The 72,089-nt window shown below is 34.9% G+C and overlaps 1 protein-coding gene across 1 annotated transcript; it reads right to left on the reverse strand.

Moving 5' to 3' along the window:
- Positions 1-11,806: 11,806 nt before the first annotated feature.
- Positions 11,807-50,427, reverse strand: LOC149528864 (uncharacterized). Its single transcript, XM_089811709.1, has 19 exons — positions 50,018-50,427; positions 38,859-38,962; positions 34,806-34,892; positions 34,586-34,661; positions 32,861-32,935; positions 32,544-32,597; positions 30,975-31,034; positions 28,771-28,887; positions 28,548-28,642; positions 28,256-28,458; positions 27,841-27,938; positions 25,010-25,113; positions 24,727-24,892; positions 24,283-24,405; positions 19,744-19,826; positions 13,669-13,810; positions 13,508-13,537; positions 13,264-13,334; positions 11,807-13,052 (listed from the first exon to the last, which is right to left on the reverse strand). Exons 1-19 carry the CDS (start codon positions 50,054-50,056, stop codon positions 12,119-12,121), a joined length of 2,661 nt encoding a protein of 886 aa, XP_089667835.1. The 5' UTR covers positions 50,057-50,427; the 3' UTR covers positions 11,807-12,118.
- Between the last annotated feature and the right edge of the window lie 21,662 nt (positions 50,428-72,089).

Here is a 72,089-nt window from a genome sequence, read left to right on the forward strand (position 1 = left end):
ACATCTCTATAAAGTATACTTCGTAATTAAGCATGTTCGAGCTAAAGTAGTACTGTGTTGGGTGACCTCACGAGAAGTCCTAGTGCTTCACCTAGATCCAATGAGTGCTAAGTGTTCTATTTATTCTCATGAGAGATGGATTCATGTGTGAATCACTACTCACGATATATGGGTCAATGAGTTTGACTCAAAAACTACACAGTTAAATCTTGATAGCAATATCACATAATCAGAGTATTTTAGCATAAAGGAATGAATTGCAAAAATATTTACTAAACCATTGGCTAAGGATACTTTTGAGTACCTGAGAGGTATGCTTGGGGTCATTCCCCAACCTTATTCAGAGTAAATGACACAAGGAGTGCATCAATATAGTATATTCATAGCATTATTTCATGTCTACATTGCATGCTTAATGCTTCTCCTAAGGGAGAGTATCTATATTGAACTAAGTCATTCTAGGAATCTTGATCATGAGCTTCAACAATATCTTTTGGTAGTTTGGCTGTTGCAGATTATTTTGGAGATGATTGAACTTAGAAAATTGTCATAATGGCACCTCTGTCATAGATGTCAATGGGGGAGAGTGTTACATGAAAAACCTTAACTATGACTTGGGGAAAAGTGTATTACAAATATATCCAATGGGGGAAAGTAATGTTGTGATGTGGAGCCTAATCAGAATTAGAGGTTTATTCAATGATGTTTCCCTCAAGATTATTTCTACGGGGTTTTGGGGGCAGTACCCCCAAGACAGGGTCAAGGGGTAGTGCCCTAGGTTCACTCCCTATCACAGTATAGGGTAGGGTCGAGGGATGAGGGTTTTCGAGGGTAGCGCCCCCAAAGCCAAAAATGACCTTATATTGTAAAAGGTGTCAACTAGTATTTTTATATTATACTAGCCCTAATTTTGTAAACAACAAAAAGCTGTATAAAAAGGCTTAGGGTTAGGCATGTTCATAGTGTGTGATGTGAAATTGGTTCTTGGAGCGGTATTGAGCTGTAAGGGATTACGGATTGTAATCAGGTTATAATCACTAGATAATAATAATACTGGACTTGTTGGTGGTGGATGTAGCCCAAGGATTGGGTGAACCATGTTAAATTTGATATCCTATGTTCTTTTATGCGTGATCTATTATTTTATGATATTGGTTATATTTCCATGTAACTGTTATTTTTGTCTAAGGTTATCGAACAAGCAATGGTATATGTATGGTGGAGAGAATTATTGATGTTAATGGGGAAATATTCAGATTGAGCTTTTTGACATTTATGGTTTTTCATCTATGTTTTCATCAATGCCAAAGGGGGAGATTGTTAGCATGAATGCTTAAGGAAGATTAGTGGATGTTGGTGATATTCCAATGGGAAGACTATTAGTATGTTTGGAGAGATGATTGAGTGCCTATGTGTTTGAAGATTGTTGCATGCATGACTTGGTTTGTCATTGATGTCAACATATGCACTTTTATGTTATGGCAGACATAGTTGCATAGGAAGTTTTGATCAAAGAGGTCACTAGGAAGAATGTTATGTTTTGTGGACTTAACTTAGAATTCAGGAACGTGTCTTGATGTTATGTCTAACTATGTGGATTTATTGAAGATTGGTTATAGAGAAAGTTTTAAGAAACTAAATTTTATTATTTGCAATGTTTCTATTCAACAAGGTTGAAGTTCATTCAGTGGGCTTGAAGTGATGCTATGTTCAAGGTGGGAGAATTTGGTGATTGTTTGTTGAAGATTGGTGAAGCGTGACATGTGGGTTATTCCCTGGAAGCCAACTTTTGTTAGTATCATTTTTGGAAGTACTATAGCATGTAATGTATTATCTTATTGAGGTCATGCATTACTCATTGTACATTGGGGAAGCTTCAAGGCTAACTCAATTAATTGTTTTAGGACTTGGTATAAAGGAAAGATGTTTTCTTTGATTATCGTCATCATATACAGTCATATGTATGTAATGTAATGTTAACTTTGGATTTGAATTTGTAAAGGTCAAAGCACAGGGTGATAATATCCACGTACTAAGAAAAGTTGTTTTAGTTAATTCATTTCATGGATATGTTATCCTAAGAATCATTATGTCAAAACAGTTTTGAAGCAATTTGAACAATGGGTTTAGTTGACTTCCTATCAGCTCTTGACAAGGTTGAAGTAGCTCATTATTAGGGTTGGAATCTCCAAAGAGTGATTTAAGGTCTCCTAATAGGGACTCACGTGTACTAATTGTATGTAATTGGATCCTAACAGGGTCACATCCTTTTATATTACCAGGGTTTTTCTTCTAATCAAGGGTTTCCCTAGTTCACAAATCTAGGATCATTGTGTATGTTTCTCATTCCATGATTTTTGCATCTATTGGTTATATATTTCAAATTTGACCAAGTTTATTTAATTTGATTAACCACATAATTGATTCACTCCCACCCCCTTGTCACCAATTGTGTTGGTGGGTTTTACTTTCTAACAATTGATATTAGAGCATTAGGTCCTTAAAGAGGAGGTTTAACATCTAAAGGAGATCCATGGTTGCATTCAAGAAAGAAAGTCTGCAATTTGATCAAGTGGACTATATATGACAATTGGAAATATGAAATGAAGACTCATCTTCTATGCATGAGAATTGACTATTCGATGGTTACAATATGTATGTTAGAGAAGCATTACTGTCGGCTCTTCCAAATCAAAGTATATTGAGACATAAAGCTTACAAATTCCACATGGTATTTTCTTTAGATTACAAGGTTTGTCTGAAGATGATTAATATGCAAATAAATCTAAGTCACTTAAGCATTCATGCTAACAATCTTAGGCAAATCTCTTACTTTAATTCCATCCATCTACATTCATCTCTCCTTCATTGAACTAACTATCAAGCATATCCATGTAGTAGATCAAGGAGTTGTGTTCATAAATCCATACATTTGTGAGGGCATACTTAATTTTTATTATATAAATCAAGGTCAAATCCTTGCATCTAAACACAGTCAAGCATCTCATGACTGTGAATGATTTCTACATCCAACTATGAGGGTTTATGCAAGGTGAATCTACCTTTTTAAGAGTTGGACAAATCTTGAAAATTTTGAGTAAAAACATTGGATATACATCATTACAAACAAACTATGTTTGGGTGTATGTCCTATCAAATGACCTATACTTAGGTATACATAGTCTCTTGAGCCTATTGGGTGCATCTTCCTTCCGAATGTGCAAATACTTCAACATTAAGACTACAAAACTACTAAAACCTTTATCTCTTAGTCATCTACTTGGTCTAAGTTTAAATTATTCCAACCATGTCTTCAATGTTACCGATAGTGATATTCTCAAAGATAAAAATTGTGTTGTACATACACAATCCATTATACAAGCAGCAATATGAAAACATAATTTTTGAATATTATTCCTCTTTGATAAACTAAAGACAATTACTTACACTAACAAATATTGATTTTTTATCCAATCAATATGTAGTATTAATTAATTAAAATTGTTGCTACATTAATAAATTGAAATTTAAAAAAATTTTAAAAAACTTTGAATTAAAGAAAATTAGCTCAAGTTGTTATGGATAATAGACTTTAGGCAAAAAGTTGAATTTAAAAATAATGCATATATATTAAGACTCATTTCAATTTTGAAAAAATGCATATATACTAAGACTCACTTCAACTTAATGTGTTATAAAATTATACTTTCTGTAAAATGGAAGTAAGGCAATTTAATTAAACTAGTTCCAATGCACAATTTATTATGAATTGAAGAAAACTAATGGATAGTGAGTCAATATGTGCATAAAGCTATATGAAAAATTAATTAAATTCCATAGAAATCTTGAGATTATGTCCATCTTTAACCTACCTCCTACCTCCTAAAAATAATTGTAGACCCATATTGTCTATATGCAAGCAATTTATTAGTTGCTTCAATTTTCTGAGAACTCCACCATCTACTTCCCAACAATAACCACTACTAATATCATGCCAACAAATAAAAAAATTGAATCTGATCATTTTCTCAAATCATTGGATAAAAGCAATACAATGTAAATCTATGACTTTCATTATTTAATGCATAAAAAACAATTATGATCAAGAAAATATAAATGAAGTTAATAAGTAGTTCTAATGTAATACTGATGTAAACAACCACTACTAATAAGGTATCAACTTGAAAAAAAAAAAGAGTTTATAGTCTTTTTTCTTAATTTGTTATATAATAGTAATTTTTACATTGATGGGCGTAAATATATTAATGCCAAGCCAAGTTTGTTGTGCAAAAATTTGGATGCCACTAAGAAAATATATATCAAATCTACAATTGCTCCATATTATTCCAGACCTTCATAAAATGCAAAACGTATTTCATTTAGTTAAATCTTCAGAGACCCAAACTAAGAAAACCCACCAATAACATGCTACTAATTCTCACTCTTCTGAAGTGATGTCATGTGAAAGGCCAACCCTGTTAAAGGTTACAATACACATTGTTAAATGTGACCTGGTTAGAGGATTTCAATCGCCCTGTTAGGAGTGAGCATTGTTAGAGGACTTCAGATCATTCACTTGGAATCTCACCCAGATAAAGGTTTTACAAATAACTGTTAGGTCAACCTTAATCCAAAGGATTTACCCTAGATTGGTGCAATGATTAGAAAGTAATAGTAAGGCTTGATCTGATAATAACTTACAACTCACTTTACAGATTATAGATCTTTGTTTCAGTCCTCCATTCTGCTCAGCTTTCACACACTTCATCTCTGATAGCTTGTTCACCCTTCAAGCATCCATACCCTTAAGCCTTCTTGCTTTTCTTACCAATAGCAGTCTCTTCTCTTTGGGCACTATATGAAGCAATACCTTAGGCTCCTCGTCTTTCTTAGGTTCTCGCACATAACAACCTTTGCTTCTTACTAGCCATCTCTATAAATAGAAAATCAAGATCTTTTGTCATTCAACCTCTATTGTCCATTTTAGGGTTAGGTAGGATTGGGTAGGATTCAATGAATCTACCCATATTTTCATTTTATTCCCTTCTAGAAATTTCTCCTTCAATCTTCTTTAAATTCGCCTCAAAATGGTTCATCTTGAATTCTGTGTCACCAACTCATCAAGCTTATCTTCCACATGGTTCACACAATCCAAGAAATCAAACTTGTCAGCTCAGATTCATCTAATTCATGATCTTTCTCATAATGTTGTCACTCGACATTTACTTTCTTTTGATGCTTGGCACATATTGCGTTGCTCGGCATCCACTATCAAATCACTCGGCATGAACTAAAGTTTATTGGTGCTCTACATCAACTTAACTTTACTCAGCTAACACTGCATTACTCGGCATACACTGGAACTTGACTTTTCTCGGCTCTAAATGATTTTATGCTCAACTTGCACTAACATTGCTTGGCACCTACTGTGCAGATTGTTAAGCTTAGCAGACTTAATTCATTTTACTTGATCTTCTGAACTTAATCAGTGTATCCATCCTTTGCAACCTTAGGTAGATACTCAATGCACTCTAGCATCACTGTCTTAACTGACCTTTGTACTTTTTCATACCATAACTCAACCTTTCCTCTAGGTTTTATTATTAACTCATTTGATCAAATCCTCTTTATCAATCAAACAAATGATAGTACCCAAAACATTTAAGCAATTGTCTTACCAACAAGTAGCAATTTTGACATTAGTGACAAAACAATGATTGAAACACATTCTCATACTTTTATCAATCTGTTTTCAACATAAGCTAGTAAGAAATTTTCAAAGGAAAATAAGAATGAATTTGAGATGAGTATAATTGGAGAAATGAAATATTTCTTGGGATTGCAAATAACTCAGAATAAGGCATTTTCAAATCACAAACTAAGTATCTCAAGGAGCTATTGACAAGATTTGGATTGGAGAATCATAAACCAAGTGGATCACCTATGGTTTCAGGATGCAAATTATCAAGAAGTGATGAATCTCCTAGTACAATGCAAACAAGGTACAGATCTATGATAGGAGGATTACAATACTTGACACATCCAAGACCTGTTATGATTGATGTGATTGGTATTGTGGCAAGATTTCAAAAGAATCCTAAAGAGACTAATTTGGTAGCAATAAAAGGAATTTTCAAATATTTAAAGGGAATGTCAGATTGTGGGCTATGGTATGATAGATCACATTATTTCACTTTATGTGCATACACTAATGCAGATTGGACAGGTAGTGTCAATGATAGAAAAAGCACTAGTGGTGGAGCATTTTCATTAGGAGGAAGATTGGTTTAATAGCTAAGCAGGAAACAAGATTGCATTTCATAATCCACAGCAAAGGTTGAGTATGTAGCAACAACAAACAATTGTAATCAAATCATTTGGATGAAACAAATGTTGAAGGATATTGGAATTGATTTTATTGAGCTTGTTATTATTCATGGTAACAACACAGGTATAGTCAGTATGTCAAAGAATCCAATACTATATTTTTAGAGAGAAGGTAGCAAAGAAAGAGAGCATATTGGAGTATGTTAGCAAAAAGGAACAAATTGCATACATATTTACTAAATCATTAGTTGATACTTTTGAGTACCATAGAGGTGTGCTTAGGGTCATTCCCCAACCTTATTCAAAGTAAATGATGCAAGGAGTGCATCAATATAGTATATTCACAACATTTTTGTATGTCTACATTGGATGCTTAATGCTTCTCCTAAGGGAGAGTATATATATTGAACTTAGTCATTCTAGGAATCTTGGTCATGAGCTTCAACAGTGTATTTTGGCACTTTGTCTTCTGCGGATTATTTTGGAGATGATTGAACTTAGAAAATTATCATAATGGCGCCTTTGTCATAGATGTCAATGGAGTGTTACACGAAAAACCTTACCTATGATTTAGGGAAAAGTGTATTACAGATATATCCAATGGGGGAAAGTAATGGTATATGTATGGTGGAGAGGATTGTTGATGTTAATGGGGGAGTATTCAAATCAAGATTTTTGACATTTATGGTTTTCCATCTATGTTGCCATCAATGCCAAAAGGGGAGATTGTTAGCATGAATGCTTAAGGAAGATTAGTGGATGTTGGTGATATTCCTATAAGGAAGATTGTTAGTATGTTTGGAGAGATGATGTGCTTATTTGTTGCATGCATGACTTGGTTTGTCATTGATGTCAACATATACACTTTTATGCTACGACAGACAGAGTTGTTGAGGAAGTTTTGATCAACGAAGTCACTGAGAATAATGTTATGTTTTGTGGACTTAACTTAGAATTCAAGAATGTGTCTCGATGTTATGTCTAACTATGTGGATTTAATGAAGATTGGTTACAGAGCAAGTTTCAGGAAACAGAATTTTGTTATTTGTGATGTATCTATTCAATGAGGTTAAAGTTTGTTCAACGGGCTTAGATCAAGGTTGGAGATGTTTGTGATGCTATGTTTGAGGTGGCAGAATTTGGTGATCATTTGTTGAAGATTGGTGAAGCGTGACATGTGGGTTATTCGGTGGAAGCCAACTTTTTTTAATGTCATTTTTGGAAGTAATATTTGTAATATGGCATGTGATGTATTATCTTATTGAGGTCATGTATTACTCATTGTACATTGGGGAAGCCTCAAGGCTAACTCAATTAATTGTTTTAGGACTTGGTATAAAGGAAAGATGTTTTCCTTGATTGTAATCATCATATGTAGTCATATGTATATAATTTAATATTTTTGGATGCGAATTTGTATAGGTCAAAGCATAGGATGATAATGTTCACATACTAAGAAAAGGTGTTGTTTTAGTCAATTCATTTCATGGATATGTTATCCTAAGAATTATTATGTGAAGACAATTTTGAAGCAATTTGGACAATGGGTTTAGTTAACTTCCTATCAGCTCTTAACAAGTTTGAAGTAGCTCATAATAGGGTTGGAATCTCCAAAGAGTGATTTAAGATCTCCTAATAGGGACTCACATGTACTAATTGTATATAATTGGCTCCTAACAGGGTCACATCCTTTCAAAGAACTTCTATATTACTGGAGTTTTCCCTCTGATCAAGGATTTCCCCAGTTAACAAATATGGTATCATTGTGTATGTTTCTCATTCTATGGTTGTTGCATCTATCGGTTATATGTTTCAAATTTGATAAGGTCTATTTAATTTATTTAACCACACAATTGATTCACTCCCACCCACTACCACCAATTGTGTTGGTGGATTTTACTTTCTAACAATTGGTATCAGAGCATCAAGTCCTTGAAGAAGAGTTTAACATCTTAAGGAGATCCATGGTTGCATTCAAGAAACAAGGTCTAAAATTTGATATAGTGGACTATGACAATTGGAAGGAGGAAATGAAGACTCATTTTCTATGCATGAGAATTGACCATTCGATGGTTACAAGGGAAGAAAAGGTAGTTATAGATAAATCAAAGCTTGTATCATGTTCACTAGAGGAGAAATACCCATTCATGTATGCTAGAGAAGCATTATTGTCAGCTCTTCCAAAATCAAAGTACATTGAAACATAAAGCTTACAACTTCCACATGATATTTTCCTTATATTACATGGTTTGTCTAAAGGTGATTAATGTGCAAATAAATTTACAAAATTGGAAAGATATTTTGGTGGACTTTGCTTTACTTTAAGCATTCATGCTAACAATCTTAGTCAAATCTCTCACTTCAGTTCCATCCATCTACATTCATCTATCCTTCATTCTAACTAATTATCAAGCATATCTATATTGAAGATATAGGATTTGTGTTCATAAATCCATACATTTGTAGGGGCATACTTAATTCTTATTCTACAAATCAAGGTCAACAACTCCTTGCTTCTAAACACATTCAAGCATCTCATGACTGTGAACGATTTCTCTATCCAACTACGAGGGTTTATTGCAAGGTGAATCTACCTTTTTAAGAGTCGAACAACCTTGAAATTTTTGAGTAAAAACATTGGATACACATCATTACAAACAAACTATGTATGGGTGTATGTCCTATCAAACGACCTATACTTAAGTATATACAATCTCTTAAGCCTATAGGGTGCATCTTCAAAATGTGCAAATACTCCAACATTAAGACTAAGAAACCACTAAACCTTTATCTCTTAGTCGTCTACTTGGTCTAGGCTTCAATTATTCCAACCATGTCTTCAATGTTACCAGTAGTGATATTCTCAAAGAAAAAAATTGTGCTCTACATACATAATCCATTATACAATTATACAAGCAACAAGTCTATGAAAACATGATTTTTGAGTATTATTCCTCTTTGATAAACTAAAAACAATTACTTACACTGACAATGTCTTACAAATATAAAATTGTTTTTTTTATCCAAACAGTATGTAGCATTAATTAATTAAAATTGTTGCTACATTAATACAGTGAAATTTAAATAATAATAAAACTTTGAAATAAAGAAAATTAGCTCGAATTGTTATGGATAATCCAAAAAGTTGGATTTAAAAATCATACATATATATTAAGACACTTCAATTTTGAAAAAATACATATATATTAAGACTCACTTCAACAATGTGTTATAAAATTATACTTCTTTGAAATGGAAGTAAAACAAATTTACTGAACCAGTTTCAATGCACGGTTTATTATGAATTGAAGCAAACTAAATCGAAAGTGAGTAAATACGTGCATAAAGCTATATGACAAATTAATTAAATTCCGTAGACATCTTGAGGTTATGTCCATCTTTAACCTGCCTCCTGCTTCCTAAAAATAACTGTAGACCCATATTGGCTATATGCAAGCAATTTATTATTTGCTTCAATTTTCAGAGAACTCCACCATCCACTTCCCATCAATAACCACTACTAATAATATCGTGTCAACAAATTAAAAAAATTGAATCTGGTCATTTTCCCAAATCATTGGATAAAAGCAATTCAATGTAGATCTATGAATTTCATTGTTTAATGCATAAAAATCAATTATGATCAAGACAATATTAATGAAATTAATAAGTAGTTCCAATGTAATACTGATGTAAACAACCACTAGTAATAAGATATCAACTCGAAAAGAGTGAGTTTAGTCTTTTGTCTTTATTTGTTATATACTAGTAATTTTTACGTTGCTGTGTGTAAATGTATTAATGCCAAGCCAAGTTTGCTGCCCAAAAATGTTGGATGCCACTAAAAAAATCTATATCAAATCTACAGTTGCTCCAAATTATTCCAGACCTTCATAAAATACAAAACGTCTTTCATTTAATTCAATCTTTAGAGACACAAACTGGACCTACATCAATTATTTGACTCAAATGCGCATGCCCAACACAAAACCCTATAAACAACTAATTTATGATAGAATTTTGTAATCAAGAATACAAGTTTCAACATGCAGTAACATGTCTCTTTCTCAAGCTTACCAAACATGTCTTAGGCATCCGACAACCAATGCAGATTATGATACCTAGCACAATCTCCAGTAATCAAATATGTTGGCAATCTCATAAGCTGAGCTCTGACAGTAATTGGCAGTTAAATCAACCAACTTCAAATAGATTTCACATTGCTTAATCACTCTCGAGCTTCGTAACCAGGCTTGGTCCTCCTGTCTGCAATCTAACATATTCCATGCAACTTATAAGAGTATTTCCAAATAAAAACTAGATGCATTCTTATACTTGAGCCGTTGGAATATTGGGCTCAAACAAAAGCGAACACTTCATGGTGCAAGCTTACCTGAATAAGATTTGTATCTGGATATGTTGAAGCAACAAATATAACTAACATAATCATTCAGAAAAAGTTTAACGCCTATTTTTTATTTTTCAATTACGTATCTGTAACAAAATGTCACCCTTAAAAACTTCATTGAAAATTACGTGAGGATTCAATATCCTACTACAAAACAAAACAATCTTATAGAATACATCCTCGAAATATGGTTTATTCGACGTTTGAATAACAGAAAATATGGTTTTAAGGTTTAAATAACAGATAATACTACAACAGTCTCATTTGGAGGTAAAAGGGGGAGGACTTAAACCCAAGGAATTAATTCCAACTACTTGATGCATTAAAATTATTAAATTACAGACAGTCTTCCCTTGGACTTATAGATATATGAAACCATATCTGCAACCATGAACCTGTAATGATGGTTGTTTAACAAACTTTTGTTTCTGCTGAAGACATACCATGTCCTCAAAAGCATTGAGTCTCTTAAGCACTTAGTCTTGCTTGGCTTTACACATTGGACCCCACCGTCAACCTTCCTTAAAATGTATAAGATCTGTCAACAGTGGGACTGCAGATGAAAGATGCAAATATTGGGAGCAGTCTTTTACATCCAATCTGCACATGATATGTTAAGAATTCAGCCAAGGGTATCCACAAGATACCTTTCGTGTTATACACCAAAATAAACATTCGAGATCCTCGTATTTCTGTGATTGCCCCTGAGCCCCATGAGGCTGCAAAAACAACAGCCTTCATGGAATTGGGATGCTCAAGTATCTGAACCATCCAACCCAAACACTCCATGTGTGTGTGCAGAGAGAGGTCAAAATACTCAACAAAGTTCTCATTATTTAAGTTAATAGAAAGTCCTGACATCTAGTAGATTTCAAACAATTTCAAGGCATTAAAATTGAAACAGCTGAACAGAAACAGTAAAGAGAATAGCAATTAAATTATGCGTACCCCAATAACTGCAACATAAAACAGGCATGGAATGTTATTAGTGAATACTTGCCGAACATGTGGGCTGTAACTTCTATAACTGAGACATTATTTCACTTGGCCATTTAATGTTCTGAAGCAGAGTTTCAAATCCAGAACAAATAAGCATTCATTCTATCAATTACTATTCAAACAAGAACAAAAGAAACATAAGTAACTCATGCAATGATTGAAATGAAGGTCATCTGTAGACCACCCAAGGGGGAGAAACAATAAACGGACCAACTAAACATACAAACTCATGTGGATTGGTACAAGAGCAGTGTTGCACCTCACTTTGTACAGCCAAATCTGGCTGAAGTTTAGAGATAGGCTTACTAAAGAATACATGCTCTTTACACATTTTGCCTTTCATTCTCAAGGAGATGTACAAGAATACAAACAGACACCTTTAAGTTACAAAGAATCATCATGGGCCACTGTGGGGTTATAGTCACTGCGCCAGTAGTTCGTATCATTGTACATAGAATTGCCATTTCCATCATTCACTCTAGGATCAACTTCAGGTTGTGGACGATTTGCGTCTCCTTTAATTGGTCCAGCCTCGCCCACAATACCTTCCTTTAGAGCATGTTCCATAGCCTTTTGAGTTCCTCCCGTTTCTACACCAACAAACTCCACATTATCTTCAAACAAGGAAGTCATTTTATTCTTTGATCCATCATCCGGTACCTCACTTTGTGGTCCTGAAACAGAACCTTCCAGATTTATTTTTTTACCAGATACACCATCCATTTCCAGACCACTGCTGTGGTTAGCTACAGCTGATTTTGAATCATTACCTGTGTTCAATAAATTTTCAAGATCTGTGTCAAAAGGATTGCTTCCACTGAATGGGTTTCTACCAGAAGTGCCTTCAAAATCTGCAGTCTCCCTCCATCCCACCCAATCAGGAGGCTTGACACCAAATATCTCTGCAGTTCTTTCTTCACATTGAATGAAGGGGAAATTATCAGTTATGCCAACCTTCTCTAATCCTAGAGATAAATCATCAATTAAATGTAAGGAATCCTTTCCCTTCATTTCTAAGTCTACAGTTACACCATTCGGTATTGTACCATTTCCAAAGTCTGCAACAAATTGTGTAGCACATGCATTTTGAGAAGTGTCAGTGTCAACCAAATCCTCGTCTTCTCCTACAACAACCTCATCATCACTGCTACTACTACCACCACCACTATTAGCTGATGTTGCTGTGTTATTTACTTGGCTATCATCTATCCTTGGGGATGAAGAAACAAGAGAAGTTGCCACAGACTGTTCTGTAGGCCTATCCTCTTGAAAAGCAAACCAATTTGCATTTGTAAACATTGCTTCTCTCAACCCCCCACTGCACAAAAACCAATAAGCATAAAACAAATTAACAGAACGTGGATGCTAGAATTAGCTAACATCATGCTCAATTGGAAAATATAAAACAATGAAAAACTATTGCAATTTTAACATCCAAATGTAAGAATTTGTCAAAGTAGCAATTCAATTTTTTCTCTGTTATTTCTAATTTACATCAATTTTAACAGATTTTATGCAGTGTCAATTACCTATCCTGTTCCTCTGCTATCTTGATAGAGGAAACCACCATTTCAGCTGACTCGTCATCAAAAAATACATCCTGAAAATGCAAGTGGCATAGAAGAATGATTGTAAACGAAGTTGCATTAGTCTCCACTGTGAATAATTTTCAAAACTTATTATTTGCCACTATAATAAATCATACATAGACAAGGAAAAAATGGGCCAGAAAAAGTCCCCCTAGTGCAAATTTAGCAGTGAAGTGTACAATACCTCATCATCCCTATCAATCACCCCATGGCCCTGCACAATTATAGGAAACAAATAAAAGCATGAAATGGTTTGAACTATTACCATATGGATACAAAAAAGTTATATAACCAAAAATAAAGCAATTGCTTTGTAAACAATCTGAGATATTTTTGAAATATTACCTCTTCACCATCTTCATTGTCAAACATACCATAACGGAATGCTTGACTTAAGTTACTAGCCATTGTAGACACATCATAATCTCTGTCACGGAAGTCATCTTCATCACTGTCCATAGTCCGCTCATGCACTGTTGTTGGACGCCTGCCATTCACAGTAAAACAATAAGAGAAATAGTGGGCAGGAGAAAAGAAATCAATGGGTTCAATTGATAATTTTAACAAAAAACATGAAAGTTAAATGCATTAAACATATTTAGAAAAATAATCAACGGCAACTCAGGACGGGAGGAATCCAACACATGGGAAGAAGTCATTTATACTTTCCAATTTAGAATTTAAGACCTAAGTAGAAGCAAATATGAAGAAACTGCAAATTGATGACATTTGGATTCTGTAACAACAAATCGGCTAATCACAACTTTAGCTTCTCCATCTTCCAAAGTATCCTGAAAGAATGTAAACTTAAATCCCATTGAACAGCCACATATCAATACTGTTACAAGAAGCCTTATTATAAAGAAGAAAATTTAATAATAGAAAGAATGGATTTAGAATGTTACAAGAAGCCTTATTATAAAGAAGAAAGTTTAACGATAGAAAGAATGGACTTAGAAAACACAGGATACCAAGCGCATTTGTTCACAGGACAGGTAGTTGGAGTACGGTTTTTTAGGGTCTCTACTGACACTTTTTAACATTGAAGATATGAATACAGCAAGACAAAAGGAAAGATGGAAACAGAAAATGAGCTGATGATATTGAGACCTTTACTCTTTCCACAACGAGAAAGAGAACAAGAACTGAATGTCTAATAAGATTTAAACATATCAGAGCTGCGAGAAAAAGCTTAAGTGGTTCATAGAAAAGATGGAAAATGCTACTTGATATTGAAACCTTCACTTTTCTGCAGCGAAAGATAGAACAAGACCTGAATGTCTAATAAGATTTAAAGATATCAGAGCTGCAAGAAAAGCTTAAGTGGTTCATAGAAAAGATGGAAAATGCTACTTGCAAGGAGTTTATTTTTGTTAAGAGGACAAAGCAAGAAAAAAGCCAAAGCAATCCATTAGAAGATATGATTGACAGTATTTACTACTATTTAGGAACAGAGACATCCTTGAAAAGAGAAAATCTTGAAAGCTGAGGATTACTAAGTTGACATTGAGAACAATTCTGAGAGAATGTCCTCCTGACAACCGAGACTTCAAGTATTAACAATGAACATGAATAAGAAACTAAGAGTTGCATACATGTCCATAAGACATGCATCCAAGTAGACATGCTTTACATTGTAGAACACCATTGTGGTTTCAACGACTGCATCTGTCCAGAGTTATCTAAATGTTATTCATACCTTTTCTCGGACAAAAGACATAACGAAATGTAAAACGCTTCCTATTTTTATTTCAAAGAATATTTGGATGACCTTACTGCTCATGGTTGGAATTACAAACACTGGAAAAATCACCCAAGAATAATCTCAACAATAAGAAAACAATCAACGACTAAACACATTAGTTAATACTTGAAAAAACAAGGAGCTGCATGTGAATGGCTGCAGTTATAGGTTCTGGTACCCACCATAAGACATGCATGCTTTACACTGTAGAGCACCATTGTGATTTCACCCAAAGCATGTCCACAGTTATCTAAATGTTGTTCATACCTTTTTTTGGACAAAAAACATAAGGAAATGTAAAACACTTCCTATTTTTATTACAAAATAATAAATGACCATTTTTCTCATGGTTGGAATCACAATCACTGGAAAAATTACCCAAGAATAATAACAAAAATAAGAATATAGTCAAGCATACAACTAAACGACATCAGTTAATACTTGGAAGAAACAAAGGGCTGCAAGTAAATGGCTGCAGTCAAGAGGTATTGGTACCCAGTACCCGCCTCTATAAGATAATACTAAATTGAAGTTTAAAGGAGCTCCAAAGGAGAATCCCAGATTCAAGGCCAGCTTCGTTTTACTGTTTACATAAATGAAATGGAATTGTTTAGGACTTAAGAAATTTAGAGTTGAAAGAAAATTTCAAGAAAATTATCATGGAAGGTTATTATTTGATCATGATAAAATGGTAAAAAGATGAGCTGGAAACCAAACAAAAATGAAAAAAGGCTCATACCATAAAGAAAACCTTTGGCTCTGTTAAGAGTTGAACATTACAAAGGAAAATTCGTATCTCAAGGTGAAGTGATAGCAAAGACGTGCAACATCTTAAAGGTAAGCAAGGTCAGTTCTCCATAGCATTGCAAAGGCAGTGGCTGCAGTTCACTAGTATAGTTAACTTGCTCAAAGTCTTTGGCTGGTTTCTTGGATAGGGATGAAGAATCAACCACCGGTGCATTAAGATGAGGTCCAGTTATCTAAGGGGAGCATTTTTGGATCACCATTTACAATGCAATTATATCTGTCACAGCCTGGCATCTCAAGATATCATGCACTGTCCGAAAGAATCTGAAGTGCAGCATGTGAACGACAACAAAGCCAACAAAAACTGGTGCCAGCATCATCAACAAGATAATGCTGAAAAAATTGATTCTACTTTCACACTACTGAAATCAGATAAGCACGATCAAATTAACATTAAACTACAATTCACCAAGGGCAGAAGTAGAGTGAAAGGTTGCCATTTTCAGGTATGGAAGTAATTGGCCATGTAACGATGATGTGCAAGTATTAGTTATGCTATTCTGACATATATTTGTGTAAGATTGATCTACATGAGTAGGACTTGCCCATTTAACAAGAAACTTCATACCAATACAACCAACTACATGGAAGTTAATCATGGAACAAGTGAACTGCTAGCTCCAAGCTAGAGAAGTTAGCCACGTAACAATTGAACCCTAGTTCCAAGGACAGAAGTTGAGTGAAAGGTTCAGGTTTCCGATTTCAGGTATGGAAGTAAATGACCATGTAACGGCACATGCAAGTACTGTCAATGCTATTGTGATATATGATTTGTATAAGATTGATTGACATGAGTAGGATTTGCACATTTAACCAGAAACTCCTTACCAATACAACCAACCACATGGAAATTAACCACAGAACAACTGAACTGCTAGTTCCAAGACTATGGACTTGTTGATGGGTTAGCTTGGAGTAATAAGGTGACTTTTGGTTTATCTCTACGAAAACCAACATGGCCATTGAAAAACACGGATGCATTCATCGCATTGTCAACCAGCATCACTTGAAGTGAAAATAGATACTGTCTCCTGGAGATCTTGATGCTCATTGAAGTAAGCAATATAACCTGTAGGAAAGGACACCAAGATTTTACTCAAACAAAAATGGCCTTTCACAAAACAGTGGAATCCTGGTATTCAAATATGTTCAAGTTTCATGTGTAGGATGAAGGGTCGTATGCACTCAATTTATATGATTGCTTGGTATATTGTAAAAGCATCAAGTGTAAAGCCATTTACTTGAATATTTTTATGATCTATAAAAGACATTTTTGCTGATGTGGCTGGGTTTTTCCCTTCCCGTAGAAGGGTTTCCCCGGGATAAATGTATTAAGTATTTTGTGGACTGTTCATGCTCTTTTATTGCTGTTTATCTCTATTTCTGGGCTAAAACATTAACAAAATATACACATAATTCATCATTGACAGATGATGCAATGTTTTCTATCATTTTGCATGTCAGTAATGACTATTAAGAGTTAGTATACATTATACATATCACAGCTGAAAATAAATTGAGTGAAAAACTCCAAAATTCTGGTAACTCTCTAATTGGTTCATCAACAGCATGTTCAAACCTCAAAAGTGGACAAAGAGAATTTAAAAAATCATTTCATAAATGGGCAATGCATTTAAAGTCAAAGATGTGTATCATGGTTCTAACTCGTCTTAATATACAGGAAGCTCAACCTTTTTTCTGACTTGAGATAGCCATGGCTCTGTAAATGTTGAGCCAACCAAATCAGTTATTTATAAATACACTTCTTGCCCAGAAGGGAATTGATTTTCAGATTTAGAATTCCTCTTCTTGGTTCCACAGTCTGCTAAAAGTGTCTGTGTGTTTCTCCACTCTGGAGAACAGAAAAAAAAAAACTAATCACAAATTGCAAAACTTACCAATGTTCAACTCGTTGTTTTGTTGTAGAGAGTTGTTAACCAATATCAGTAATTATGCCCAAAGTAAACTGGACAATAAATTGTCCTCGGACTTTAGATGATTATTATCAGGTTTATGATATTCAAGGCCTATAGTGGTAATCTGGATGAGGCAAGTAACAACAGTTCACCAAGATCATTATAGTACAAAGTTGGAAAGAACCAAAGACAAAGAAAGAAGCTTTACTTGGTGTAAATTTTTCGATCCCTAGTTATGCCAAAGTGTCACATCAGAAGCTAAGTGATCTCAAGGAGAATCAATATCTAGAAATTAAAAAACTGCATGATTGATTTGGGATTCTCCTATCTTCAGATGCCTCCAAACCTGTGATTGCTTGAGGACAAGCGATCTAGGAAAAGAGGATGTCATGACCCCATCAAGATTCAAGCTTGCAGCATGTGAGCCACTAAGAAGTCAATGACTTGCATTTCCAATATCATCAACGAGATAATAATAACAAAATTGGCACTAGTTCCTAGCAATCTAAGAAAAACATACTCAAATGAAAATTGAACTATAATGTACCAAAAGACAGCAGTTGTGTGAATATTCGTGTTAAGAATACAACAATCAATTGGAAAAAATATTATGACTTAAAATAAATCTTATAGCCAAAGAGGACACAAATCCTCCATGGGGCAAAAACCTTGAATCTCTCCTGTCAAGAGAATGGACGAAAATCCTTAACTTGTCTAGATATCAAGCAACACATTAAAGTAAAATGGCTGCGAATTGGAAGAAGAATAAACATAGCAGAAAGTCAAAATAAGATCATTTTCAGATTAATGTCAAAGTGAAAAACCTGAATATTATTATAAAACTCATGATTTTGATTTCAGTTAAACTGAGAGATGTAAATAATATTATCATTTTAGAATAAGATATATAATAATTTTGCTTTAAGAGAAAAAAAGAAATGGACTAGAAAGGGACATTACAAATGGTATCTGCTTAAAAACAGCACTACACAGAAATTTAATCATAATTTGTTTTCACCATCTTCCAGATGTACAAGTACCAGACCTTCAAATGTCCAAGCCCGACTTGTTCTCTGACTTGTTGGTGCACCATTTAAATACAGAATTGAAGGTGTTGGCTCCGCATCATCCACACACACACTGCCAATATTATATATGATTGAAGTCTAAGGTAGGCACTGCATGCATTTTGTGGAGAGGTTGGTTTTGTGTTGTCTGTATTACATGTTCACCCTTATCAAGGGCATTTGCAAACAAGCAATGATTAGATGATTCCTTCCTTCTATGGATCACCTATTCACTATCCTCATATGTGGCGGGAGATTTCATTAAAGAGTGCACTTTGCTTCTTTTGCTCGTTATCTCAAAGAGATGGATGGGAAATATCAATATGCCTTAGGTCGAAGAGGTGGTTGACACAACATGTCTCCCCTAATGAAAGCGAGCGGTGAGTCCTGTTCAGAGGCATTTATTTGGAGGCTGGGAAATGTCAATATGCCGTAGGTTGAAGAACTGATTGACAGAAGAAATGAATCTCCTAGTGGAAGGTAGCAATAGGGAGTAGTGTAATTAATTCCGTTCAGGAGTATTTATTTTTTATGGTCTCTTTAAGTGATGTTTGGTTGTGTATGATGTTTCGGATTAATGGTGTCTCATGGTAGTATTTTTTCACTGATTTATCATTTTTAGCCTGATGCTCTAGGAAGCACTTGGTATAATTGCATGGCCATGTTGCAGGCATCTAGATCATGCTGAGCTCAAATCTCCTCAATTGAAAAAAAAAATATTTAGCTCTACATGGGTGGGGGGCGCTGTAGAACCTGACAATCATGTCTAAAACAACCTAAGATGTTAGAACGCTTCTCAACCCATTGAAATGCATGAAATGTAGGATAATTTGCACTAAAACTGTGTTCTGGTTCCAAAGTTAACAAAAAGGTGAAAAAAACTTACCCACAGGCCCACTGATAGACATTCTCCACTGAATTGCGGCTTGACAGAACAGTTGACTCCCAATCCATCCATTTCTGGTTTTCCTGATAAAATGCAACAGAACAGATAGGTAACTATCACACCAGGTAGTTCATCTTTATTTAATCAAACTACACCACATATTATAAAATCTCAAGCTATACGTGTATGATGTTTTCAATAGGCAATTCTAGGAATGGAATGCAATTATGATAACAACTTACTAAAAGATATAAAGCACTTAGAAAATCAAATCATATAACTTGCAACACGAATAATATCTTTGTTTTGATTATTTAATGGTCAATATCATAAATCTTGCAAATATTAGAAACTTTCTAATTCAATGATTGTTTCAAGATGGAAACATCATCTTTGTACATCTAACAATTTCATCACTCATTAATACCATTCATTTTTTACCCACTACTCTTATAATAAATACATCACTGTCCAGGTATCATAGAGTCATGAATAATGCAACAGTCATTATAATGAAATGGTTTTCAACCATAATTCTTAAAATTATTCATCACTATCTATAAGACAAATAACTTGAAGATATTATCTTAAATGCACAAATTCCAACATTTGGAATATTACATTGTTGCCTACCAGCTAGCCCTTAACTAACACATGGCTTGTCAAATATCTTGTTGATCACCAATTTTTACTCACAGCATTTATGAAGATTCTACTATTTTATATTGACGAGCAATGCTATTCTCTCTACAGTTTATTTGAGATAAATATACCCTAATAACAGTGTACAATTTATTCTCATGAGAGATGGATTCATGTTGAATCACTACTCATGAAACATGGGTCATCGAGTTTGACTCAAAAATCACACAGTTAAATCCTGATATTCACATCATAATTTGACTAGCTGTGGAAATCATCTCCTACTTATCAGTGTACAATTTGTTCCTTAGTTTATTTTATAAACGTGTTCTTTAAATTTCTGCAAAAAATATACATCTGCTCATTTTATCTGTGCCTTGCTACATATGCACACACAAATATTTAGAGTAAACTCTCTACCATACATTGAGGTTTGAGATAAAAAATTGATTCCATAACAACAAATGTGTCTATGGTAACTGAGGTCATATCTGGCAGCTGCTAATGTGTCTCAATTTTAAGATTATCAAATTGAGATCAAAATAATGAACTTTAAATTTTGATAATGCGGAGCAGTGAAAAGGGACTTTTTAACAGCAGATACAAACTTGCAGAAAATTGCAGGAGTTAGAAAAACATAAAATCTTGTCATGCACAGAGAGGAAATGTGTGTTTCAAACACGACTGTTCATCAAACAATCTGGTGCAGATAATACAGATGCAAAAAAAGAGACAATGTGCTACTGGTACAACAGATTGCGTGAAGGATCCATAATAAGAACCTGATGAATATGGATTGAAACGGAAGAGCTTCACTCAAAAGGAAAATCAGACCTCTCTTCCCAATGACCTGACAGATTTTTGGTCCTCAAACCCCTCACGACTTTCTTGCTATGAAACCAGAGCCAGTTTAGCACAGGCTCACAAGACACTGTAGTTTTTAATTTGGGTAATTTGAAAGACGGGTTTTTCATAAAATCAAAGAGCAGCTCAATATTAGGTGCTCAACATTGTAAAATTAAGGAGATAAATCATTGTCCTAAAGAAACACAAAACTAGCCAATGAGATTCCAGTAATACAGTTACCACACAAACACTTAGACATAGTGACTGATGCATTGTTTGATTATGCTTCATATAAAATTCAATGGCAATTGAGTATATGACCTATGATAAAACATTTTGAAATGATGGATAAGTTAGACTTGAGCTTGATATCCCTAAAAAGAAATTAGAACTGAGGGCTTTTCCATGTGGTGTTCCAATCCACAGAACATATCTCATAAATTTTCACAGCTAGGGGTGACCCAACCACTGTTTTATGTGCTCTTGTAATAGAATTCAATGGTGTTCAGCCTGTCATAAGTATTTCAAACTTTGGGTCTGTAAGAATTGAGCTTGATGCCCCAGACCAGAAATTGGATTCCTAACCACAGGTTTTCAAGGTGGAATTAGATCCAAAGAACATAGAGACAAATTTTCGTAATGTTCCATGACTTTTTTCAATTCTAATTTGTATTTGCAGCCTTTGTCATCTCATTTCTCTCGGAACAAGAATTGGTATAACGACTGTTCACCAGACAATCTGGTGCAGATAATACAGGTGCAAAAAAAGAGACAACGTGCTACTGCTACAACATATTGCATTAAGGATCCATCATAAGAACCTCATGAATATATATTGAAATGGAAGAACTTCACTCAAAAGGAAATTCAGACCTCTCTTCCCAATGACCTGACAGATAATTGGTCCTCAAGCCCCTACTGACTTTCTTGCTATGAACACAGAGCCAGTTTAGCACAGGCTTCACAAGACAGTGTAGTTTTTAATTTGGATCATTTGAAAGACAGGCTTCTCATAAAATCAAAAAGCGGCTCAATATTAGGTGCTCAACATTGTAAAATTAAGGAGAGAAATCCTTGTCCTAAAGAAACACAAAACTAGCCAATGAGATTCCAGTAATACAGTTACCAAACAAACACTTAAGACATTGTGACTGACGCATTGTTTGCTTATGCTTCATATAAAATTCAATCGCAATTGAGTATATGACCTATGATATAACATTTTGAAATGATGGATAAGTTCGACTTTGGCTCGATGTCCCAGAAAGAAATTAGAACCAAGAGCTTTTCCATGAGGTGTTCCAATCCACAGAACATATCTCACAAATTTTCACAGCTAGGGGTGACCCAAGCACTGTTTCATGTGCTCTTGTAATAGAATTCAATGGTGTTTGGCCTGTCATAAAGTATTTAAAAATTTGGGTCTGTAAGAATTGAGCTTGATGCCCCAGACCAGAAACTGGATTCTTAACCAAGGGTTTTCAAGGTGGTGTTCGATCCACAGAACATAGAAACAAATTTTCATAATGTTCCGTGACTTTTTTAAATTCTAATTTTTATTTGCAGCCTTTGTCATCTCATTTCACTCGGAACAAGAATTGGTATAACCACTATGGATTCGCATATACAAACTAACTCCATAGAGGCAACTTTTCACAGGTACATAGTTCTTTGATATTTGATTTACTACCAAGGGTTCATTACTTCACACATACAAACAACCTCCAAAATACTGAGATGACGTCCTAAAGCAAATTGCAGGCTATAGGTGAATATATTTGAATCACAGAATCAACTGGGAAAAAATGACTTTCCTCACTCACCAGATTCAATTGAGCAAAGCCACTGATAATATGATACGTGCAATTGAAATAAATTCTGCCATGAGGCTTGGGAAATCGAAAATCAATGTAGTATTGACTGGATTAACATTACTGTGATAGGAAACTGTAGTATAAAGCATGCATTTGTAATATCTGAGAAGTTGCTAGGAAGAAAGAGCCACAGATTCTTTTCAAAACAGCCCAAGAAAGATTGGAGAACTTAACAAGCCATGGAGAGGTAATTGCATTGATTTGAAGAAATAATGTAAGGATTGAGAGGCAATCCAGAGGAGGAAACACATAGGGAACTGCATAAAACAAAAGCAAGAAGCATTAAAAATATTAATGATTCTTGGAAGCAAGGTACGAATCTGGATCGTTGTTCACTAGAAGAATTAGGGAATTGATTCTGAAAATAAATGCAGAAGGGACCCCAGCAAAGGTAAGCTGGCTGAAAATCAGAATATGCACTCTAATTGGGGTTTGAGATACAGAAAGTAGCGTAGGAGCATGCTCCTCCACAAACCAGAGTTTGGAGTGATTTGACCTAGCTGAGGTTTCTCCAGTATCAGATACCATATCTCATAACCAAAAAAAATATAAAGGAATTTCAATTTTCTAAATCCCAACTCCTGCTGACGCATACAATTCCAAGGGTAAGAAATCAAGCAGCTAAGAAAATACAGCAAGAAGCAAAACATTGATAATGATACCACAAGATCATCAAAGCATTTATTGGCAGTAATTGAAACAACTCTCTACCAAGGGCGAATATAATTATAATTGCTGTTAAGAAGGTGCTGTCATGCTGAGCAAGATAAGGATGTGCAATTTGGAATTAAGGGCCCAAATCTCTTGATGAACCTTCCTCAGGATTTATTGTTCAGATTCTTATATTGCCAATAGGTTGTGCCAGAGAGAAGATTTCTGTGTTACTTGATAAAGAACATAGTGTGACACATTCATATTGCTGCCTTCGATTTAGCTTCACCTGCTCATATTCTTTATAACATGCTAATATGCTTTCATTTTGGGGGTGCCAACAAGTATTATACACGCTATTAACAAGTTTTCATTATATTTGAGTCTATGATTCCTAACCGTGGAAATCTCTAGCAAAAAGAAAAATCACGGGTTTTAATTTCTTAAGTATTGACAATCATGCTAGTATATTTACACTGCACAAATCTAAAGATAAAACAGATAATAAAACATTCAGAAGCAATACCTGGAGGAAGGCCTGTAAATAATGATTATTTGCCGCCAAATGACAAAGCTTGTTTGCAATTCGTGTCAAGTGACCAATATACCCTGTCTTTGGAGGGACTCTTCCTGGTGCAGGAACAGTTGGCTATAACAAAATGAAAATTGCAAAAAATAAAGGACAATGAATTAGCATCACTTATGAGGAGGTTCCTTGATGATAATTTATAAACAGATAATGCAAATGCAAAATGGCCAATAACACATTTCATTTAATGAAACACCCTCAAATCAAAGATATGAATATTGAAAATTACAGAGAAAAAGAATATTGTGATGATGACGCAACTAAGGGGAATCTGTTTCCAAATTACAACCAAAAATTTTATTTCCCGTGATTTTTTTACCCTCTTATTTTTCCTGTAAGACAATTTATTTGATAACAACTGTGATGTAAGAATCAAGATACCTTGTTTTCATCGCAAGAAACAATTGGATTTTCATCTGCAGCCAATATTCTTCCAACTAGATTGCAGTCTTGGAGAAGGTGCTCAATAAGTGTTGCATTGTTGCTCTCTAAACATGAAATTATGATGCTCTCCACTTGATGGTGCAGTGCATTGTTAAAGGTGTAACTGAAAAAATCAATACAATACAAGTTAGAAACTTGAAGGTTTAGCTTTGATCACATATGCCTAGATGAAATTAATAATATTATTATTAGTCAAATAGAATGTATAGCGATCACATACTCAAAAAATAGCTTTATTATTGTTTGAATAGCACCCAACCGTACTAATTCCGCTTGCGCTACTTCACTACCAGTCCTTAGTAGGACAGCAATGAACTCGACTATCTAAAAATATTACAAGCAAACAAACAAACAAGTGACAATCAGTCCTATTTCACATAACAGTCAGATAAACAGTTTAATTCAAAAGCAAGTAATATCTTTTAAGCTTTAGTTGATCCTTATTTATCAGATTTGCTAGAATTCAATCAAGTGGTAAATCAATCTCCCATAACCTCCTAAAACATAACTTAGATAAACCCAAAACATAATGTATAGAAAATAAGAATAAGCCTCCAGATCAACACAAGATTTGGCAAGTAAAAATCATTGAAGTTAGAACTTGTTGGAAATATTGCCATTTTAAAGGGATTCATTCTTGTCACTCAAGTCAAACAAGTATGGACTACATTGTTAATAAGAGTGTGCAGATTTCCACAATCCATGAATTTGTCTTAGTGTAGCTTTGGATTGTTATATTAAGTGCCATCAACATGAAAGGAAAAGATAAAGATTCAAAAGGACTGGAAATAAAGACAGACTTATGTTGTGTCACAAAATCAAGAGACTGCACATTTTTCTACGGTCAAGATCAGAAGTTGAAGGAAACTGAATTATCATTGTTAAAGTGCAGAATCTCTAAAGACAAATTCTGTGTGAGATTAGTTGGAACTTGTAACTAATCATGAGCATGCCATTGAAACGTGGAACTTATTTACCATCTTTGCACCACGTTAAGAACAATGAGCCAAAGTGAAGTGAACTTGAACAAGCACAAGAAGTAGAATAAAGAAAGAATCAACTACAAATATTATGCAGTATACATGGACCTGTTTACAAGAGAAGCAAAGACTCGTCATAGATGCAGCAATTCTGCATACAGAGTAACTTTAGAAGGCAACAATCAAAGAGGATTAGAAGCAGCATAAGGATAGTGATTTAGGCAGAAGACTGATCTATTATTCCCAACTAACATAATGTAAATTATATTATTATTGCAGTCTGTTGCAAGGAAAAGGTTGCAATACAAAGTACTGATATTTGAATGTAAGATTAAAGAAACAGAAGTACAATTCACAAAAAAATTAGTTGGCAAACTGGCATGGATGTTTCAATTTAGTCATCTTGAATAAATGCATGGTGATTACCAATAATGAGACAGTGATTACTAGTGGATAAAAATAATAAAAGAAGAATGATTATTTATTCAGCTTGCAAGTGGAAGGGAAGAAAGTTAAAATGGGCAAAGCATAGACCCTTTTTAAGAAGGCAATTGTAAAACCCGACATGGAAAGTTTCATTAACTTCCTAGCGGGGAGTGATACAATGTTCAGCACTGAACAACTGGATAGGATCTTTGAGCTGAGTGAAGGACTCGTTTTCCTCAATCACCAGCTATTGATCCTCTCTGTAATCTTCTATATTATCTACCTTTATATAGGGCGCTACCCACTTAGGTAGCGATTTGCCTTACAAAAACTAATAATGAAAATGATTAGCAAAGCAAAAGTAATCATGATTCAATTTATTTAGAAAGCAAAAGGGCAGCATTAGCAACAAGGAAATGATCATGAGAAACATGCAACTTCACACAGTAAGAAGAATATTCTATGTATGGAATCACCCAAACTAACAGTTAAGATTGATGTGATTACTCCAAGAGAGCTAAATAAAGATCAAAAATAAGTGTGTGAACAATAGTGGACTGAGTTCAAAGACTACCAAGAACACAAGATATAGAAGACTATTGCAGATTCATGAAGGTTGGTATGGATGGATTTATGAGGAGCACATAGAAGACTATACAGATTTACAAAGAATATACAAAAGACTATTGCAAAATTATAAAGGATTGTATGGACAGATTATGACAGGTTTTTGAACAGATATAGGACATATGTGTGGTATATCATATTCTAGAAGAGCAGACTAATGAGGAGGATTTCATGCAGAAATAAAGAACAATTTGGAGCAGCGCCATGAAGCGTATTTAAGAAAACTTTGTGAGAAATAATATGACAGATTTATAAATCTTTGAGTAAATTGTAATCAGTTTTGTGGCAGATTAATGTCACCATAATAGAGGTTTAACAAGACAGTTTCTGGAAGAAAAAGTTATCCATCATCTGCTGTAGGAGCAACATTAATAAGGTGGAAAGTTGAATAATGGGTTAGTACTTCTAACCCAATGAGGGGTTGGTCCCCCTAAAACAACAAGGGGTTGGTGCATATAGGTTTAACAAGACAGTTTCTGGAAGAAAAAGTTATCCATCATCTGCTGTAGGAGCAACATTAATAAGGTGGAAAGTTGAATAATGGGTTAGTACTTCTAACCCAATGAGGGGTTGGTCCCCCTAAAACAACAAGGGGTTGGTGCCTCTAAAATAACAAGAGACTGTTGCCTCTAGTGGGTAAGTGCTCACAAATAGAATGAGGGATTGGTACCTCTAGAGAGGAAAGGTCTCAAGAAATGAATGAGGTGTTGGTGCCTCTAGTAAGTTGAGCATACCAACTTCGTAAATTTTATATAAAAGCCTTAATCTACCATGGTTTTCTACCATTGGTGTTTCCACTTATATCTTGTGTCCCATTGGTGTTGCATGATACTTAGATTTCGTGTGAGTTAATATGCAACAATGAACATGCTTTGAGATTAAGTTATATGATTATGATATTAAGTTGAAAAAGTAAAGTTTGTTGTTATACTGATTCACTGCCCCACCTCCACAAAATAGTCTCAGTATAGCTGTGTACCAATCACAACTAATGCAAATATGTTGAAAAAGAATAAACCTTTAGACGATGTTTTCCCAAAGGAGGCTGGAGTTGGCCATATGTTGTGGGTAGAACAGTTTCACTGGAAGATACATCCAAAAGCTTCAACAAATCACCTGCAACATTGGAAAAAAATTGAAATTTTGTCAATAAAGAGCTTTTAAGAGGTACAAAGAGCAAGTCCTCATTTATTATTCACAAAGGAATTCCTATATTTATTCATAAATAAGACTATCCACATTTATAAATTGTTCCTAATCTCAAGGGTCATTTTCCACATAATCTGCATGAAGTAATGCTTGCCATATAGCATCAAACTCAAGTCTCCAAATAATCATTTATTCAGGAAAAAAAATTAATTTAGCCTTGCTTTTGGGTTGGATGGATCACACATTGCCCTACAATTGAAGATATGTATCTCAGTGACACTTACCAAGCCTCTGCAGCATGCCATCCACAGTCTCAGGATTTGCAGCAAATACTGACTCTGGGATATGGTGTCCGCGACCAGCACCTCCTCCCATTGTCGCTGATCGCTTTGGATCCAACACAGAGATACAAACAGACAAAGAATACACCAGGGAAGATTTTGATTGTGCATCTTCTAAAGCATGGTGAAAAAGCCTTCCCACAAAGCTGCACATCAATATAAATATGTCAAAGACAGTACCAATAAATATAAATAGTAATTTAAATAGTACAAAAATCCATGATGCAGTTCACACCTTGGGCTGGAAAGCTTTGTAGCAAGAGCAGAAGGTGCTGAGCGAGTTATCGCACAGAGTGTCTCTGCTGCATTTGTGTGTACCTCAGGAGGACTCTGCTTAACAAAAAAGAAACAGTCTAAATTAGCAAGCTTGATCAGGATCCCAAAGACCCAAATGCACTTTCTACCTGGAGACAAAACATGAGAACTCTAGAACAATGAGAGTTGTTCAACATACTTACAGGATAACTCAATTTGTCAACAATCAAGTCAAGCAAGTCTGTATCAGCTAGCCATTGCATGGCATCAATGTAGCTTGTAAACATATGATCATCTACTCCAACTAATCGAATTAACACCTTCATTAAAAAATGCATAGTTAGAAAAATAGTTTAAGAGTTCAAGAGAAACCTGATTTTTGACTAATTTGCACTTTCGTGTGCCAACACAAAACATTAAATGAAATCCTTCAGTTGGCCTTTAAGGGATATTCCTTCAGTTGTTCGCATAAAATCTCAGCAATAGAATCCTCCACAGAAAAGCTGGATTTAATTAAAATTTGACTTTGTAGTAAGGGATTTGAAAGGATTGCAACAGTGGCTAAGAATCTATTGAAGGGAACAAACAATGAAGCCAGAGCCTGAGCCCGAGCTGCTCTTCTAGCCATCAGCAAGGCTAGGCAGTTCAATGAGAAGAAAATCCATTTTAAGAGTGACTCTCTGGTAACATTTAACACAACTACTAAAAGGAAGACACAGATTTGGTATCTCAACCAGCCAATAAAGAAAATCATATCACTTCTAGGGGCCTTTGAAGGTTTCAGAGTGACAATGTCAAAAGAGATGGGAATTAGGAGGAGGATGTCAAGTCAAAGCTGATGCTCAAGTTGACAGAACTAGGGAAAGATGTTACTGGAGACTTCCGGGAGATTAAAGCGGAATGGTTTGGTTGAAACTAGTAGATAGAGTGATTGTTTATATTATGCCTTAATGGAGTGGGATAGTGTTTTGTGTACATGCCTGCATCTTTGAGAATCCCAAGCTAGCAGTCAGATTTCAATTTGAATTAAGCCCTTCCCCCACCTTTCTATTATAGTTGTCAACGACAACACTGGCCAAATTGGATATTTTCTTCACATTGCAGTTTAATAATGATAGGTAAATGATCATTAAATTAACTGGAGGGAGGTGGCAATTAAAATCACAAGTGCAAGGGATCGTACTAAATAAAGGAAATACTTGGGAAATCATTAACATTTAGAAGTATCTAGAATTGGTCAAGCCACATATGTCGGAAGCTGAGTTAGGGATCAAAAAGATCGTGCCATGTTGTAAGTTAGTAATAGATGTCGACCCCTGCTGATTAAAGGTAGATTCAAATGGAAGCTAACTTCACTCTCAGAATCCTTAAGCAGCAGCAACATTTTCTCTGGAGAGCCTGAAAGGAGAAGGATGAGGGGTATATTTCTGATCGACTACCCTAAACTCTGGAAAATTATGGACGTCTTGTTTGGGGAAGAATCCATGTTTACAGAGCAGAGAATATGGACATCTTATGATGCATTCTTGTGTTAAGCCTGAATCGATGGATATGATTCAATGCTCGCAATGAACAAGCCAGGGCTTGGATTCACAATCGCTGAAGAAAATTGGTAGTTGGTTGAGGGTACATGACAGACATACAAACTTTTTCAGTTTGGAGTGCATAATCATGCATTGAAAAAAGAATTGAGGGGGCTCAAGATGGTTGCATGCTACCCAAGAAATTCCCATAGGAGACAGAGGTTTTAAAATTGGAGAAGGGGAGTGCACACTGTCTGGCAAGGAAATCTAAATCGCAGATTAGAGGTGAGCTGTTTATACCAGAAGTCTCCTCAGTGGAAGAAATACAAACAAGAAGGCCCATCCCACCAAAGCTCCAAGTAGGGGTTTTGTCTAAAGTAGACGCACTGTGGTAGTGTCTAAGAGGAAGGCAGATGTTAAATACCACTTTGTTTGGTATAGTAAATGGTCTCTATGTCACCTGTTAGGGCTTTTGTATCTGTTTGCTTATAGATTTTTTTGTATCTGGACAAAATTTTGTATACTGTTGGGCATTTTGAGCTTGACAGATATAGAACAGTTTAGCAGAATGATGCGCAGTAGAGTTGTGTTTCTCCAGGGAGGACATTTAATATTAGAGAAGGATTTTATCAGACTTGACTTTATCAATAAAAATTCATAATTACCAATCAAAAAAAATTTAAGACCCAAAATCAATTGAATTACTAGTAAGTGAAAGAAATAAGAAAAAATAGAATTAGAAATGCTACAGTAAACAGGAAAAAAAATATACAGAAATTATTCGCAAGCAACAATATATACTTATGACCATTGTTAATATTCATCACACTACAGCAAGTACCATAAAATAATGTCCAAAATATCAGCCGCAGTCAGAAGGGTACCTCCATGATTGACGTGATGCCAATTAAGTCCACTAACTTGCGAAATATACCTTGGTGTGCCTGAAAATGTGAATTGTTGTTTGTTATGTGAAAACAGAGTCTAAGATGGAAAAAAATTGCAATGAAAACAATTCAATTCAATATGGAAGCAAAACTACAAATGACAAAGCATGCAAGGAAAATCAAAGCAATGTGGCATAATTTTGAAAAATCTAAAAACATGATCTCTATAGATGCAATTAAACAAAAAGTAGCATGATGGAAACATATAATATCAATCAAAGTGTTAGACTGCATATAGGTGAATACCAGTAAATTAATTTCTTGTTTCAACAGTTCAAAATTGAGGGCTTAATCTACTGGAAAAGATCTAACTTCTTAAATGCCATGCAGGGAAAAGGAACCTCATAGTAAATACTACGCCTCCACTTTTACTTCACATCAATGGTAGACATGGCCATGGATTACTTGATCTTCTTTCATATTAAAAAGTTTGCACAGAAACTCCAATACGTAGAAGTTTGGAATGTGAATTTATCATATACCCATTAACATACGTTGAAAATTGTCAATAGGCCTTCTTTTTAACTTGACTTCTAATATCAGGGTAAACTGACCCACAAATGTTCCGAATTTCAATAATTAAATGGGACTTAATCTGAAAGAAATTTGACCATAACCACATCACGTGCCTTCCTGCTTATTCTAACCAAGATTGTATGTTTAAACTTCACATCTTATGCTTCATTTCTTATCATTTGACAATATGATCCATATTTGTTATGAACCTCTGGTAATTGACAAATGAAAAATCCAAATTTGTAATTGAGAATTAAATACAATGGAAACACAGCTTTTAACTGGGATTTAAAAAAGCCACTGATAAGACATAATCCTTGAGTATCTATCATTGAAGTCCAATTTTATACTAATTGGTATGGCAGCCAATATATTATGCTATTGTAAGCTATTTAAGGTTTCGCTTGGCCATACCTTTCGATAAGTGATAAATCAATTGTCTTACACCTATATATGATCATTCTAACAAGCTTTGCAACAACCTTACCATTGTACACATTGAAGCCATTGAACTGAAAGGAAAGTTATTTACGCATTCATTTTAGCCACAGCTTTTAAATATTGATAAATTGCAGTTCACTATTAATTTTTTTACAATAGACTTAACATTGTACCAATAATCTTTAGTTTAGCCATATTCATTGTCAAATTGATGAATCAAACATAACCGAATTTGAAAGTTTGACCTAGAGTGGTCACTGTTAAAAAGCTGCAATGGACTTATCACTGTAGTTTGTTCCTATTGGAGCTTTTAAGCTGGCTATGAGTATGGAAGTTATCTACAGAAAATGATATATGACTAAAATTATCAATTTTACGGATCCTCCTATTTTAAAGTGAAAAAGGATTCAGTTACCATCAGCCTAACAGACACGATCTGTGAATTACACGTAAAAAGACTGTGTTTCCTGGCAAAAGATAATAACACCAATAGGTTTTCAGCCCATAAGCAACCATTTTAGAACTGATAGTGAAGTATTAAACACTTACTTGTACATATTCTATAAGAGGACCCGTCTTTCGCAGCATCAAACATACTACAACCTAACAAACATAACCAAACATTAGAAACAAGAAAAATATTATGGCAAAGGCATTTATATACAAAATTTGTTTATGAAGAATTCGATCTAAAAGCCAAAAGGAAATTAAAATATAGAAACCCCAAGATACTGACATTAGGAACGTACAACTGAATATGTAGACTAACTATGGAATTAAAATATTTCAGAGGCATGAATATACAAGAAGGATATAAACAAGACAAGATTAAACTAGAATGCATAAACAGTGCTAAGAAAAACAACCTTGCTGAAATAGCCAGCTAATAATGCACTGTGAGCGCGATCAGGATCCAAAAAGGAAAAGAGCAGGTCCATCAGCTATAGACATTAAAATCAAACATTTTAGTACAATATCACAAACATATTCTACTCTTTGCAAAATTGTAGAAATAACAAAGCTAGAAAGCAAAAATGTACTATTGCAGAAACAATAATATCAAAACTTGTGCAGGAAGACAAATTTAGTTATTTATAGCCTAGTTTTTTTTGTTAAAAGGAACTAAATACAAACTAAAAAAAGAGTAAGCATGAATAAACAAAAAAGTTACAAATCTCAAGAGGTATCCAGAAATTGTACAAATGTCAAAACCCTATATAAACCTCTCAGCACATCACATCCATGTTAAATAAAATTATAATACAAGAGTGCTCATAACAATTATGCACAACAATGCATATTTTAATGGACAGACCTAATGTTTAGAACTCCAAATTCTCTAACAAAAATTGAAGCAGTAAAAATTGCCCTTCACAGTTTCTACCAAATATACTTAGAACTTGAAACTTTGCTGATTTAATTTTATCCAGTGTCATCTACATTAATTAGTTTATAAGCTTGCACAAGATCAATTTTGAAAAATTAATAAGGCTGACGAATTACCCAGACAGTGGACACAGGTGGTATAAGTGAAGTGTTCACACATGATGATCATGCTTAACAGTTATACCTCTTGCTCTCACAAGACATTTTTGCATGACCAATAATGCTACTGTATTCTCTATAACGTGGACTTGTAAATATAAAAATATACTTAAATTACAAAACAAGGAATGGTAGAGTTCCATAAGGAGATACATTTCTCATCTACCATATTTGTTCAAGCAAGGGAAATAACTAATAAATTGGTAATTACCGAAGCTTCTTGTACTTTTGTTTGTAGGGTGTTGTGTATCTAACAAGAACTTGTTATGAACTTAGTTTTACATTTTAGCGTGCAGTCCTATCCCTAGGCTATAATTGCTACCCAAGTAATGTTTTGTCCATCTGGGGCATAAGAAAAGATAGGCTATGAGTTAGTTATGAGTTAATTATGATTTCTTTTCAACTGAGAAAATGGTAAGCCATAAAGCATGTATATCTCATCTCTATTAACCATTTTCGTGAGGGTAATACCAAGTGCCAGCATCGAGGGAGTGTTTTTGTGTTGCACTAAGGTTTGCAAGTGAAGACCAGCTTGGGCAAACATGTGCTTTACAATGTTAAAAATATTGCTGAAATCCCTTTCTTCTCTAGATTATTTGTGAAAGCAGAATAGGCTAATTCCTATAACATGAATAACCGTATTCAGAAGATAGCCAAGATCAAATTTAAAACCAAACTAATAAATTATTTAGCATCTCACAACGACACATTCTATGATCAGGCAATAACAGCCAACTATAGAAAATTCCTTCTCATAGGAGAAATCACTTAAGCACGGCATCAACATTTTTCATAGTTAAAACTATCTATATTAATCTGCAAAAAAAACAAAATATAAGGGAAGAGCTAAAATCTAAAAGTTTTTGTTAAATATTTTTAAATAAGTTTTGACTTTTGATTGCAGAGATCCTTTATCACTTCTTCAAAGTTTAAATAGTATTACAATATAATAATGAAAGATTTGATCTGAACCATGCAATCTTTCTCAAACTGTGTAGCAACAAGATCGTAAGAGCATGTATCCAAAAACACAAAGAGAAACCAACCTCCTCATCCTCTACAAGAGTCTTCAGTATAACATCAATCTCACAACTAAATATTTCACAAGCAATGAATGGGAACCTGCAAATGAACAACAAAAAGATTACTTAAAATAAACATAATATATATAAAAATTAATATATGTTCTGTCCAATAAGTAAAGGACACTAAATATACATCATGGCAGGAGAAAACCACAAAACTATAGAGGATATAACAATTTACTTAAATGTTCGTCTACTGTCTGCTTCTTCTGGTGGCTCTTCTACAACATAGCGCAGCATCTGTTGCACCTGCGCTCTGCCTCGGAGACTGCACATGTCACAAGTGAGGCGATACAATATATATTATCTAGAGATTCGAAAACATATTAGTGCAGACTAATTGTTAAACAAAAAAAATTAGAATAAATTGCTCTATAAATTAAAGACTAATTTTAAAAGGCAATGCTGTTGAACATAACATTGGAAAATGATTTGATTAAATTTTGTGACAAATTCCACAACATTAGTGTTTATAAGGATTCAGAGATAAAACCAAAGCCACAATACTTCTTGCATGCCTTATACCATTTTACAATTTTGACCACAATGCAACTGTCAACCATGACTACAATTTCCTGGAATCACTCTCAATTGTGGATTGGTTTAATCATGTTTATATCACTCACCGTATATTCAAATTGCTTCAATAAACTTATGAGCTTCCTCAAGTGTATCTACACATCTCAGATGTAAATGTTGGAGATGTGTCCTTGGTTTCAAAATGCACTTTGTTCAAGTAGGAAGATTTTGTAAATATGGTCATTGATATCATAGTGAGATTGTTGGAAACATTGTTATTGATGACAAAGGTTGTTGATATGTTGGAAGGCTTCTCGACTTCAACTGTGTTTATATTTTTTAATCAGTGTCTCGGATCATACTCTATGATCCATCATCAGGATAGTGCAATAGAGAGGATAAACATGAACTGTGGAAATTTAGCATCTCTAAATGGTTGTGGATGTCAAAGTTTAAGAGATTGTCTATTATAATGGCTTTAATTGCAGGCCAATTCATGAATTCTATCATTTTGAAAGAGGTGATTGAAGGCCAATTCGTGGAATTTTATTGTTTTGAAAGAAGTGTAATGGGAGGCCCATTCAGCGAATTTTATTGTTATGGTTTATTATTGAAGTGCCGACCCATGTGCTTTATGTAATTAATTTGTCACCAACAGGGGTATAGAATGATGAAAATACAGTGACAAATGATTTATCATTTGAATCAATGCAGAGGAGATTTTGTTAAGCGTGGAGTGTAGAAGAGGCAACCTCTAGAAGGTAAACTTTTGCAGATAATTTGGTGTCTCCTAAAAGAACAAATTGATGTCTCTTCCTAAGTTGGAGCTGAGATTTTGTTAAGAATGGAGTGTAGAAAAATATGTTCATAATCCATTGAAGAGGCAACCTCTAGAAGGTAAACTTTTGCAGAACATGTTGGTGTCCCCTTAAAGAACAAGTTGGTGTCTCTTCCCAAGTTGGAGCTCACCTGTAGATATCATTGTCTCCAGTAAGTTGGTACGTGTGAATTTTAAAGTGGGGATTGGTGTAGGACCTAGGTTGGTGCTTGTGAATTCTATAAGTGGGAATTGATCTCTCCAATTGGTTGGTGCCTGCAAATATTGTAAGAACATTCTATTTTTGTTGTGGTTGGATTCAGACAGAAGATCCACACAGTCATTCTCTGTGATTTTTCCCCCAAAATGCTTTCCACATAAGTCCTGTGCTCTTAGTTGGTCCTCCTAACAATACCAAGAGCAAAGGAAGGCTCCACCAAGGATACCCTTGATGACTTCCATCCCCCCAAAATTTGGCATGTTAAATAATTTCTTCAACCACTGCTCTGGGATCCTCCTACAGAAAGCTAATTGCCTCTCCAATGCTCTGAGAGAAATCGTGGTATCCATCAGAACTCATTACCATCAGCAGATTTCATCAGCTAATAAAATTGGTTGCTACCAATTCTCCTCTGGACAATTAATACTTATCTGAATTGTACATTAATGCATAGATTTTGGGCATCCTTTCCACCAACACAGACTCCTTGTTGGGGAGATTCAAGTCTACCAAATCTAATCCATCCACAGTGGCCTTCATCTCAACAACCACTTCTGCTAGTATGTGGCCTCCATGTTTCCTTCACGATAGATGTGTGAAATTTTGAATTCATTCAATTTGGTCAGCTCTAGCCAAATGTGAGGTAGTAGCTTATTTAACATCCAATTTTAACAATCAATAAAGCAGAGTTATTGGTGGCTTGGTTTGGGATTCCCAAAATTGCTTTTGGAATGAGTCTCCATGATGGGATAAACACAATTTGGTACAATTCTATCCCCCCAAAATTTGGCATGTTAAATAATTTCTTCAACCGCTGCTCTGGGATCCTCCTACGGAAAGCTAATTGCCTCTTCAATGCTCTGAGAGAAATCGTGGTATCCATCAGAACTCATTACCATCAACAGATTTCATCAGCTAATGAAATTGGTTGCTACCAATTCTCCTCTGGACAATTAATACTTATCTGAATTGTACATTAATGCATAGATTTTGGGCATCATTTCCACCAACAGTCTCCTTGTTGGGGATATTTATGTCTACCAAATCTAATCCATCCACATTGGCCTTCATCTGAACAACCACTTCCGATAGTATGTTGCCTCCATGTTTCCTTCACGATAGATCTGTGAGATTTTGAAGTCATTCAATTTGGTCAGCTCTAGCCAAATGTGAGGTGGTAGCTTATTTAACTTCCAATTTAACATAGAATTACACCAATTGTGTTTATCCCATCATGGAGACTCATTCCAAATACAATTTTGGGAATCCCAAACCAAGCCACCAATAACTCTGCTTTATTAATTGTTTAAATTGGAAACTTCCTGGATTTGAACACTAAAATATTGCCATCATGATCTCTAAGTATACATCTGGCCCTACATGGCCTAGGTTGTCCCTAGCAGCACCGTCAAAGTCAACTTCCCCCTACCCATTGTCAAGTGTTGTTCATTGAACATCTGCACTTATATTGAGGAATGAATCACCCTGAGAAGCCCCATAAACAGGTGTAGTACAAATTATATATTGATTGTATGTTTTTTATTTTATGACATTTAAACCAAGTGTTTTAGTAACCCATACTTACACCTTTGGAGAGAACAGGGGGATAGGTTTCCAAGACAGGGGGACAAAGGTACCTCAATTTAGGGAGGGTGGTGTATTTACTACATACTATACACATAGCACTTAAAATGCTAGCTATAAAAAATTGTATAAGACAATTTAGAAGTAAAATACTAAATAGAGCAGCATAATATCAACACAAGTACAAAATGTCAGCATGTAATGAAGGGAGGCCGCTATTCATCCCTCGGGAGGTTAGGACTCAGGTTTGATCGGTAGTTGACTGCCGGCTCATCTGGGGACTTGGACGGGCACTAACATTTAGGGGGGGAATGCGTCCCCGTGGAGCGCTAAGATAACCACAATAAGTAGTGTTAATACCCTTGTGAAATTTTCCTCATATATGATGAGGACAAACACAAGGGGAAACATTTAGCATAGCACCTTTAATAATTAATCATTTGTTAGTGGTAAGGGGTGAACAGTAAATGTAATCCACTGCTTTGTGTTAGCTTATTTCCCCATTTCAATATCTACTATATCCTTCCTTACATAATACCCACAAAAGGCTAGAATTGATTAAAATAATGTTTCAATCAAATGGAAAAACAGCATCAGGAGGCAAAATCGATTGCCGTTATATCTCCATTTAGTTGCAAACTGCAATCATCAACAACCATGATATGGTAATTTCACCTCTATATCCTGCAACTATTTGCTCTACTTAGTGTGCTATGCATTTGGTCACTAACAATATCACAAATTAGTACTACTCCTAACTCATACAAATGATAAGGAGCGTAGACATACATTCATTATAAAATGTATATAAAGAAGAGATATTGCAAGTATAACAATGGGAAAATTTTAAGATAAAATTAAGTATATGAAAGCCAGAAAGCATTTCACAGAAGCAACATACCAAAACAAGAGTACAATTTGTGATATGAATTGAAGTAAGAATACAGTAAGCCCACAGAAGGATATTTAACAGAATAAGCAATGCAACAGAAAAAACAAATTAATTAGCCTGTCGAACAAACCATCAGCAATTATGAGTGTCTATCCTGTAAACAAAATTAATAACCAGTTAAACAAGATTTAAAGAAAATTACAAATTGATAAGACGACTGTTGACAGATTTGCATTCTTGAATAATTTCCTCCTCATCAAAGAGCTCCTCAAGTGTGAAATGCTCTCTTTCCAACAGTGACTCCACCTGTCGCAGCATATGATATTAACATTAGCATAAAGCACACACAATTCAAAATAAGTAAATAACATGTTATTGCATCAAGTCAAGTTTTCCAACATACTAGCAATATAACAGAAAAGTGATAGTTAAAAGGTAAAAACAAAAGACTGAACGAGCAGAAAAGAAAAACAAGTATAAATAACATAGTTTGTTGAGTCATTATATAAATAAATAAATACACATGTATAATCTATACATGATTTCTAGGATGGTGCTGGCAATAAATCAGAGCATTTCTAGGATGCCGCTGGCAACAAATGTGGTTCCCACAATGAAAGGGGCAGCAATTATATAATTAGGAAAAAAAATTTAAGGAACTACAATTAAATTATTCATGTTATAGGACACTTGTCACACTCGTATTAAACCAGATTACATAACATTATTGAAAATTCACAAGTCAACAAACAAATTAACAGAATTTCACTGTTTTCATTGTCTGTCCATGCATATGTGGTGCAACAAGATGCACAAAGGATATAACTACAAAATGAGCACATGGATTTTTATAGTGGGCTATGCAACTCAAAGAATGTCTTACTGCACTGCATATAAGTCCAATAATGTTGAATAAAATATTATAATTATGCTATTAGATAGAAAAGATGTTACCAAAGATACAACAATGAATAGTGACCTTATATGCAAAAAACTCATTCTCTTGTACGACACCATTAAGCTAGATCCAGCCAAGTCAATCAATTGCTATTTATCTCTGTTACTTCCTTGCAGAGTTGATTGAATAATTCTATTCTATTTTATTATTTTCTGTTGTTAAATTGATGCAACTTACTTTCCTAAGTATTAAAGAGACTATATGTACATCTACAATGAAGCAAGTGCAATGGGATGAAGATGAACAAGTTCTAACTTGTCGGAAATAAAAAGTGTATCTCAAATTTGGGATCCTATTTACGCATAACAGGGGCTTTTCTGGTGAGCAGCTAGAGAGATATAGTTGAAGCATAATCACAGAACAATATCTAATACAGTAAGTGCTCTCAGGCTATTGATTAAAAGTAATATCTTGAATCTGCAAAGGCCTTGTGATCTGCTTAAACAATATACAAACATGCCATGGATGCCATACATGAAATAGATTATATTTAAATAAAGATGACAAATATTTCAGAAAATCTTAACCAATAACATTGAAATGACAGAGAAAACACCATCGAGCAGGCCCAGTATCCAATCTGTGCTCAGTTCATGTTCATAACAAAGAAATTTGAGTCAATTTTCTAGATTTTCTTTGCTGGTTTAGAAACCAATGGGCTGGCTATGCAGAACGCCCACCCATCCAATGGACAATCAAGGAACTTCAGGGGCATCCCTGGCCATTGAGTTGTCCTGCCACCTCCTGACTGTATCTGAAATGTTTCCAGTCCGGCCAGGGGGTCAGGGAGAGTTCCAGGGACATTTCTGACGCATGCCCCATTCTCCAATACATGATGAGAATGGGGACACCCAGAAAAGTCTCAAGGACAAATCTATGTATACAAAGATATTATATATGGGAAAAATGAAGAGTTGAATCCTAAATAACAGTTCACAGCCTGCACTGAATGCATAAATCATGAATATATATGTTATCACAATGTGAGTAAAGTTGCACTGCCATTAAAACAAAGCAATCAGCCACTCTAGCACATAAACTTCAAAAACAATAGCATAAGGAGCACCATATTGAATATAAACTGGTGCATTGCAGTTTCTGCATCTGAAAAGGAGATTACAGAATGCTCAAATTACACTACAGCCATTATATGAATCCATTGTCACAATCTAATAGTACATGATTTTTACTTTCACAATCTTACAGTACATGATTTTTGCTTTCACAATCTAACAGTGCATGATTTTTACATTTACAATCCATGCTACTCCTGCACTCCAATTCTACATTTCCCTCTTCATGATAATGAATCACTGAATGTGATCCAAGGCATCCAGCATAAAAATATACACAGCTTAAATAAGAAGCTTGTACATCTACCCAATAGTCTGTGGAAAACTCATACCAACTACTTTAACAATCATCATGTTTAGAATTAAAAATTACTTTGGCAGAACGTTGGGCTACACCCATGCACACACCTAAAGAACAAGATCAAATACATGAGAGTTCCAAAGTTACTGGTTCAGATTCAGGGACAGTTTCAGATACGAGAACCCAGTACGTGGGTTCGTGATTTTTTTTCCACGATGGTTCGAACGGGTGTTGTATATTTATACACACACACACACACACAAAAAAAAAAAAAGAATAATATAGATAATTGTAAAACTAATCATTTCATAGTATGAATCTATGATGCTTGATCATTGATCATTGATCAATGCCAAATGTCAAAGATAAGCATTAAAAAATTAAATACTTGAAACATCAAATCTGCTTTGTGGAAGGCATTTGGCAGTCCACAATCAAGTACACTCACCTCACTTAAAACTGGTAAGATGGAGAGAGCAAATGTGAAAAAAAAAAGTGGTTTTAGAGGCTTCATAATGGTGTAAAATACATACAACCTGCTTTATCAATCATCATGTTTAGACTTTTAGGTTTAAAAATTACATCGACGGAACCTCGGACTACAACCTTGCACACACCTAAAGAATAAGATATCAAATACATGAGAGTTCCAAAATTATATATGCTATCCAATGGAGTTAATCTCACACGAAAGTGGTATAAAATTCATAGTACTGTAACTGAACAGATGAATCAAACAACAAAAAGGAAAACATATTTTACTACATAAGCAAAACAAAGTTGACATTATAGAAACTAAAGAGCAAATTTGATTTAACCACTGCAATTGAATTCTCTTTGGCCTAACATCAATCAATGAGGATCAAAAATATATCCCCACTTATAAAGTAGAACGCAACTCAAAGTGACTGCAATAGAGTTTTAGAAAGAAAAAGCATCTAGGCAACATCGCCTTTCAAGAATTTAAAACAATTAAATTATGGAAAACAAGATTGCAAGGCCAAAGCTCACATTCTCAAGGCAAATAATGCTGTGTGCAAAAATACAGTAAGCAGATTTGACTGTTAACCACCAAGAGCATAGTCTGTGTTTGCATGACTCATATTTCACGGCAAAACAGAATCCAATATATAGTCAGCATTTATAATGTTTGAACAACATACTATGGCAAAAAAACTGAATTCTTTATTTAAAATAAAATCACCAATACTGAAAGGAATCACGAGGATTGGTGAGAACCAATGCAACTTCCTCCAGATCAATAAGCTGGACACTTGGTTATACTAGAATAAAGTAATAAGAAATCGAACTTAAATTCTTCAATGTGAGATCAATGTACCGAAGAAACATTAGATGTTCTCAAATAAAGCATGCAATAGCCCACAATACTTTAAGCACAGTGGCAACACTGTTCTGCTAATCTTGAAAATTGTACTTGAGGATTATTGTAGGAACCAATTGTCAAGTGGAAAAATGTAAAGAAATGCATCAAAGCACCTCCATATGTTTCCCAAAATAAGCAAGAGCAAAAATATTTTACTAGTTTATATAGCTAAATCCCAAAACAACTAGACACAAAACAGCAAAGACCATTGTTACTCCTTGAGCTCAGATTAAAAAAGACAACATCAGGGACTCCTTTAGAATATTCCTGAAGGAATCATTAACATGTAAACAGGAGGCTAAAAACTTGATAAAAACTAAATATCTACCTGAAAATCACTGTGGAAAGAATAGGAAAAGGAGAAACACTGTAAACAGTCATTTAAACATAAATGCATGAATTTTCCAGATAAGCAAGAAAAACAAATATTAAATGCTCTCAACATATACCATTGCCATGACCTAAACAATGTAACCAAAACTCATTATCAGCTGTTATGTAAGCCAACATTCTCTAACCTTCCAAATGACAATAATAATTCTAATTATGGTCAAATTTACTGCATATACGCATCTGTACAATTTACAGCAATCTTGTACATATAGAACCACTCAATATTAATCAAGACAGTGCCAAGCGCATGACATGAGATTAAAAAAGAACAGCCGTTGCCATACTGTATTATGGAAATAAATTACTTCTAATCTGTGTCATAGGGTTCGCTGAATTTTTGGCTCCAGGTACGAAATTTAGCAAACCCATAAAAAATGTAAAAAAATCATTCAAGTTTGTTATTAAATTCGTCTGGAACTGGTTTCTTGTTGTTTTGCATGAATTCATTTAATATTTGGATGTTTTTTAGGGTTTTTTGCCCCAAAAAAAGGATAAAATAATGCCATTCATAGGCTAAAAATGCAACAGTCTGAATCGTGGAAGGGCAAACTCATGGTTGCTGAAGGTCGCAGAAGGGCAAACTCATGGTCGCTGAAGGTCACGTCCGAAGGTCGCACCCAAAGATTTTGTTGTCTGAGACTTGAAGGTTGCCTCTCGCATCTCCTCCATTTTCATCTCCTGCCCATTTTTGTCCACTGACTGCACTTCTGCAACTGCGTTTGCATTTATGCTTGGGTCTACATTTGGTCGCCTAATATAAGATTATTATAATTAGTGTTATTTTTATTATTAGCTTTGGATGTCAGCTATTATTGTTACCAAACATTTTAAATCTAAATGTTGTTATTATTATTATTATAAGATTATTATAGTAAATGTTGTTTTTATTATATTAGGTTTCATTATTTTATAAGATTATAAAATATAATATGAAATGTTATTTTATTATTTTTGTCAACCATTCAAAATAAATATATTGTAGGGAAACATTTATAAGTGCATATTTTATGTATATTTGTTTATTTTTATGTACAGTATTAATGTTTCCTATGTTTATATATGATTATTACTTTATTTATTATTAATGTATTTTTTTATTTTTTTTTTGTAATGTTATAGTTTTATTTTATTAGTTAAGATTATATTTTATTATCGTTTCATTTTGTTAGTAAAGAAATAGAAAGATATTTTTTTTTTTTTTTTAAATTACATAAGGCAAATTTAATATCAAGTTTTTTTTCAATTTTTTCGACTTGTCGAACTTCATAGTTGCCGAACTCGAACTCGAACCTTGTGACTTAGCTTCTAATAGTGTAAAAAATAACAGTTCTACAGAGCTCCAGATTTGGCAAGCATGTGGAACAATGATATCTAGCATTATTTGCAATCCACATCAGAATTACCCAATGAAATTTAATATCAGTAAACAAAAACAATGTGTCAGTGAGAAGACATGCTACACAGTACAGTGTGAATGACCAGCATGCACCAATTCGAACAGAATAGATAAGAGTTGTAAAAACATAACCAATTTATAGGGTGCATTAAAAAAAAACTTAAAAGCTCTGCCTAAATTGCTTTTAGCAATGTAAATAACAATTCTAAAATAGTCCAACATTTATGAGGTTTCAAACCTATGGTAGATCAGACATGGGTTTGAAAAATCCTCTCCACCAAAAGGATTCCAGCAGTTAAAAATTAATCAGGCAGCATGCAATAATCTGGGTGAGTCTGATACTGATGCAAGAACTGATTCAAGACTCTTTGGATCATTTTAAGTTTTTAATGGAAGGGTTTTTTGGCACCTTGGGTTAATATGTATAATAAGCTTGAGTGGGAGACAGTTATTCACAGGCTTCATTGGCTTCATCTTTGATCTGTTAAAATGCTCTACCATCGAGGACACTCTTTGGTAGTTATTAAAAGCCTTATAAAAGGCTATTTTTGGAACTGACAGCTCTCTGGTATGCTGGATGAATCTCAACCTTTTATGATCCTATTTTTCAGACATTAGATTAATTCACTGTCTCTGAAGTGGTGCAGAAAATGTTTTGGCAAATCAGTATATTACCCAGAGCCTTTCTTTGGTAAGAGATTTTAGCCTTGCACTTGGATTTGGCACCTTATGCTAAATTCTCTGTGGAAGATGATAATGGAATGGTTTGGTTGTTAAATTCCATTTGTTCTCTTGAATCCCTTACCACGCATATTTTCCTTGGTCTTTATATTTTCGTATCAGCTAGATTTTGGTGTCCTTATCTTGTTTATTAGTTTTGTGAGTGGCTCTTAGTGACAGTCATCTGCCTCTCCTGAGAGCACGTGGTGGTTGATCCTTTTGTGTTGTCTGTTATTGCTAAGGACCCTGTCATAGGTAGGTGTCACAATCCCTACCATCAAGGAAAGGTGTCTGAACACAAGATGTACAAAATATTTCACCGCACTAATGACATTTCCATGAATTTAAGTTAATGCATTCTTGGACCAGAATGCGAGGTAGATAGTCATTTGCTTAACATGAGAATCAATTTCGGGATCATTTTCTTTTCTTTTTTCGGGGGGGGAAGGAGCCAGCAATTCTGTAAGGCAGGGTGCTTTAGTGGGACTAAGATATAGAGACCATAGAAGACTATGTAGTACATAAACTACTTCTGGTTTTGTGTGTAGACATGAGTGTGGTATCCAAAAGCAACTCTTCTCTTCTGTCAGTTTAACAGAAGATTTAGTAGCTGTTGGCTTTCTGTCTAGACATGCAAAAGGTTGAAATTAGAAAAGCATTTGCAGATGGCTCGTGATAGCAAGCATAGGAGATTACCAGCAACTTTACTCTGTCTTTCCCAGACAGGCTTCATCTAGTTTAGGCCCAGCAGAGGAAACAGATCATTCACATTATTCAGTTTTACAATTTGACAAACTGTCGTGATGGCACTTAAGTTAATGCTAAAACGATAGTGCTAAGTGCTGTCAGTGATTCAGGATGTAGTGGTGGCTTGGTTGCTAATTCAGCTTCAGGTAGTGCAGGTAATGCCAGTTTAAGTGTTGGTGGTTAGTAAACAACACATGGATGGTAATGCTAGCAACTCGGTGTCTTCACTGTTGAACTTTTGGCTCTGTTCAAGGGTTCTTAGATTTTAGGTAGCCCTGCACGGTAATATTACAAATTAACTATTCAGAAAAAATGTCTTCTATTTTAATGCATCTTCGGCAAGGCGACCAATAGGACCCCCTTGAATTATATCAAAACCTGAAAAACAGTTCTATTTTCTAATTATCCTCGTTAATTAGTTTTTCATTACAAATCTAAGAAAGGCCCGGGTTCATCATGAGTATTCAACAGTCCAATAGTCCTTTCCTAAAGTTCAATTTAACATCAGCAGGAGAAGGTTTGGCAGTGGTTGCCATGACTAAGAAGATTTGAAAATTAGGATTCTTGCAGCTCAGTTGAAAATCTTGGAAGGCAATTTCAAACCCTATGGAGCCACCACGTGGCTTTCAAGCAATTTCAGAAAACCAAAGTAGACAAAAGTGGTGCTCATCTCTGGGTCAGCCATGTTCTATACCCAAGTTTCTAACAACTGCAGCATCCCAATAGTGTCCTACCTCCCTAGACGCCCAATGCAGAGACAGTTGCCCATCCCCACATGCAAGAAATTCAAATAGATTTTCTAAAATTACTTCAATGGCCCATCAAGTTCTTTATCATAAATAAGACAGTTGAGTTCATAGTTGGAAAACTCGCCAAGGCCTAAAAATAAAATTCAGGAAAAACTTGACCAGTTTTTTGGCAAAAACTTGGGAACTTAAAAATTTGCTTAAATTTAATTAGAAAAGCCTTTTTTTTTTTTTGGCAAAATTCAATGAGAGATGCATCCAATGAGTCAATACATGAGAACACAAAAGAAACAATCTGAGTCTAGATATATTGAAACATGAAGTGGGTACAAAATTTTGCTCTCATGAGGAGTGATGTTGGTTGAAAGCAAAATAGTAAATAGTTTATGTAAAACTAAAACTAAATACATCATTACAATTACATCTTCCACTTCCCATCTCTAGTAAAAACTGAGTGAGTGGTAGAATTAGAGGGGGTCTAGTCCTAGAAGTCTGCACTGGCATGACTGTGCCTCCCTGCTCAGTATGTCTTAGTGTGTGGTTCATCCTCCATCCTAGATGTAGCTCTGCCTCTAGCTTCTCCTACCACTAGCATTGAATACTCATTCAACTCATTGTTACCTAGTGTGAAACCAAATCCATTGTCCTCCTCCCTAACCTGCCTCTCCAAATCATAGATGTAATCCTTCTCAAAAAGCACCTCAAATCCACTTCAAACAGATAGAAATCAGTTTGCAAGTGTTGGGCAGACTATTTCCCCCCTCTTAGCAAAATACAACTTAAGAAATGAGAAAGGAAATTAGTTTGGGTAATTTTTTGCCTTTTATGTGTTATTATAAAACTATGATCAAGTTTTTTACTAAAACTCACTGGGCTTTTGGCAAAAACTCTTTTTGCTATAAAAAAAGGGTGAATTTTTTTTGTGCCAGTAAAAGTGGTAAAAACATGCCAATCCAGAAAACTCGGCCAGTTTTTGCAACTCAGAGAGTACTCTGCCAGTAGTACATCTATGGTTGACTCTTGGTGAGGAATTTACCTACAGAATGCAGCATACTCTCCACAGATGACATGCCTAGGTGGAAACGGCCAAGGGAGGAACTGCATATGACCCCAAAAGAGAAGAAACTCCTTGCAATCCAAATGGGGGCACCAATTTCCAAAGTTGGTGATTGGAAGGGACATAGCAATCAAGGGCAGTCTAGGGGCAGATCAAGGTACTCTTCGAAAGTGATGGCAGCTGGTATGGAATCATCTTATAGTGGCTCATTGACGGTGGACATGGGTCAATTCAAAAAGAGTTGGAGATGATGAACAGCAAGTGGAAATATCATTTTTAATGTACCTCAATACAGTTGGGAATTACAATCAGCAAGTAAATCCATCTATTAAGTCCCCATCTCACAATTGTCGCTCCCTATTTGGGTTTTCTCAGTCTAGTCTGTTGTCTTTTTTAGTAGTCTGTTTTTCAAATTTATTCTGTAATCTTGATTTTTACCAGTATGCTCATAGAAGTTTTATATTGTAAGCTATAACTATGTACTCATGCTTCACACTGATGGGCTTATTCTCTATCTCTAGCTGTCTAGGCCTTCAATTGTAATCTCTTTGCAAGGTATTGTTTGCAACTCTAATCACATGTCCAGACCTAACAGGAAAAGGTCCCTGCCACAATCCCTAATTTATCCATCAAAAAGAAAGGTTATGAGAGAAGCACAAGCTTTCAAGATGTATGCAACAGTACTAACCATGCCTTTCTTTTATCTGAGTAGAATTACAGTAGAGTAATCAAGAACCAATTTCGAAGGCCAGCAAAAGACAGGATCACAGAATGACAGAGCTAATAATGATGTAAAACCAATGTAATGTGTAGATGTATTATTGCATCTAGTAGTGAAAATGGCAGTTTTGATTAAGGTCCAGGTTTGTTACAAGAATAAAGTCAGTAACATTTACTCACAAATTATAATTCAAATCAAAGCTGCAAAAGTCAAAATCAGAATCAGGATACAACAATAAAGTGAGAAAGCACAGCTATTCACCATCGCAGTGGCAGTCAATATGTATCGTTGCTTGTACTTTTTCTTAGTTTATAAATCGCTCACTCATAACATACAACAATAATAATTATGGCTGCTTCGATTTCCACATAAAATCACCTTGCAGCATTTAAATCAAGGCAAGCAAGAAAAACTGCAGCGAGTAGACATGACAATCCATTTAGCATGCGACTCCAGTCATATACTAAAGCCAGACTAATTCTAACAGCATGACAAAATAAGAAGCTAAGATTACTGCACAAAACAAATAATGGTATTTAAGCCCCATCTTTCTTTTTCTAAAAAAATCGTAATCAAATTGGAACAAACTGTGTGACAGTTAAAAATACCCAGCTATCAACTATTGTCAATGGCTTGAAATGTTTTAAAGCTTTAAAGCTTCTAAAAAATGGAAATTTTAATTCAGAGTGAGATCAAAATTTTCACTTTGCAGATACAGCAGTAATATCCAGATCCTACTTCCTGTCAGTTGTGATTCCCCCAATGCACTCTACTCTAGTTCGCTTATAACACCGAATGTTTTTGGCAAGTTTATTTTAAACCCTGCAATCTCCAGGTAAAACTACTCAACAGGATCCAGAATTGGAACAAGAAGATGTGTCCAACTTAAGAATGCACAGCCACATACAGTTGTCTGAAACAATAATCACATAAATTGAACCCTAAAATGGTCCAAATGCTGTAATTTGTTTTCTGCAACTGTATATCGACTTCACAACACTTAAACTTCCAACACAAACTACCAACTGGGAACCCAAAATACAAATTTATTCTGTGACATACACTGCTGTCACATATTACACATTAAATTTCTTCTCTAAGAAGTAGAATTCTTAATGCTCCATTTCGTATTTCCAAGTAGATAAACCCAAAAAGGCTTAAAACCAGAGCAAATAGACAAAGGGACACAGCGTGTGGCTTCTGCCAGGTATTGATACCTAAATTGCTGCTCATGATGAAAATTATTTTAAACAGCTATATAAAATCTTACTGCTTTGGAATCCACAAACATTCAACTCTCAAATTCAAAAAAAACTACATGTCCTCATTTTTCTCAACAAGCATAAATCAACAAACCAATCACAGAAACAGCTACGGACTCTCAGGTGGCAATCATTTATTGAGAATAGTATGCTTCGAGATGTGTATATATTTTTCTTTCACTAAATTTAACTCTGCAGCATTTCAAACAGCAACCTGAGAGGTGCAGTTTCAGCACAAAGCATGAATTCCTCAAATTCCACAAAAAATACACATCGACAATTCAAAAAGAAGCCAAAAAAACTAAATATAAAACTACAGCCACGACGACAACAGCTAATGACTGTTATATGCCACTGACATCATTTCTTGAGCTCTGAACCATCATTAACATGAAAGAAAATAGTTCACAGATAAATTTAAGTCCATTGAAACTAAATTTAAATTCACAGAAATCAAATCCACGACAACGGTTCCTCAATTTCCACAAAAAAGATGAAATGCCTCGTTTTCCACAAAACACGCATAAGCTAGATTTCCACAAAAAAAACACTCATTTGCGATCGAGCAAAAAGAAATAACATGGACCAGAGCGGCCTAAGTACCGGAGATGTGGTGGACAGTCCAGCCATGCGCCAAAACATCTTTGCGAATCCCAGTGACGGGTACACCGCGGAAATCCGTGGCTAAAAACCTCGCAACAACCCGTATTCCCACTCTGTTTTCACGATCTACTGATCTAAACGTAGAACAATCCCAGATTAGCTCATTAACCACTGTCCGCAGCTGAGGTCGAGTGTTCGAACCCTAGTAGACCTTTCTATCGTCTATCCTTTGAGCCTAAATTTCTGTCCACATAGTCCTCACGGTGAGCTCGTGAAAGTGATCAAGGTGAGCAGATGACGATTGGTGAAGCTCCGCGAATTCGAACCCGTGACGTCGATCAAGCAAACCCTGGCGCCGTTGGTTGCAGATGAAAAAGAAAATAATTATCAGGAAGCAAGAGAAGAACCCTCCTCGATATGGAGAAAAAATTAATATAAAACGAAAACAAGGAAGAAGGGCGAGAAGCAAAATAGGGGCGATCAAAATGTTAAAAAAAATAAAAAATTTAAATAATAAAAATTAAAAATTAAAACGAGGGGAAAGCTGAGAGGATAAAGTTGTGAAAATTTGTATAGGGCCTACTTATATCTTGCTTGTTATGGCAAGTTTGATAAGTGGGAGATTTAATGGAAGAAAAATTTGGGATATTCTCTATAGTGGATTTACTTGCCACGTGATTTATTTTGAATGGAGGAACATAGGGTTGGTTCGGTGTAAGCTTTTTAAGGTGTAAAGGAAAGACGGTTTGTGACAAATGGGTGGATGAAGGGCTTGCATTTTTTAATATCTTTGAGGTATGTTGAATTATGCGGTTGTAAAAGTGTGAAAATAGGAGGATGTATATTTATGGTAATGAGTTTATTAATTACTATAATTTATGTTTTTTGAAATTGTAGATTGCGATGGAAATTTTGATGTACAAATTTAGTATAGAATATTTTTATAAATTATTATTGTGATGATTATATTATGTAATTATAGACAATAAAAGTATTTTAACCTTTCAAATGGGAGGCTTACCATTAATCATTGTGTTGTAGGTTCTTACCTATTCTTTTGTATTATGTTATTTTGATGTAGTAGTTTTGATTTTAAAGAGTCTTAATGTTGTGAGCATTGTTATTATATTAATCAATGTAGATGAATGGAATCCCAAAAACTAGTATTTATATTTTCAAGATTTAGTCAAATTACTCATAAACTTAGGCATGCAAACTTTAAATTATATGTCTAAAGTTACGAAGGTTCCTATCCCCTTGACTAGATAATGGTTGCAATCATGTCTCTTATTTCCAAATTTAAATTCCTACTTTACAAGTCTAGCAATTCTAAGTTGGATTTTTGGGAAAAAAAGATGTTGTAATGATCAAGAGGAATTCTAGAATGTTGTGGAGCTGCAAGGAAGTTTTGGGCTAGGGCTTGGTCCCTAGTCTCTTGTGCATGCATGTTCTTTTTTATTGTTTGGTGTTGGATTTGACAGTGCTAGTGTGGGTTTCTAATTATTGTCAAACTCTTATAGTCGTTGTTGTTGTTGGGACTTTTGTTGTTGGGTTTTCATTTTTGTCAATATTTGTTGCAACTGATGGATTGGGGTTTTTTTTTTTTTTTATTGTTTGCATGGCAAGGCCTGGGATTTCTTATGTTTTGGTGAGGGCAGATGGTTCTTCTCCAACTATGCATGCAACGAGATCTGAATTGTTTTATTCAGGGGAGAGCTCCAAGATGAAAAAAATTAATGGTTGTTTTTTAGCGCAACCAAGATCGCCCCATTTTGGTTGTTCCTCCAATGGCAGTGATGGAGGACATTGAATACTAGACAAAGCATGCCTTGATATGCAAATTTCTTGGAATCTAGATTTCCTTATTGGCTCTTGAGGCATGGATTCATTGCTCATGGCAAGTGGAAGGAGATCTAGAGATCATGTTGGCTGGGAATAGCTTTTTTTTTTTTTGTATTCTCATACTTGTTTGATCATGATTGTGTTTTTGAAGGAGGGTCTTATTTTTACGACCATGTGGGGCTATTTGTCAAACCTTGGCATTCAAGATTTAATTTTGTTGAGGATCTCCTTTCAATAGTGTCAATGTGGGTTCACTTGCCTCACCTTCCCATGGAATTCTGGCGAGAAGACATTCTCTATCAAATTGTTGCTTTGCTAAGAAAGCCAACTACGATTGTTCATCAATCCCTTGATAAAAAAAATTATTTATTTTTCTACAATTTGTGTTGAAATTGATTTGAATAACAAATTACCAAATTCTTTGGAAAATTGTCTTGGGGCTTCTTCTTGGGTACAGTAGTTAGATTATGAATCCCTCCCTTTTTGATGTCAGATATGTCATTTACAGTGTTAGTGTCCTCGAAATGACTTCCAAAGGAGTGGATAGTTCTATGGTCAGCAATAGAGGTGGTCTAGCAGATGTTGTAGGAAAAGGACAAGCTCAGATGGATAATACAACTAAGGGGAAAACTCAACCTAATAATACGGGAAAAGGAAAGGCTCAAATGCAGGATAAGGATGGATTTACCCCTACTCACCCTTGAGGTAAGGGGCATGGTCAGAAGAGGCTTTTGAAAGATCGACAATCTGATTCTGGTTTTAATTGTTTTGATGTGTTAGATAGTATGGTTTTAGAGGAGGGTTTTCCTCCTAATATATCTTCTAATCTAGTTTGCTCAGATGAGAGAGCTCCACCTCGTGATGCTTGTGGGGCATCCCAATTTGTGGTACACCAGAAGAGTGAGGTCCCTATAGCTCATGAGTTTGAAGCTTTGGTGACACCTGTGGTGCCTAAGGATAATGACATTGTTCTAATTGGCTTCGTTAAGGATGTGCTAGCATCTAGTAAGGGTAAGGGGTCCCCTCTCCCCTTGAGGTTGATGCATAGACCCTTCAAACAGGCTTCCTTTACTCCTCCTCTACAGAGTGGGTGCAAAACAGACTAGGAGAAGATTAAACTCACAAAAGATATATTGATAGAGTCTGGGTCAGTGAAACCATTGGATACTCATTTTCCCCATTATACTCAATGATGATTATTCTCTCGTGGAATGTTAGGAGTTGAATATCATCCCTAGACAAAAAGGCTATTTAGAATTTGGTGGTTGATCATTCTTTTGATGTTTTTTTTGTATCCAAGAGACTAAGCTCTCTATGGAGTCTATGGTCTAATATGCCTCTAGTATTTGGCCTTGTGGACAATGCCAATGTGTTGGGGCTATGGGAAGTGCTAGTGGTTTGGCTATCTTTTGGGATCTGCAGAAAATTTCTCCCCTTGGTTGGGTGTCTTCTCGCTCAACTCTCTCTATGGTGGCTTCTCCTTTGGACTCAAGTGAGGTTATCATGATTACTAATTTGTATGTGCCTGTTGATGTTGGGGGAGAGGAGGGACTTTAGAGGCATATGCAGGATGTTAGAAATTTTTACCCTTTTCATTCCTGGATGTTAGCAAGAGACTTCAATTCAGTTTTAAGTCTAGAGGAGAAGCAAGGTGGTTTGGCTAGACAAGGGCCTTCTTATGCTCTTCTTCGTAAGTACATAGCTCTTTTGCACCTCTTTGATGTTAAGCATTCGAGTGGTCTCTATACTTGGAATAATAGAAGGATTGGGGTTGATGCTATCTCAGAATCTCTGGACATATTTCATGTTTCTTGTTTCTAGGTTAGTGGCACCCTTACTCTCTCTTTGAAAATTATGGACTAGAGGGGTTCTGATCATTGGCCAATTATGTTGATATTTGATTGAAAAGATCATTGTTAAGAAAGATGACTGGAAGAGGGAGATTGTTGAAGAAGACTATGTGTTTCAATCATTGTTTTGTCACTGATGTCAAACCTACTATTTGTTGGTAATACAATTGCTCATAAGATTCAAATACTATCACTTAGTTGACTGATGAAGAAGATTTGATCAATAAGAGGTAACAATAGCACCTAGAGGAAAGGTTGAGTTATGATTATGTAATGAAGTACAAGGATCAATTAAGATAGTGATGGCATGATGTATTGATAATCTACTTAATGTTACAAAGGCTGCTTACACTTAGAAGGTTTAGAAGAACAAGTTACACAAAGTTTGTCTGCCAAGCTTGATTGAGTAGATAGTAGGTGTTGAGAAAAGTTAGTGCAAGCCAAGCAGAAAATTAGTTGGAGCCAAATAAAAGTTCATTGTAGTGTATGAAGAGAAAAATAGTTGATGCTAAGTAAAGTTTAGTTAATGCCGAGCATCAGCAAACTTTAGTAGGTGCCGAGTAATTTCATAGTGGATGTTAAGCAATGCAATATGTGCCAAGTGTCAGAAAGTCGATGATGTCAAGCTACTACATTATTTAAAAGATCAAAGATTCGTTGAATCTGAGCTGACAAGTTTGTTTTCTTGAATTTTGTGAACTAGGTGTTAGATTGTGGTGATTGATCAGGAAAGTATTATACATACTTCATAAATTCTTTAGGGCTCAGGGCATCGGCTAAAAAAAAAAAATTGGGCTATTTTATTAGGGTTTTGGGCCGACATGTAATTATTAATTATAACCCTGAAGCGGTAAAAATACTTGTATAAAAGAGCTTAGGGTTAGGGATTGTTTCATAGTTGTAATGCGAAATTGGTTCTTGCATCGATATTGAGCTGTAAGGGATTATGGATTGTAATCAGGTTATAATCACTGGATTGTAATAATATCGGACTTGTTGTTTGGTGGATGTAGCCCAAGGATTGGGTGAACCACGTTAAATCATGGTGTCTTGTGTTTAAATCTCGGTGCCTTATGTTCTTTTATGTGTGATCTATTATTTTCTTTTATTGGTTATATTTGCGTGTAATTATTATTTATGCTTGTGGTTTAATCCTAACACTAGGTGGAAGATAAGATTGATGAGCTAGTGGCACAAAATTTGAGGTAAACCATTTTTAGGCGAATTCAAATGGATTCTAAGAGAAGTTTCTAGAAGAGATATGAAATATGGGGTAGATACATTATATCCTACCTAATCCATTTGAACCCTAAAATTGGAAGATGGAAATAAGCGGGAAAATATCTTAATTTCCTACACATAGGAATGTCCGATCATGAAGCAATGTTGTCATGTGCAAGAACTAAAGGGAGACAAGGAGCAAAGGGTTTTGCTTCGTCAAGTCACCTAAGAGAAGAGTCTACAATGGCATGTTAAGCAAGAAGGCTTAAGGAGATGAATGCTTAAAGGTTGAACAAGTTATCAAAGCTGCAAAGTATGAAGGCCAAGTAGAATTGAGGACTAAACAGAGATTTGTAATCTGCAAGAGAAGTTGTAAGTTGTATCAGGTCAAAGCTCTACTGTTACTCTCTAACAATTGTAACAGTCCAGGGTAAATCCTTTGGATTAAGGTTGACCCAACAATCATTTATAAATCCTTTAACTGGGTGGCATTCCAATTGAATGGCCTAAAGTCCTCTAACAAGGTTCACTTCTAACAAGGTGATTGAAATCCCTTAATCGGGTCACATTTAATAGTGTGTATTGTGACCTTTAACAGGGTTGGCCTCTTACAAGGCATCACTTCAAAAGAGTGAAAATGAGTAGCATGTTATTGGTGGTTTTTCCCAAACTGGGTTTCCACATAAATCATTGTGTCAAGTGTGTTGATGAATCTGTTATGTTTCATGCTTTACATTTTTGCAAGTTGATTTGACAGTAACCTACAAGTTTTCAGTGATTGCATAATCTTATGGATGCATGCATGAGTATGAATGTTTTATGGATTCACTAAGCTATGAAAAGTTTTATCTATACATCTAGACCTTAGATAATTGATTCACCCCACCCCCACCCCCTCTTAGTTATTCCAAAAGTATTTCAACAAATTAAATTCTGAAGCATCCACCTTTTAAGTTCCAGTTGATGTGGCTCCGCAACTCCTCTCTTCATGATCTTGTATTTTTTTGGTGGAGAGTTAGAGCTGCTGCATATGGTACTGCTATGTTTTCATTTTCTAAAAGGCTTCAATATGTTAAAAAGTAGCATAGGATATGGAATGCACAATGTTTTGGGAACCTTCACTCTATGAAGAGACTTGCTTAGGAACATCTTAATGTCATAACCAGGCAAATTAGAGATCAAGGTTTTTATGAGGATCTTGGCAAGGTTGAATCCCTTGCTTCTAGAGTTCTGGAAGAATGGGAACTTTGAGAGGAAATTTTTTGGAAGCAAAAGGCTAGAGTTGATTGGATCTAGGAAGGAGATAGGAACATTGCTTTTTTTCCATAAAACTGTGCAATCTCACCATAATCAGAGCAATATTTCTTCATTGGTTAATTCTAAAGGCATTCAACTGTCTTCCTTGCCAACTTTGTTCTAGGAGGCTACTTGGTACTTTTCTAGCCTCTTCTCTAAGGACTCTCCTCTTACTAATAATGAAGAGATTATTATTTTGGCTTGTATTCCTTCCCTTATTACCTACGAAATGAATGATTATCTCATATAGACGATCTCTTTGGATGAGTTGGAGGAGGTGGTCTTTGGCATGCCCAAGGGCAAAGCTCCTAGTCACAATGGCTATCTAGTTGAATTCTTTTGGGATTTTTGGGACATCATTAATCATGATTTGTTAGAAGTAGTTAAGGAAGCATATTCTAGCAAGTAGATGCTTTGGGCATTGAATTCTACTTTCTTGATTCTTATTCCAAAAAGAGAGGGGGCTAATCAACTGGAAATTTTCAAGCCTATTGCCTTGTGTAATGTGGTTTACAAAGTCATTACTAAGTTGATTGTTGAGAGAATTAAAAAGTGGCTCCCCATTATTATCTCAAAGGAGCAAGGTGGTTTTGTTGTAGGAAGACAAATTTTGGGTGGGGTTATTACTACTAGGGCTATTCACTCTATGGCTAGTTCAAGGGAGCAATCTATGTTTATTAAGCTAGATATGGCTAAGGCCTATGATAGAGTTAAATGGAGTTTCTTGAGGAATAATCTTCTTACCTTTGGCTTTAGCTGTGACTAGGTGAGTTGAACTATAAGTTTTGTTACTTCTACCTCTTCTTCTATTCTTCTCAGTGGTCAACCTTCCTCACTATTTGATGCCTCTAAAGGTCTCTTCCAGGGTGATCCTCTCTCCCCCTATCTTTTCACCATTATGGTTGAGGGTTTGGACAGATTCATTAAGTATTAGGTGTCCTAGAATTGTATTCAGGGGTGGCGGTGGGATAATGGTTTACCTATTATTTCTCACCTTCAATTTGTTGATAATTATGCTCTTGCAGGAATTGTTCTAATCAAGGAAGTTGAAGCCTTTCAACATACTTTGGATATTTATTTGGTGGCATTAGGCCAAAAAGTTAACAAGCACAAATCTTCTATTTATTTTTTTAACACTCCTACATCTATTGAACAAAAGACTATTAATATCATGCAGTTTCGTATTAGGTCGCTTCCCTTGACATATCTTGGCATCCCTATTGCTATTTCTAGGTAGCCACGACTCTTCTAGCAAAATTTACTTAACCAACTCAAGGAAAAGGTAAATCATTGGACTTGTAGATGGCTCTTTACTACTACTCAAGTTACCCTTCTTCAATCTGTTATTCAAGCTCTTCCTACTTATAGAAGCATGGTTCAGGTTGCTCCTATTTGCTTTCTCGAGGAGTTTGATGCTCTTTTTCAACAATTCCTTTGGAGTGGTAATTTGTGTAGCTCTAAATGGAGTTTTATTAGCTAGGAGATTATTTGCAAGCCTAACAAGGAGGGCGGTCTTGGTCTTCGATCAACTATCTTGAGTAGTCAAGCATTGGTTGCTAAGCTTTATTGGCGATGGTACTCTAGACAACATCAACTTTGGGCCCATATTATCACTCATAAATATTTTAGAGGTGTTGATCCTTGCTCTATTTCTACACTTCCTCTTGAAGGTCACAACTCTATGGTCTAACATACTCTCAATACTGGTGCTCTTTTAGTTAAAAGGGGTATTTTCTGGATATGCAAGGGAGGCTCTAAGGCTCTGTTTTGGTCCTATGCTTGGGATGGATTCTCCTCCATCTCATCCATGTACCCTCATCTCCAGACTCTCTGTGACTCATTTCTTGTTGTTGGATGGGATAAAGTGGCTCATTATAAGACTCCTTATTAATTGGAACCTGTTGTCGATTATAGATGGAACACTCTTCAAATTGGCCTCCTGGAGGCATAGAGGTGGATTGTTAGGAGCTTTCTCAAATTTTGGCCTTTAGGGTGTGTTGCTCTCTGCCAAGACTATATGTTTTGTCTTAGGGATTTACCTTGTTTGGTAAATATTCTGTCTCTATTGGGTATCAATAGATAACTAGACAACTGTTAGGGGAGGCTGAGGTCCCTTAGTGGAAACAAGTTTGGAATAGATTTTCTTGGTCCAAGTGCAATTTTTTCATGTGGTCAGTGACTCATAATTATTTTCTTACATGGGATAATCTTTTTAAACACACATTTTATGGCCTCTCATTTTGTGTTTTGTGTGGTAATGAGGAGGAGCCTATCTCCCATTTGTTCTTCCATTTCTCCTTTTCTACTTAATTATGGCACCTTTGGTGGAGTACTCGGGGTTGCTCTTTTTGGCATGCTTCCTCTTTTCTTGAGTTCTAGGCTCGCTTGGGGAGTGCTCCCTCCAAGGCTTCTCCTCTCCGTGTTGCTTGTATTGTTGGCCCATCGTTCAATCTTTGGCATATCTGGCTGGAGCGGAATTGAAAAATCTTTCAAAATGACTAAATTGGTGTTATGAATCTTTGGTGGAAGATCTCACATTCTCTTCAAGAAACTATTCAAGAAAAGTGTGAGCTGGATGGGGGAATGGATCCGACCAATCTTGCTATATGCAGTCGCCTTAATTTTTATGTTCAAGATGGGGTTGCTGCTTAGTGGTATCAAAGAGTGCCCAAAAAACCTCGACAACAAGGGAAAGGGATGAGTGAATTGGGAGGGGAATTGGACTCCTACTCCTTGCGAAGTTCTTATTATTAACACTGATGGTTCTTCCTGGGGGAATCCAAGATCTGCTAGTATTGGGGAAGTGACTCGTTGCAACTCTGGTGAAGTTAAATTATTTTTCTCAGTGCATAATGGTTTCCATACTAACAACCTTGTGGAGGCTTTTGCCATCTTACATGTTGTGTAACATTGTTTTTTGAGGGGATGACTCAGGATGATTTGTGAGTCTGACTCCCAAGTGGTGATGAACTTGCTTACTTCACAGGAGCTTAAGGATGTTAGTTGGCAATTGACTATTGTTGTTAATCAAACTCTTCTCTTTTATACCTCTCTTGAGTTTGTTAGGTTTACTTACATTCCCTGTGAATGGAACAAAGCTACTGATTATTTGGCCAAATGGACTTTTGTTCATGCACTAGGCTGTAATATTATGCATAGGAGGTAGCTACCCTTTGATTTGTTACAAGAATTTGATGAACTTGTTGATCAAGAAAGAGTTCCTTGTTGAGCTCTCCTCGTTGTAATCATTTATGTATTAATAATTTTGTATCCCTCTTTTTTCCGAATTCTAAGTCAAATTTATAAATAATTAGTAAAGGTTCCAAAATTATGAATTGTGTCTCTAGATTTGTGTGTGTAAAAATTTATTTTATGATGGCTATGTCTCCTCAAATAATCAAAAGCATAATTTTTGGTGTACTTAAATATTTGCTAATTATACTTTACTTAGAACAATACATTACATAGTAGTTTGTCATTGAGATACCTAGGATTTTGCACCTCGATTAAGCACATGGTGTAGGAGAATTCCACTCTAGGTGGTGATAGTTGTTATCTCAATACACCTTTAGTGCATATATCACATTATCATCCTCATCGTTAGATATACTTCACTGCGTAGTGGAGGGATGATCCACCTTCGGTGGACATGTGATTCTAACTTGTGTAGGTGATAACTTATCTTATCCTTATCATTGTCTCTTATCATCTTTCCTATGTAATGAGGCCTGTTATGTAAATTTTAAATATGTCCATGTAATCCATTGATTTTTATTATCAATAATATCATTCTTTCATTTGAACTTGGGTGTGTTGTGGAGTTACATAAAACTCTAACATGATATCAAAGTTCTCAAGGTGTGAAGACCTCTTCTCAAGAAGTATAATCTTAGCTTGATTCATTTGTAGATGAAAAAATCGACAATTTTGGCATCATTATTGCATAATCTATTTGTATATTGTGACTTTCTATTGCATGTGAAAATTGGAGCTTGTTGGTACAAATCAAAGATCGACATTATATAGAGGATGTCCTAAATCTCATAAATTGAATTTTGTTTCATACAAATCATACATCTGAGGTCAAATCTAGAACCATTTGAATTTTGGAAAAGTGACGATGGTGATTCAGGCAAAGAAAAAAGAATCGAAGACAATTTTCTATGAATGGTATCTCACTTATCTAGACTCCTTTTTTCAAGAAATTTTGTTTGTGTTGGGGTAGAATTTTGTGATCTACATAAGGGTGCAAGTAATTTTGGGCCTTTGTTCTTGAGTTTTTTTTTTTAACAAAAAAAAAACTCATCTTTTGCAATTTCTAAGGCCCCATTTGGTTCATATGAACTCCTCTTTAGCTACATTTTTTTAAGTGCATAATTATTTCTATATTTTCCATATCTAATACTAGTTTTTATGGACTATGATCATAAATTATACTTTCAATATTTGGCCTAGTTTTGCAATTACAATGCATAGGTCTTAGTTTGGACCTTTCAATAATGATCTATGTCTATTGGAGTCTAACAGTAGGTTGCAATCATTTATCAATCTTATTTTGTGATGTGCAAAGTGTATCATTAATGTAATTATGGGTTATGAAACATATCCTATGGTAATAATTTTGACTAGGGGTAATTATGAGTCATGGGAAACAGGAATAACCATACATTACAGATGGCTTAATCTATTGCCTCATTTGTATGGACTCATTCATGGGCCAAAGTCATAGGGGAAGCAATGTGTTTAACCTATTGCCTCATTTATATGGACTCATTCCTGGGCCAAAGTCACAGGGGAAGTAATGTGTTCGGGTAGAAAAGAATGCTAATATTAAAATAATTATTAGTAGTATCATTGGTTTGTGTCTCTTCAATGACTTCTACCCCAAATTGAGAGGTATTCAGTGCCTGCACATAATTTGGAAAATTATTTGAGAGATATTGGGAGATTCACATGTTCTCCCTTTCTCATACGATCCTACTCTAGATTTTCTCATTCTACTTGATGATGCAGATTACATTCCCTATGATGATTATATATTGGCAGAGATTCAAGAATTTGTGTATATTGAGAGAAAGGATGATCTAATGACTCCTCGTGCAACTCCTTCTTCTCCGATTGACACCATACAACTTGTTGATGATTTAGAGTCATTGCAAGAGATATATTTTTGTCTTCCTAGTTGGGATTCTTATTTGCTAGATATCGGTTCATTATTTATGGAGTCTCATATTTTAGTTTTAGGAGACATGCTTGAGAGGGTTTCTCTTCTCTTTGATGATAACATCATAGTTGGAGATACTTCTTCACCTTCTTTGGAGATTAGATTTCCTTATTCTTCAACTTCACTTGGTTTATCACATCTCATTAGTCAACTTGATGTTGTGATGAAATATTTGCATTTGGAGAGACTTATTCAACCTTTAGAGATGCATGCATTGAAACTTCCTTCCTCCTTCTTCCACTAGATCATGGATTGGCTTCTTCATTATTTGATGTATTTATTTCATTCAAAGTGGGTATATGTCTCTTGTGGGCTTTGTATTCTCTCCTTTTTGTAAGTACACTTCATCAACATTGGAGATTCGTTATTATGGGGCGATTTTGTTAGCATATTGGGAATATTGTTAAGTATTTACTAAAGGGAAGTATTGTTAAGAGATGGTTGAGTGGTTGACACTTGGATTGATTACTTATGTGTTGTATTCATGTCTTGGTTTGTCATTAATGTCAACGTATATGTAATCTGGTATGTAATAGAGTTCTAGTATATTGTAGAGGCATATTTGATTAGTGATGTTTGGGTATACGGAGTTAAGCCATGCGGGCTTAGATTCTTATTCGTAGATATGTTCAGATGCTACATCTATGTTCATGTAAGTTAGTATGAAGATTCAAATGAGTTACAGTTGACTTAGTGAAGATTGGTTGCAAGGAAACAATTTATTAGTAATTTAGATGTATCTATTAACCAAGATGGAATAAAGGTAAGCAAGCTTTGATTGTGGTTGAAGACATAATTTTTATGCTATATTTGTGGTATAATATGACAAAGTTCATTATATGGAGGTTGCTCAAGTATAGCATTTGATATTCACCGACAATTGATTGTACAATTGAAATTTATTTTGGAAGTTGTAAAGTGTATTTAAGCATTTGAAAATTTATCTGTAATGTCATGTAGAGGTTCTATATTACTCATTGTATCTTGGGAAATACTTCATAGATTGACTCAATTAAGTTATTAAGACAAGGTACAAAGGAAAGGTTGTTTCCTTGATTCTAAGTGTGGTTAAGTGTAATTTTGTTTATATGGTATTGTATTGATGTTGAGGATACAAATTTGATTAGGGAAGAGCAATATATGATGTTGATATTAAATTGATAACTTCAAAGAAACTATATTGGCGAAGAAGTTGTTGTATTGGTCAATTTACTACTTGGGATATGTTATACTAGAGATCTATCGTGTGTAATAGTTCTAAAGTAATTCAGACGGTAGGTTCACTTATCTTCCTTATTGATCCTAATAAGGATTTAATATTTAGGCATGGATTCAAAGTCACATAATAGGGACTCGTATATTGATTGTATGTAATTGGCTCCTAACAGGGTCATATCCTCTTTCTATAAAATTTTGTATTGGTATATCATTTTGTGGGTACCATCCTCGCCATGACTTTCCCTCTAATCAAGGGTTTCCCTAGTTAAAAAATCATTGTGTCGTTATATATGTTTAATCTCTTGGCATTGTCCATGTTATTTATTATTAGATTTTAATTTGATAAGGTAAGTTTAAGTTGGATTAGGCATACAACTGATTCACCCCCTCCCCCAACCCTTAGTTGTAACTCTCTCATGTACTGTTACCCTCCCCCATTCATTATACCATCCATATATAATTTTTTCATGTATTTTTCTCCCTTGTTGACATTAATGAAAAAGGTGTCATCATGTCAATATAAAAAATTGAAGTACTCTCATTATTTACCTACTTAGACCAATCTATAAATGCCAAATGCCAACACGCACTGTTATGTCAAAACATTATGCAAGAGTTCTTAAATAATTGTGCCCAAAATAACTATTGTTCTCTTATAGGATTAGCATCAAGCATGATGCAATCCTTATGTAAATTACTATAAAATAGGTCGAGGAATTACCCTAAGCATACCTCTGAGGTACTCAAAAGTATCTTTAGTCAAAGATTTGGTAAAGATATCTACTATTTATTCCTTTGTACTAAAATACTCCAATCTAATTTGAATTTCAACTACTTTCTCTCTTAGAAAATGATACTTTATAGTAACATGTTTTGTCTTTGAAAGTAAAATTGGATTCTTTGACTTCTTATTGTACTTGTGTTGTTACAATGAATGATAATAGGTTCTAGAAACTCAATACCCATGTCCTCCGACATCTACTCCATCCAAATGATCTTAATACATGGAGATTTATTTCCTCCTCCTTCCATTGGCACATGGATTGGTTCTTCATTATTTGACGTATTTATTTTGTCCTTAGGGGAGACATGTCTTTTATAGTCATTGTATTCTCTTATGTTTACAAGTACACTTCATCAATATTAGAACTTCTTCATTAGGGGGGATACCATGTCTCCTATCATTCTTCCTAAGGGAAAATCACTCTTTGTACATACATGATGTATGTACTCCTTGGGGGTCTCGAGTACTCCATTCATTCATGTGTATTGTGTCTTTTCATCCTACTTTTGGGGGAATTCTTTTCCATGAGGTTTTATGTCTTTCTAGCCTTTATGAGAGATTCAATTTTGGGTATTGTATTGCATATTGTACATGGGTACCTAAAATGTCGTAGTAGTTGAGGTCCTTCTTACATTGTCAGTTTAAGTGCATTTAAATAAGTTTCACTTAAGGGGGGTTTTGGTGTAACTAGATATTCACTAATTACACTTACTTAAGCTTACTTAGGATGATGTATTGCATAATAGTTTATCATCAACACACCTAGGATTTTGTACCTCAATTAAGCACACCGCGTAGGAGAATTTTGCTCTAAGTGGTGATGATCGTTATCACAATCCACCTTTAGTGCACATATCACATTATCATTCTTAGTAGTGCACATACTTTATTGTATAATATAGGATGATCCATGTTGGTTGCAATTCCACATTGCATAGGTGACTTATCTTCTCCTTATCATTGTCCCTTATCACCTTTCCTATATAAGAGGCCTATTATGTATATTTTAATCATGTCTATGTAATGCATTGATGTTCATTATCTTTTGCATAAATAAGTACTTGCTATTTACACTTTACTTATGTTTACTTAGGTTAATGCATTTTCATATCAGTTGTCATGTAGACACATAGGAGTTTGCATACGCATATGAGTTATCATATAGACAACATAGTAATTTGCACTCCAATTGAGTACATGTTGTCTACTACATCTATTTATGAGATATGCCTTTGTATTTGTATTCTCTCGTTATTTCACACACTTTCATGCACAATAGAGGATAATCCACCTTTGGTGGACATGTGCTTAGTTGTTGATTATCTCCTTACATGACTCCTAGTCATATTGATTGTCTATATATACATGGCACTTCTACAATGTATTCATGAAATTATCTCAAATCCATTATCATTTGATCTATATTTAATCATTCATTTGATCATATTGTTTTACCTCTCATGTGCCATTGATTCAGCTTCTAGATCTTGGAATTTTCATTCTTTGCCTTAGGAAAATTCTTACATGGTATTAGAGCTTGAGGTAGATTCTTACATGGTATCAAAACCAAAAGAGTGTTCATTGCATAGCCATTGGAGAGAGAAAAATTTAAGGTCAAGATTGGAGCTTGCTGGTGCAAATCAGATATTGGCATCAAATTGAAAAGGTCCAAAAACCCCTAAATTGGATCTTGTTTCATCCAAATTAGATATCTAAGGTAAAATCTAGAGTCATTTGAATTTTGGAGGTATGACGACAGTGATTCAAGAAAAATAATTATAGAGGTGATTTTTAAATAGCGATATCTCACTCATTCGAACTCCTTTATTCAAGCAATTTTTTATTTTTATTTTGTTTTGGGGTAGAATTTCATGATCTACACAATGACACAGATTGTTGATGATCTTTTTTTCTTGAATTTTTTTTAAAATCGCAAATCCTAATTTTTACAACTTTAGAGGCTTCATTTAGAGTCATATGGAGACATTTTTAAGTGCTATTTTTTTTTGAAAGTGCATTTTTTTGGTTTACTTTCCAAATGTGGTATTAGTTTGGAAAAATTATAAGTGGACATAATACTTTCAGAATTTGGTCTCATTTTGACCTATTGGGTACTTGTAATTATGGATCCTTTAGAGATCTTGTGTCCTAATTGTATTGAGTATTTTATTGCTTCATATTTGCTCTTGTAATAATGAAAATTTGAAGTCCACTTTGGTCCATTTTGACAAATGGCCTATTGTACACTCACTATATACAAAGTGCCAAAATAATACATTGGGGGGGGGGGGGGGGGGGGGGTTATTTGATTTTATTGCATTTTGGCATTGATTAGTTGATATCATAGTTTCATGTGAGAAGTCATCATGAGATATGAAATACATCCTACTATCATATATTTTATTTGGGATAATTATGCATTATGGGAAAAAGGCATCATTACACATTGTAGATGGGTTAATTGATTATCTTTATGTTCTTATACCTGAGCCCAAAACATATTGGAAGCAACACACTTGGACATTGAAGAATCATCATATTATAGGATTGATTCTTGTGAATTTCATTATTAATGATTCATTTTATCCATTCTTCTACAAAATCAAGGATCTTAGGTGCCCGTACACAATTTGGACTCTTATTTGGGAGAATTTTGGAGATCCTCAAATTCCTCTAATCCCATATGATCCTACAGTTGATTGTCGTATTCCACTTGATGATGCAGAAAATGTGTCGTATGACGATTGCCTATCATTTATGATTGCACATGGTGCAAAACTTGAAAGTAGGGATGAACATGTTGCTCCTGATATGATTCCTACTTCTCCTATTGAGATTGCATATATTGTTGTTCCTTATGATGTTTGCATTCACACAACCATGGATTTAGGTGATTTAGTGCAGCTTGAAATTCCTTGTCTTCCAATTGTAGCTCCTTGGGATGACTTCTTGACAGACATTACAGGTTGGTTTGTGGAGTACTACATTGAGGATTTGGGAGACGTTGTTGATGGCATTCATCTTCTCTTTGGTGAAGATGATCCTTCTTCAGTTATTGTGAGGGGAGACTCTAACCCTCGTCTTTATTCTCGACTTGATAATTCTTTCAAGGTTGACATGATGGTGGATAATTTGATACAACAATTAGAGGAGGTCATTTTCTCTTTAGAGGAGACACTTGAGTCTTTGATACATGTTCTACATTCATCCTTAGTTGATCCTAACTTTTCTTTTTCAATAGAGTGGCACATCACACATGCTTTGGAGGAGGTACTATTTAGTATTGACATGGGGACACCTGAGCAAGTTTTAGAGATTCCATACATTTTGAGGTTTCTTCCTACGGATGGGGGAGGCTTTATTTGTACACCCTTGGTTTTGTTTCTTCCTAAGGGAAGGAATGTTGTTATACACTCATGGAAAAGTTTCTACATCGAGCCTAAAACATCTACCACAGGTCTACATTCTACATTGGGGGGGGGGGAGCTACTTGGTCTCTCTTCCTCTTCTTCTCTCTTATAGGGTGGGTATTTTCCTCACACAAGGTCTTCTCTCTCATTTTCTCTTATTTTACTTTCTCTCTTTTTGGACAAGTTTTTTTCCCAGGTAGTTTTCCCTATTTCTTCGCTTTATGAGAGATTGCATTGCATCTATTTTGCACTTGTAGTTTGTACATGGATACCTAGCATGGCCTAATAGTCGAGACTCATCTTGCATTATTATCTAGCTTTTGTGAGCTTAAGTGCATTCCCCAAAGTTGCACTTAAGGGGGGTGTTGGTGTAAATAAGTATTTTCTATTTACACTTAAGTTTACTTAGGTTAATGCATTTTCATATTAATTATCATGTAGACATCTAGGATTTTTCATATTCATATGAGTTGTCATGTAGACAACATAGTAATTTGCACTCCAATTCAACACATGTTGTCTACTACGTCTATTTAGGAGATACATCTTTGTATTCTTATCCTCTCATTGTTTCACACACTTTCATGCACAATGGAGGATAATCCACCTTTGGTGGACATGTGCTTAGTTGTTGCTTATCTCTTTGGACGACTCCTAGTCATCTTAATTGCCTGTATATACAAGGCACTTCTATGATGTATTCATCCAATTATTTAAAATACATTATCATTTGATCAAATACTAAATCATTTATTTGATCATATTATTTTGTCTCTCTTATGCTATAAATTTAGCTTCTAGATATTGGCATTTTCATTCTTTGCCTTAGTCAAATTCTTACATGGTACTAGAGCTTGAGGCAGATTCTTACATTATCAATAATAGCATTCTTACATCTTAATGGAACTAACTTGATAATGTCTTGTAGAATTTATCTTTGTCTTTCATTTGATCCTAAGAGTGTTGTAGAGTTTCCTAAAACTCAAACAATAATTTTACATAAGCACCAAAAGCAATTCTTATTTTACATGCAATAAATCATTAGTTATCATCAAGCATTAGCATCCCTCAATGATCAAATCTAATATTAAGGAACAATCTAAGTGCATCTCTAATGTAAATGGTAATTTGCTTGCAAAAAACTTCAACAAATTTGTTATCATTAACCTTGGCTTATTCAATGGTGAAAGTTCTAAACTTAAACCCCTTGTATAACAAGACATGTAATGCTTCTTACCACGGTCATTATTTTTTTCTACATATATCACCAAGTAAATAAGTATTTTAAACATCATGTTTGGACATTTAAGGAGAAAAATTATGACTTCCAATTTGAGTAAAGCTAGACTAGTGCCTTCTAAGTTGGCCAAAATTAAAAGTGGAAATGTGTGTGTGTGTGTGCGCGCGCGTGCGCGCATGTGTGTTTGTTTGTTTTTTTATTTTGTGTGTCTGTATGTGTTAAAAATCAAATTGTAATGATTCCAAGGTGCATAGCTCTTATCCAAGTTAGACAGGGATCGCATGAGGGGAGCTTGAGCTCTATATTTAGGAAGAAGGTGGTCTTATGAACATATTTTTTTTGGATATAGGATTATTTAGACTTTCATCTTGTAAAATAGGAGCTCCTGCTTTTTAGCACTGCATATTTAAGAATGGCCTCATGAGGGAGGTTTCAGGATCTATTTTTGTGGAGTGAGAGGTCTCATTAAATAAAAAATAAATTCTATAAGATCAAATTGAATTTGTTCCTCAAAATTAGTAGCTCTTACATTTTAGAGCAACATAGCAAGTTGAAAAGGTGGGAGGCTAAAATTTGCCCCACCTGCTTGGGATTTTTTCTACCACTTGTAGTCATGTGAAAACTTTACATTCTCGCAATTAGATTTTTTTATATTTTTTATTTTATTTAGTTGCCTAAAAATAATGTGTTGAATATAAATTTGATGAGATCACTAGCTTCCATAAATATGGATCTTTAAAAACTCCACTAGAAAATTCACGGGACCTCCTAGTTTAAAATATGTGAGGCCTCACCTGATCAATCGTAGTATAGATGACATATTTGCATTATGATACTTCTAATTTGATGTTTTGATATACTTTCAAGACTATAGGGTTATGTTATTTTAATATTTATATTTTGATGATCCACACTTATGTCTGCACATTAAGACCTAAATGATATAATTAATGATTTCGTTCATGTACTAACCTTTTTCAATTGCTTTGATAGAAGTTGAATTGCAGAAATGCTTGTAATGTAATGTTTAAGTGGGGGGGTATGTTACTTTTGATATTTGAATTTTGGTTATTTTGATATTATTTAAGACTTAGTAGACAATGACTTATTTTATCTATTGATTTTGACATTTACAGTAGTGTTCTACATCTATGATATGTACTATAAACCTGATATTGTGAATGGAATGATTGAATACATATGGATGCAACTTTATGACATGATAGAATTAGATTATGATATTATGATTACGATGATTTATGATATATAGATAAATTTTAATTTGATTATGATGGTTTATGATATGCAGATCTTGATATTTTAACATTTTGAATGATTTATTTTAAATGATTAGGAAAGGAAATTTTACTACATTACGTTAATAAGATTATGTAACATTTGAAATTATATGCATTTATGACATATATTTATATGACCTCCTTGGACTACTAATCAAGTTTAATGCGCAGGAAGTGGAACCATGGAAATTTTGGGGGAAACAAGATCCAAACCTATGTGAACACAGTTTAACCAAGGTGAATCTTTGGAAGATTTGAAAGCCTCATTGTAATGTATTTTATTTCGTAAATGTAAGTTTGCTTATATGTGGAAATTTTTAATCATAAAGATGCATTAGGATCCTATTGCGGTGACGTGGAATGTGCCTTTATGTGTCACTTGACACTTGTGGACTTTGTGTGAAATTGATATGTCATTTAGGGTTTTGGTCATGGTGATATTTTACCCTAAAATTAATAAGTAAATCCACTCGACTAGGGTTTTGAGGGGTCATTAGGTGGTCCAATAATGTCTTTTATGTGAAAACAAGTTGCCCGTATGATAGTATAACATGTTAGGGACCTAATTTTGACCATGTGAGTGCCTAGATAGCCTGAGGGCCCCTTTACCCATGCATTCTTCCATCAATTCAAAATTGGAGTTGTCACATGTTTTTTTCCCATGTTTCTACTAAGTCAAATATAAAAAATTTAGAAGGAGACAAGTTTGTAAGAGGAAGTGGCTTGGTGTCTTTGCTAAAATAGTTAGTGAGAAGGCCTTATTAGAGAGTCTTGGACAAACTAGTGGGGTGTTCACCCACTCTCTAAGTTTAGAGACAATTAGGGTTTTGGAAGAAGACTAAGGGAGCTCTACAACAACTATCATTGCCTTTAGCGTGGACCAAGGCTGGTGTTCAAACCATGATCATTTTTCTTTTAGCATTGCGTAATAAATCTGCAAGCATGGAGTGTTGTTATGGGATCTTGTACTGCTATTGTGAATCTTGGTATTGTGTTGTGGTAGTGTGAATGTGCATTGTGTTTCATGAAATTTCTTGATTCTCTTTCTTGAATCTCCTTGTTTTGATTTGAATGTTAAGTGTTGTTATGGGTGTGAGGGCTTCACTCACCCTTTGGGAAGGGAAGAGAAGTCCAGGGTGAAGGGCTTAGTTGGGCTTGAAATATAGCTGAGAACCTTGGAGTATGGGCTCCATTGTATGCCATATTCATTCATATCTTGCTTTGGGGGTGATAAGGGAAAGATGGTGTAGAAAGGAAGTTAATAGAGTATGGGCTTCAAGGAAGCTATAGTTGTTGGTAGTATGTTGGAGGATGTTGTGGAAGCCTTGAAAAGGCATGGAATTCTGTTGATTTGTGAAAAGCCCCAAAAGGGCATGAAAAAATATTTATTGCAGATATGGTATGATATGGAAAATCTCCTTTTGAATCACACCTTCACCCAACGTTTGGTGATTCCAATAGTGAACCAATGTGTGAACCTTGGAAGGGAGTGTTATGTGTTATCTTGGATGTTTCTCATGCATTATCATGCGTTATATGTGTGCATCCTATTTGGGTCTTGTTTCCCCTACTTGGTGGGTGGCTTCATGGAAGCCCAGGATGGGAGTTGAGCCTCCATGGTTCCAAGTTTTGTGTTGTCTTGTAGGTTTTTGAAAAAGATGATTCCTATGAAGAGATCAGGGTTTATTCTTGACAATGTTGGAAACCAAGTATGTGTGGAGATACAAACTTTCCATGTCATTGTAAATGTGTTAGGATGTTAAGTCTCCATGATCATTTCATTGTGATGTAAAGAAGGATATTTTTATTATTGTATCTTGTTGAAATTGTGTAAGGAAAGATTGAGAAATTGTATATAGTCTATATTCATTGTGAATTTTCACATTATTTAAATTGATGTAAAATGGAGAATCATGTGACTGAAATACTTCTTCTTATAAATCAAATGGTAGAAATATTTCATAGGGGTTATATTCTTTTGATATAGTTGAGTTGATAAAAATATAGATGAATGCATTGTAAGTTTATATGTTATGCATTCAATACAATGAAAATAAAATATTATATTCTGGTAGTCTATTGCATTTGCATGGAAAAATGTTGATATACGCTTTAGGGTAGGAAATTTCATATTTGTGAACCATCTCATTCCTCAGTCCACTCACAATTAATTTTGGTGCAATATAAACAAATAGTTAAATTTTGGGGTACCATATAATTCATAGGATAGATTATGCATGCATGATATCAACTTGTAAACAAGAGTGATGGAGTAGTCAAGTCAAACTTTGTTACACCACCATTGTAGTTCTCTAAAAATAAAAAATAAATAAAAATTCAGAAGTATATACCTTATAACACAAAATGAAATGAGTGAAAGCTTGTTGTAGGAGCATATTATGCTCTCTGGAAAATGTGTGGGGGAAGAAAATAATCCCTCCCACAAAATACAAAGCAATAAAATACTCAAGGAGAATATTCTAAGGATCTTGTACATAAAATAATAATGGGACAATACCTTAGCTTAGGGATAAGATTATTAATCAAAAACATTTTGCTCCTAAATAATGGAAGAATGGACTCCTATGAGTTTTGTACAATTATATATTAAAATAACACAAAAAAATAATAACGATGACCGATCAGGCTATGTCATGTCTAAAGCTTTGAAAAAACTAAGTACCCATCT

This window comes from Cupressus sempervirens, chromosome 11 (assembly GCF_028749045.1).
Source record: "Cupressus sempervirens isolate cs-2001-9-10 chromosome 11, ASM2874904v1, whole genome shotgun sequence".
In the NCBI taxonomy this organism is placed as follows: Eukaryota; Viridiplantae; Streptophyta; class Pinopsida; order Cupressales; family Cupressaceae; genus Cupressus; species Cupressus sempervirens.

Coding starts and splice junctions, on each gene's coding strand:
- LOC149528864 (XM_089811709.1), bottom strand. CDS start 50,056: ATGTTTTGGCGCATGGCTGGACTGTCCACCACATCTCCG. Junction 34,893..38,858: donor AACAGTCGTCTTATCAATTT/GTAATTTTCTTT, acceptor TGACATGTGCAG/TCTCCGAGGCAGAGCGCAGG. Junction 27,939..28,255: donor TGGCATGCTGCAGAGGCTTG/GTAAGTGTCACT, acceptor CCAATGTTGCAG/GTGATTTGTTGAAGCTTTTG.